At 34.0% G+C, this 57,102-nt stretch overlaps 7 non-coding genes across 7 annotated transcripts; all 7 read right to left on the bottom strand.

Annotated features, from left to right (window-relative positions):
* Positions 1-184: 184 nt before the first annotated feature.
* On the bottom strand, positions 185-256 carry Trnae-cuc (transfer RNA glutamic acid (anticodon CUC)). Its single transcript has one exon. It is a non-coding gene; the product is annotated as a tRNA-Glu (tRNA).
* An 8,749-nt stretch (positions 257-9,005) lies between these two features.
* Positions 9,006-9,077, bottom strand: Trnae-cuc (transfer RNA glutamic acid (anticodon CUC)). Its single transcript has one exon. It is a non-coding gene; the product is annotated as a tRNA-Glu (tRNA).
* Positions 9,078-26,627: 17,550 nt separating this feature from the next.
* On the bottom strand, positions 26,628-26,699 carry Trnae-cuc (transfer RNA glutamic acid (anticodon CUC)). Its single transcript has one exon. It is a non-coding gene; the product is annotated as a tRNA-Glu (tRNA).
* An 8,752-nt stretch (positions 26,700-35,451) lies between these two features.
* On the bottom strand, positions 35,452-35,523 carry Trnae-cuc (transfer RNA glutamic acid (anticodon CUC)). The gene has a single exon. It is a non-coding gene; the product is annotated as a tRNA-Glu (tRNA).
* An 8,756-nt stretch (positions 35,524-44,279) lies between these two features.
* On the bottom strand, positions 44,280-44,351 carry Trnae-cuc (transfer RNA glutamic acid (anticodon CUC)). Its single transcript has one exon. It is a non-coding gene; the product is annotated as a tRNA-Glu (tRNA).
* An 8,754-nt stretch (positions 44,352-53,105) lies between these two features.
* Positions 53,106-53,177, bottom strand: Trnae-cuc (transfer RNA glutamic acid (anticodon CUC)). Its single transcript has one exon. It is a non-coding gene; the product is annotated as a tRNA-Glu (tRNA).
* A 3,131-nt stretch (positions 53,178-56,308) lies between these two features.
* Trnae-cuc (transfer RNA glutamic acid (anticodon CUC)) lies at positions 56,309-56,380 on the bottom strand. The gene has a single exon. It is a non-coding gene; the product is annotated as a tRNA-Glu (tRNA).
* Between the last annotated feature and the right edge of the window lie 722 nt (positions 56,381-57,102).

Raw genomic sequence — 57,102 nt, 5'->3', positions numbered from 1 at the left:
ACTCAAAATATATCACACTTATATATGAATGCGATCACACAAATCTTATAAACGTACCTGTAACAAATTAAAACAGAAAAAATGTCTATTAAAGGAAAAAAAACTTGAAAATTCACGGAGCGATCATCAAACGTGTTTTCCTTCTGATGTCATAACCGGAAGTCCTATAGATTAAAACAAAAGTTTCCCAAGCGGGGAATCGAACCCCGGCCGCCGCGGTGAGAGCGCGGAATCCTAGCCACTAGACCACTTGGGATATTATGGATATGATTTGTTGATACATGGATATCAAGTTGTCATGGCAATGGAAGATGCACATAATGTATTTCGCAAACACTGAGCTGTATAATCTACAGTATCTTTAGACATCTGAAATACAAATTTCAATCAGCGCCTAACTATAAACAAAAGAAGCACATTTATTTGATGAACAGGGTAAGATAAACAGAGTCAGTGCGAATGATGACTTGTTCTTAGGCCGCATGAAAACCTTTGGCGGGCCTCATGAAAGCCCTTGGCGGGCCGCTCGGGCCGTAGTTTCCCATCCCTGTCTCAGACATTATTTCCTAAAAATTTAAGGAAAGAAAACATGTATATTTTGAATCGTTAGAAATATTTTTTAAGAACAACACTTAAGTCTACTTGAGTAGTCTTTTATTGAACATATATTTCTCGAAAGCTTCTATTGTCTTCCCGAATATCAAGTATGACGAGGCGTCTTAAATGACCATAATTAGGTTTGGTGGCAACACTGGGTAGATAATTTTGATCCTATGCATTGTTTTGCTCTTGCGATCAAAACTGGTATTGGGGAGATAACGGGAAATAAAATCATAAAAACATATACTATTTTACAGAAGAACACAGAGAGAGAGAGAGAGAGAGAGATGGAGAGAGAGAGATATGTGATCTTTAATTAACCGTTTGGAGTTTAACATGGATGTGATTCGTTTATATAGTCCAGTACAAAATAATCTGATACATTACCAGAACCTTTACAAGTTATTTGTTGTGAATCTGGTAATAAAGGCGGCATTTTTCGATTAAAGAAAATCGGGTACTAACTACAAAAACAATTGAAAGTTGCAAATCTTTCATTTGAACAATGCCAAAAGCCAGGGATACTTAATTGATATGCTTCATTGTTCACTCGATAACTACACATCATATAAATGCACGAATAAATCATACATAAGGTTTTGAAACAATTTGTAATCTTTATGAACATTTATTAAAGTTGGTAATAAGCATATTTGCAATTGGTGAAACAAATCATTTGACCGCTGAAGTCTCAAATTCAGATAAAATTCAGAAGAAACAGAATAAAAACGACCGAAAACAACTATATGTCGCCAGTGTTGCAGGGTCATCACAGCTTACATCTGAAAGAGGCGATATTGTTACTAATTTGATTCCAGCCGACACTTAATTGATTTTGAGACATATATACACCTCGTGCACTACACCGAAACTGATGAAAGTTGGACTATATTTTACTTACTATCCTCTTGGAATTTCTGTAACTTACATTTCACTTTCGTTCTCATTATGTACTTGATTTCACTTGGTATGCGCAATGGGACGATTCTAGTAAAGAATAGCATTTGTCTTTCCACGATTGAATATCAAGTTCCGGCCAACACTGTGCAAAAGCTGATGTCCAGTTTCCTGTAGCTTGTTGTTTCTCGCTTGTGGAACATTCGAAGGCGGATTTTTTCTAGAATATCGGTCCGTTCATGGCCCAGTTTTCTATTATTTCAATCGTCATATGGGCCTCAATGGAGACTGCATCATACAGTGAATATTCGTCCGTTCGTAGCACACTGTTAATTAAATAAAGATATCCGACGCTATTGCCACAGCGAGATGGATCGGGGAGGTGATGACATTGAAGCTACCATAAATGGGGTATTGATTGATTGATCAGCTTTGACGTATTGACGTTTCATTTATTCAATGTAGGTAGGTGCGGTAGCTTGTATGGTAGAGCGCAGACCGCGTATTTCAAGGGTGGATCGTTCAACATCCGCCATTGCAGTCCTAGTCGGTTGCCTAGGTTTGGCCTTAGGAAATACACTTAGGTTCTATTTCTTCCTCAATAGATGCCTTTGAAGAAAATTGATTCAGGATACACAGTCTTCAAACTGAAAATACAGAGCTTTTTTATTGGTATATACTTTTATTTGGATACTTGTATTTTCGACCTTTAGCAATTATTTGTGAACCATAATCCACCATAAAGCTAGTCTGAAATTAAAGTTTTATAAAGAAGTTATAAGTAAGAAACGATTTAAACATTTTTGGGTTGAATGATGTCACGTGACGCCATACAGATCTAGCTCTTTGCCTCCTGTGTACGCTCTTTCGCAGTCTGATGTGCCTCTGTTATAAGAAATATTTATTGAATTTAATAGGGAATTAAAATAAATAAGGGACATCTGTGAATAATTCCTATGACTGAGAAAAGAACATAGGATAAACGTAACGGAAACGTACATGTTTTTATTCTTTCCGTTCCGCAAACAATCATGCGGAGGACACTAAAGGAAATGGCAGTAGTCATTAGCATTTCCAGTGGCATTACTTTCATACTATTAGGGTTACGCTTTATTTAAAGACCACGTTGGCTAAGTCTCCCACCCCGTCAATTTATTTCGTGATTCAAGTACAAAGTGCCGTAATATCGTAATATATTTAATAAATCGAAAGAGCTCATTGTTTGTACCTGCAGAGACTCATGACTTGATCAATATTACATCGCTTTTACATTGTTCAAATTTGCGGTACGATACATATCAAAGACATCGTGTCAGACGTTATTCATACTAGGCACCTGCGTAATATTATGACGTCACATTCATACTAATTATACGCGTCATATTGCTATTAACAAGATTCGATATTCTTTATCCATTTAATAATCGATATTATCACAATGATACTTCAAGAACATTTAAATTGGAAAGGAGGAACTCGATACACCAAAATCAATCGTGAATTCATTTTCGTTAAATATAAAATTAATTAGTGTTAAATATGCCTAAACGTTGGCAAACGCTGTAAATTGTTCAGAGAGCTTCGTAAAAATCGAATCATTTGAAAGCGTATATAAAATCATTCATATATGACACGATTTGGCCGAGTGAATAATGGAAGCACTGTATTAAAAATGTTTTCCTGTGGTGTTTTCATTAAATTTTTGCGAGAATAAATGTAATGTTTAATCAAATACTTTGATTGTGATTAATCTCTTTCCCCTAAGAAAAACTGTTTTTGATCAGAAAGTCGAAACGTAGATATAATTTCTACAATTTTTCTTATCTTTGTAAAGATAAAACTTTATGTTATATTTGCACGATATAGATTAAAACAAAAGTTTCCCAAGCGGGGAATCGAACCCCGGCCGCCGCGGTGAGAGCGAGGAATCCTTTTTTTTTTTTTTTTTTTTTTTTTTTATTTAAAAAACGTTTTGTACAGTATATATGTTAAAAGTATACAGTCAGTATTTACATAGGAGTTTGTAATGCTATATTACAAAATAATGGTTCTACAATAGTATTTTGTTATGCTATATTACAAAACAATGATTCTACAATAGTATTTTGTTAAGCTATATTACAGAACATTGATTCTAAAATTATATTTTGTAATGCTATAGTACAAAACAATGATTCTACAATGTGATAAACAGTTTATCCTCTTCCATTCTCATTAAAGGATTATCTTTTACAAAATACTTCGTTATCAAAGTCTGATTTTTGTCTTTGTAATGTTGATACGCATATAATATATATTTTCTAGTCAAATATTGGAACAATCTTTCGATGTCTATTTGTTTCCCTAATAACGACATAATGTTTCTTCTTTTGTAAATGCACAATCGAGCAATGCTCAGAATGTAGTTCAAAAAATAACTATTTACTGATTTTGTTTCTTTGTTATATCCTATCATGAGCATTTGCTCGAAAGAAGTGCTATTGAGAACACCAACTCTACATTCTTTAAAAAGAATCTCAACTATATATACAATATAATTCTTAAAAGAGCTTAATTCAGGACATTTCAAAAACATGTGAAATAAATCCTCTGTTTCCAACTGGCACACTGGACATAAGTCATTATCAATTTTACCATAGTATTTTAGTCTCTCTTTTGTAAATATTCGATTGTGCATTATTCTGTAATCCAAATCTATACAATCTGGGGTCTTGAAAGGTAGATGTATCAATTTCCAGTATTTATGCTTTTCCAAACTAAATATCTTACTCCAAAAGGAAACAGAAGCTGGTTCTTTAAAAATCAACGTACATAAAAGCTTGTAAAATAGTTGTGTTGTACATAAACAGAGGTCATATAATTTTGTATCAACTCTGAGAAACATATTATTTCTCCCATTGGTTACAGTGGGTTTTGACTCTGTTGCAACAATATTTCTCCAGCCTAATGGTATACTTTCTATTATGCAATTATAGTCTTTTTTATCTTATCTGTTTTGATCTCAGAATTTGATTTGTATATCATTTCTTGAATAGCTCTATAAGGTAGTATTCCAGGTACAAATTCATATGTAATATCCTGAACACGAACAATTCCTGCTTCTATAAATTCTGCGAAAAACAACGTTTTACCAGCACATGTAATATTAGGATTTAAAAAGAGAGGTTGTTCAAAAACATTCCTCACATCAATATTTGTATCGATATTATTTCTAAGTTTTTCCCATGCATGAAACATTTCTCTGTAAAATATAGGTAGGGTATTCAATTGTTGCTTATTTAAAGACATGAGAAACAACTCTTTGGTCAACCTCATGTTCAGGACAGTAGATAAAAAGTGATCAAAGGTATTTTTCCACATAGCATGGCAATTCACATCAAAGTATCTTTTTAAAAATTTTAGTCTGAATGCATACATTTTCATCTTTATATCAGTTAACTGTAGTCCGCCATTTCGCTTATCACCAATTATTGTATAATAGTGAACCAAATGGGACTTTCCTGACCAGATAAATCTGAGAAATAATTGCTTCAATTCATCAGCAATCATATCAGGAAGAGGCTGAACTGACACTATGTACAATACTCTAGAAACTAATAAGTTATTAACAACTGTTACTTTTCCTTGTATTGTCAAATATCTCTGTGACCACAGTTGCAATAAGTTTTTAATTTTAGACAATCTATCATTCCAGTTCAGTTGCTCACATAACTTTGCACATTTTCCAACATAAGCTCCCAAAATTAAGATGACTTGATCACACATTTGAATTTGTAATTGTTTGCAATAATCATCAGTAAGTTTACCAGATCCAATACACAGAAGTTCTGTCTTTTCCTTGTTCACCTTTGCACCAGATCCTTTACAATACAAGTCAAGTACATTAAAAGATTGATTAATGGATTGTGTGTCCGCTAATGTCAAGGTTGTATCATCTGCATGTTGAAAAACTTTACTTGTATTACTAGACAGTGGGAGTGGAATACCTTTGATAGGGGGATTTGCTTTGATAGCGAGTCCTAAGGGTTCTGCTGCTAATACATATAACATTGCTGATATAGGACAACCTTGTCTGACTGAATTTTTAATTAAAAAGGGTTTCGTTAGATGACCATTGCATTTAACACTACTTTTAATTTCATTATAAAATATCTTTATCCACTGAATAAAATTGTCACCAAAACCGAACTTTCGTAAAACAGAAATCAAATATGAGTGGCAAACTCTGTCAAACGCTTTTTCTTGATCAATTTTTAAGATATATCCCTCAAGATTGTCTCTCTCAACCATATCTATAATATCTCTTACAGTGACTATAGTATCAGCAATATCTCTCCCAACTATACAACATGTCTGAGTTTGAGAAATAATTTTGGGTAATACCATTTTTAAACGTGTAGACAAAATCCTTGCCAAAATTTTATAATCTACATTAAGTAAACTGATAGGACGCCAATTTTGCAATCTTCTATTATCCCCCTTATTTTTATAAATAAGTGATATAACGCCAAATCTCATTGATCTCGACATAATATTGTCATTCTTAACACTCTGAAAGATGTGCAACAGAATATCATATATACAATCATAAAATTTACAATACCACTCTACTGTCAATCTGTATGTATTTCATCAACTGTTATTATGGCATCACACATATCTTTATCCTCATCAGATACAGAACAGTTTACAAAATTTAAAAGTGAATCAGTACAATTATCATCAACAGTTACCGAAGAATATAAATGACTATAAAACTGATGTATTTCATCTAAGATTCCGCTTGTATTTGAAATAATTACACCATCATCATCAATCAATTCATTGATTACATTTTTGTTGTGTCGATATTTCTCAAGATTTAGAAAGTATTTAGTATTTCTATCGCTTTCAATTGCCCATTTCGCCTTAGATCTCAATATAGCACCCCGACAAAAATCGGTTTCATAGTCACTTAACTGATGTTTTAGTTCTTCATATTTGTTAATGTCATATGATTCTTTATTTGCGACTTTTTCTGAAAATGATTTTAATTTATTTTGCAATGTAAAGTATTCTTGTAATCTTTCCTTATTTCTTCTTGTACAGTATACTTGGGAAAAATTTTTAATTTTGTATTTTACATTATCCCACCAAATGAGTGGTTCACTAAAATACATTTCGTCAGTTTTTCCCTCGGTAAGAATTGATTTCACTCTTTGTACATATTTTTCCTCAAAAAGAACATTGTTATTTAGTATCCATAATCCGGGCCCTGTTTCCACTTTGCAGGTATTTAGTTTAAGGTATACAAAAGAATGATCACTAAAGGATGTATCTGCATAATAAATATTTTGCACATTGGAATGCAATTTTGAGGAAATCAAAAAATAATCTATTCTACTCTGCTTCATTTCGCCTAGTACAACTTGTTTTCTGGAGAAACTACGAGTACTAGGATTTCGTGATCTCCATAAATCGGTAATATTTCTATCATGAATAATTTTATAAAGTTCACGCACTGCTACATCATAAATATGTAAGGCTTTGTTATGTCGATCAATACCTGCTAAAGTTGTATTGAAATCACCAGCCAGGATAGTGCTATCACTAGTACTGTTATGTAAATATGTATTTAGCTTCATGAAAAAGTTAAACCTTTCCTTCACAACATTTGGAGCATAAATATTGATTAAATCAATCACTTTATCATCAATAGCTATTTTAAGATGTAAAATCCTACCCTTTTCAATCATTTCTTGTGTCACCTGATTTCTCAATTCTCTCACTACTAAAACAGCAACACCTGCCCTCCTATTGTCTGCATTACTATAAAATATGTCACCATTCCAAATCTCATTTTCTCTAATACTTTCAGCAAACTCATCATCCCAAAAGGTTTCTTGCAATAATAAAATATGGCCTCTTTTCTCTTTAAATATTTCTAAAACAGACTTTAGTTTATTCAAATTACGCAAGCCATTTACATTTAGAGATACAATATTTAAAGCCATGATTATGATGAGTGTATTGAAAGTATTAAAAAATGTTGAGTGTTTGATCATTTCTTAATAGGTGTTCGTCGCATGCTATTCATTTTCAGGTTAGGTACTGGATTAAACCTTCTCCTTCTCCTTTGTACTACTTTGAAATTTTCGATATTAGTACCGTTTTCTTGACATGTACGTGATTCGTTTGATCTTTCAACAACGTCTGCAGCCATCTTCCTGTCATCATCTGAATCTGTCCCCGATCCATCTCCAATTGTATGATTGTTGTTTACTTCCTCCTCAGATTCTATTTCTACATTGGTCATATCAACTCCACTTCTTTCTTTTTCTTCCCCACTTTCTCCACTCTCGTTATCTTGTTTTGCATTCTCAATTTCTTCTTTATCATCTTCGTCACTCGGTAACTCCAATATGTCTTCCCTAGTATCATCATCAACTTGCGAATGAATCCCTGCAATGGCCTCTCTGTAACATATACATGTTTGCGCCTCTTTGTGGCATTTGTCGCATATCCTGCATGTACACATTAGAGGAAAACTTACACAACTGTCACATCTTTGCCTTGTGCAATTTTTTGCTACATGGCCTTGCTCCCCACACTTGTAGCATACAAAATCAGGGCAGTCTTTTATAACATGTCCCGGATCTAGACATCTAGAACATACCTTAACTTGGTTGTCGTGTAATACTCTAAAGTATTGCTGACCATTGACAGTCTGAAATTTCAGACTGTAAGGCAAGGATTTTACCTGCTGTGGAAATTTACATTTGACATAACGAGTCCCATCAGCCACACTAGTCCCAGGATAATATCTGCGTTGAATGGGAGAAAGAAGTTCTACTCCGTATTCACCGAGCTTCATACTTATATCATCATCGGTGATGTATGCTGGTAAATGAAGAATTGACACAATAATAGTGTCTGAATATAAGAGAGTACAATCAAAGTGTTCACTTCCAATATCAATTCCACACAAGGTATTATATGCTACTTCCTTGCTCGGCAGTGTGACCTCATACAAATTTGCACCTTTGGGCACAACTGCATAGACCGACATATCTCCGGTTAATTCTTCTACACTTCTAACAATATCACTTGCCTTTATTTTCTTCACATCCTTTACATCAATCACCACGGTACATTCTTTCCCAAAACGACGAGAAGCTCCTGTCTGTCTATCGATGTTACTCGACATGCCATTCTTATTGTTAGCTATTCCACTGGTGTCATTAGAGTGTGAGTCAGCTCCTTGTGCTGCTCGTGCAGCACGACCAGGCTTTGTATTAATTGTCACAGAAAATAGTATTTTGTGTGGTGGATAAAGTTATCCACACACTCAAAATATATCACACTTATATATGAATGCGATCACACAAATCTTATAAACGTACCTGTAACAAATTAAAACAGAAAAAATGTCTATTAAAGGAAAAAAACTTGAAAATTCACGGAGCTATCATCAAACGTGTTTTCCTTCTGATGTCATAACCGGAAGTCCTATAGATTAAAACAAAAGTTTCCCAAGCGGGGAATCGAACCCCGGCCGCCGCGGTGAGAGCGCGGAATCCTAGCCACTAGACCACTTGGGATATTATGGATATGATTTGTTGATACATGGATATCAAGTTGTCATGGCAATGGAAGATGCACATAATGTATTTCGCAAACACTGAGCTGTATAATCTACAGTATCTTTAGACATCTGAAATACAAATTTCAATCAGCGCCTAACTATAAACAAAAGAAGCACATTTATTTGATGAACAGGGTAAGATAAACAGAGTCAGTGCGAATGATGACTTGTTCTTAGGCCGCATGAAAACCTTTGGCGGGCCTCATGAAAGCCCTTGGCGGGCCGCTCGGGCCGTAGTTTCCCTCCCCTGTCTTAGACATTATTTCCTAAAAATTTAAGGAAAGAAAACATGTATATTTTGAATCGTTAGAAATATTTTTTAAGAACAACACTTAAGTCTACTTGAGTAGTCTTTTATTGAACATATATTTCTCGAAAGCTTCTATTGTCTTCCCGAATATCAAGTATGTCGAGGCGTCTTAAATGACCATAATTAGGTTTGGTGGCTACACTGGGTAGATAATTTTGATCCCATGCATTCTTTTGCTCTTGCGATCAAAACTGGTATTGGGGAGATAACGGGAAATAAAATCATAAAAACATATACTATTTTACAGAAGAACACAGAGACAGAGAGAGAGAGAGAGAGAGAGATGGAGAGAGAGATATGTGATCTTTAATTAACCGTTTGGAGTTTAACATGGATGTGATTCGTTTATATAGTCCAGTACAAAATAATCTGATACATTACCAGAACCTTTACAAGTTATTTGTTGTGAATCTGGTAATAAAGGCGGCATTTTTCGATTAAAGAAAAACGGGTACTAACTACAAAAACAATTGAAAGTTGCAAATCTTTCATTTGAACAATGCCAAAAGCCAGGGATACTTAATTGATATGCTTCATTGTTCACTCGATAACTACACATCATATAAATGCACGAATAAATCATGCATAAGGTTTTGAAACAATTTGTAATCTTTATGAACATTTATTAAAGTTGGTAATAAGCATATTTGCAATTGGTGAAACAAATCATTTGACCGCTGAAGTCTCAAATTCAGATAAAATTCAGAAGAAACAGAATAAAAACGACCGAAAACAACTATATGTCGCCAGTGTTGCAGGGTCATCACAGCTTACATCTGAAAGAGGCGATATTGTTACTAATCTGATTCCAGCCGACACTTAATTGATTTTGAGACATATATACACCTCGTGCACTACACCGAAACTGATGAAAGTTGGACTATATTTTACTTACTATCCTCTTGGAATTTCTGTAACTTACATTTCACTTTCGTTCTCATTATGTACTTGATTTCACTTGGTATGCGCAATGGGACGATTCTAGTAAAGAATAGCATTTGTCTTTCCACGATTGAATATCAAGTTCCGGCCAACACTGTGCAAGAGCTGATGTCCAGTTTCCTGTAGCTTGTTGTTTCTCGCTTGTGGAACATTCGAAGGCGGATTTTTTCTAGAATATCGGTCCGTTCATGGCCCAGTTTTCTATTATTTCAATCGTCATATGGGCCTCAATGGAGACTGCATCATACAGTGAATATTCGTCCGTTCGTAGCACACTGTTAATTAAATAAAGATATCCGACGCTATTGCCACAGCGAGATGGATCGGGGAGGTGATGGCATTGAAGCTACCATAAATGGGGTATTGATTGATTGATCAGCTTTGACGTATTGACGTTTCATTTATTCAATGTAGGTAGGTGCGGTAGCTTGTATGGTAGAGCGCAGACCGCGTATTTCAAGGGTGGATGGTTCAACATCCGCCATTGCAGTCCTAGTCGGTTGCCTAGGTTTGGCCTTAGGAAATACACTTAGGTTCTATTTCTTCCTCAATAGATGCCTTTGAAGAAAATTGATTCAGGATACACAGTCTTCAAACTGAAAATACAGAGCTTTTTTATTGGTATATACTTTTATTTGGATACTTGTATTTTCGACCTTTAGCAATTATTTGTGAACCATAATCCACCTTAAAGCTGGTCTGAAATTAAAGTTTTATAAAGAAGTTATAAGTAAGAAACGATTTAAACATTTTTGGGTTGAATGATGTCACGTGACGCCATACAGATCTAGCTCTTTGCCTCCTGTGTACGCTCTTTCGCAGTCTGATGTGCCTCTGTTATAAGAAATATTTATTGAATTTAACAGGGAATTAAAATAAATAAGGGACATCTGTGAATAATTCCTATGACTGAGAAAAGAACATAGGATAAACGTAACGGAAACGTACATGTTTTTATTCTTTCCGTTCCGCAAACAATCATGCGGAGGACACTAAAGGAAATGGCAGTAGTCATTAGCATTTCCAGTGGCATTACTTTCATACTATTAGGGTTACGCTTTATTTAAAGACCACGTTGGCTAAGTCTCCCACTCCGTCAATTTATTTCGTGATTCAAGTACAAAATGCCGTAATATCGTAATATATTTAATTAATCGAAAGAGCTCATTGTTTGTCCCTGCAGAGACTCATGACTTGATCAATATTACATCGCTTTTACATTGTTCAAATTTGCGGTACGATACATATCAAAGACATCGTGTCAGACGTTATTCATACTAGGCACCTGCGTAATATTATGACGTCACATTCATACTAATTATACGCGTCATATTGCTATTAACAAGATTCGATATTCTTTATCCATTTGATAATCGATATTATCACAATGATACTTCAAGAACATTTAAATTGGAAAGGAGGAACTCGATACACCAAAATCAATCGTGAATTCATTTTCGTTAAATATAAAATTAATTAGTGTTAAATATGCTTAAATGTTGGCAAACGCTGTAAATCGAATCATTTGAAAGCGTATATAAGATCATTCATATATGACACGATTTGGCCGAGTGAATAATGGAAGCACTGTATTAAAAATGTTTTCCTGTGGTGTTTTCATTAAATTTTTGCGAGAATAAATGTAATGTTTAATCAAATACTTTGATTGTGATTAATCTCTTTCCCCTAAGAAAAACTGTTTTTGATCAGAAAGTCGAAACGTAGATATAATTTCTACAATTTTTCTTATCTTTGTAAAGATAAAACTTTATGTTATATTTGCACGATATAGATTAAAACAAAAGTTTCCCAAGCGGGGAATCGAACCCCGGCCGCCTCGGTGAGAGCGAGGAATCCTTTTTTTTTTTTCTTTCTTTATTTAAAAAACGTTTTGTACAGTATATATGTTAAAAGTATACAGTCAGTATTTACATAGGAGTTTGTAATGCTATATTACAAAATAATGGTTCTACAATAGTATTTTGTAATGCTATATTACAAAACAATGATTCTACAATAGTATTTTGTTAAGCTATATTACAGAACATTGATTCTAAAATTATATTTTGTAATGCTATAGTACAAAACAATGATTCTACAATGTGATAAACAGTTTATCCTCTTCCATTCTCATTAAAGGATTATCTTTTACAAAATACTTCGTTATCAAAGTCTGATTTTTGTCTTTGTAATGTTGATACGCATATAATATATATTTTCTAGTCAAATATTGGAACAATCTTTCGATGTCTATTTGTTTCCCTAATAACGACATAATGTTTCTTCTTTTGTAAATGCACAATCGAGCAATGCTCAGAATGTAGTTCAAAAAATAACTATTTACTGATTTTGTTTCTTTGTTATATCCTATCATGAGCATTTGTTCAAAAGAAGTGCTATTGAGAACACCAACTCTACATTTTTTAAAAAGAATCTCAACTATATATACAATATAATTCTTAAAAGAGCTTAATTCAGGACATTTCAAAAACATGTGAAATAAATCCTCTGTTTCCAACTGGCACACTGGACATAAGTCATTATCAATTTTGCCATAGTATTTTAGTCTCTCTTTTGTAAATATTCGATTGTGCATTATTCTGTAATCCAAATCTATACAATCTGGGGTCTTGAAAGGTAGATGTATCAATTTCCAGTATTTATGCTTTTCCAAACTAAATATCTTACTCCAAAAGGAAACAGAAGCTGGTTCTTTAAAAATCAACGTACATAAAAGCTTGTAAAATAGTTGTGTTGTACATAAACAGAGGTCATATAATTTTGTATCAACTCTGAGAAACATATTATTTCTCCCATTGGTTACAGTGGGTTTTGACTCTGTTGCAACAATATTTCTCCAGCCTAATGGTATACTTTCTATTATGCAATTATAGTCTTTTTTTATCTTATCTGTTTTGATCTCAGAATTTGATTTGTATATCATTTCTTGAATAGCTCTATAAGGTAGTATTCCAGGTACAAATTCATATGTAATATCCTGAACACGAACAATTCCTGCTTCTATAAATTCTGCGAAAAACAACGTTTTACCAGCACATGTAATATTAGGATTTAAAAAGAGAGGTTGTTCAAAAACATTCCTCACATCAATATTTGTATCGATATTATTTCTAAGTTTTTCCCATGCATGAAACATTTCTCTGTAAAATATAGGTAGGGTATTCAATTGTTGCTTATTTAAAGACATGAGAAACAACTCTTTGGTCAACCTCATGTTCAGGACAGTAGATAAAAAGTGATCAAAGGTATTTTTCCACATAGCATGGCAATTCACATCAAAGTATCTTTTTAAAAATTTTAGTCTGAATGCATACATTTTCATCTTTATATCAGTTAACTGTAGTCCGCCATTTCGCTTATCACCAATTATTGTATAATAGTGAACCAAATGGGACTTTCCTGACCAGATAAATCTGAGAAATAATTGCTTCAATTCATCAGCAATCATATCAGGAAGAGGCTGAACTGACACTATGTACAATACTCTAGAAACTAATAAGTTATTAACAACTGTTACTTTTCCTTGTATTGTCAAATATCTCTGTGACCACAGTTGCAATAAGTTTTTAATTTTAGACAATCTATCATTCCAGTTCAGTTGCTCACATAACTTTGCACATTTTCCAACATAAGCTCCCAAAATTAAGATGACTTGATCACACATTTGAATTTGTAATTGTTTGCAATAATCATCAGTAAGTTTACCAGATCCAATACACAGAAGTTCTGTCTTTTCCTTGTTCACCTTTGCACCAGATCCTTTACAATACAAGTCAAGTACATTAAAAGATTGATTAATGGATTGTGTGTCCGCTAATGTCAAGGTTGTATCATCTGCATGTTGAAAAACTTTACTTGTATTACTAGACAGTGGGAGTGGAATACCTTTGATAGTGGGATTTGCTTTGATAGCGAGTCCTAAGGGTTCTGCTGCTAATACATATAACATTGCTGATATAGGACAACCTTGTCTGACTGAATTTTTAATTAAAAAGGGTTTCGTTAGATGACCATTGCATTTAACACTACTTTTAATTTCATTATAAAATATCTTTATCCACTGAATAAAATTGTCACCAAAACCGAACTTTCGTAAAACAGAAATCAAATATGAGTGGCAAACTCTGTCAAACGCTTTTTCTTGATCAATTTTTAAGATATATCCCTCAAGATTGTCTCTCTCAACCATATCTATAATATCTCTTACAGTGACTATAGTATCAGCAATATCTCTCCCAACTATACAACATGTCTGAGTTTGAGAAATAATTTTGGGTAATACCATTTTTAAACGTGTAGACAAAATCCTTGTCAAAATTTTATAATCTACATTAAGTAAACTGATAGGACGCCAATTTTGCAATCTTCTATTATCCCCCTTATTTTTATAAATAAGTGATATAACGCCAAATCTCATTGATCTCGACATAATATTGTCATTCTTAACACTCTGAAAGATGTGCAACAGAATATCATATATACAATCATAAAATTTACAATACCACTCTACTGTCAATCTGTATGTATTTCATCAACTGTTATTATGGCATCACACATATCTTTATCCTCATCAGATACAGAACAGTTTACAAAATTTAAAAGTGAATCAGTACAATTATCATCAACAGTTACCGAAGAATATAAATGACTATAAAACTGATGTATTTCATCTAAGATTCCGCTTGTATTTGAAATAATTACACCATCATCATCAATCAATTCATTGATTACATTTTTGTTGTGTCGATATTTCTCAAGATTTAGAAAGTATTTAGTATTTCTATCGCTTTCAATTGCCCATTTCGCCTTAGATCTCAATATAGCACCCCGACAAAAATCGGTTTCATAGTCACTTAACTGATGTTTTAGTTCTTCATATTTGTTAATGTCATATGATTCTTTATTTGCGACTTTTTCTGAAAATGATTTTAATTTATTTTGCAATGTAAAGTATTCTTGTAATCTTTCCTTATTTCTTCTTGTACAGTATACTTGGGAAAATTTTTTAATTTTGTATTTTACATTATCCCACCAAATGAGTGGTTCACTAAAATACATTTCGTCAGTTTTTCCCTCGGTAAGAATTGATTTCACTCTTTGTACATATTTTTCCTCAAAAAGAACATTGTTATTTAGTATCCATAATCCGGGCCCTGTTTCCACTTTGCAGGTATTTAGTTTAAGGTATACAAAAGAATGATCACTAAAGGATGTATCTGCATAATAAATATTTTGCACATTGGAATGCAATTTTGAGGAAATCAAAAAATAATCTATTCTACTCTGCTTCATTTCGCCTAGTACAACTTGTTTTCTGGAGAAACTACGAGTACTAGGATTTCGTGATCGCCATAAATCGGTAATATTTCTATCATGAATAATTTTATAAAGTTCACGCACTGCTACATCATCAATATGTAAGGCTTTGTTATGTCGATCAATACCTGCTAAAGTTGTATTGAAATCACCAGCCAGGATAGTGCTATCACTAGTACTGTTATGTAAATATGTATTTAGCTTCATGAAAAAGTTAAACCTTTCCTTCACAACATTTGGAGCATAAATATTGATTAAATCAATCATTTTATCATCAATAGCTATTTTAAGATGTAAAATCCTACCCTTTTCAATCATTTCTTGTGTCACCTGATTTCTCAATTCTCTCACTACTAAAACAGCAACACCTGCCCTCCTATTGTCTGCATTACTATAAAATATGTCACCATTCCAAATCTCATTTTCTCTAATACTTTCAGCAAACTCATCATCCCAAAAGGTTTCTTGCAATAATAAAATATGGCCTCTTTTCTCTTTAAATATTTCTAAAACAGACTTTAGTTTATTCAAATTACGCAAGCCATTTACATTTAGAGATACAATATTTAAAGCCATGATTATGATGAGTGTATTGAAAGTATTAAAAAATGTTGAGTGTTTGATCATTTCTTAATAGGTGTTCGTCGCATGCTATTCATTTTCAGGTTAGGTACTGGATTAAACCTTCTCCTTCTCCTTTGTACTACTTTGAAATTTTCGATATTAGTACCGTTTTCTTGACATGTACGTGATTCGTTTGATCTTTCAACAACGTCTGCAGCCATCTTCCTGTCATCATCTGAATCTGTCCCCGATCCATCTCCAATTGTATGATTGTTGTTTACTTCCTCCTCAGATTCTATTTCTACATTGGTCATATCAACTCCACTTCTTTCTTTTTCTTCCCCACTTTCTCCACTCTCGTTATCTTGTTTTGCATTCTCAATTTCTTCTTTATCATCTTCGTCACTCGGTAACTCCAATATGTCTTCCCTAGTATCATCATCAACTTGCGAATGAATCCCTGCAATGGCCTCTCTGTAACATATACATGTTTGCGCCTCTTTGTGGCATTTGTCGCATATCCTGCATGTACACATTAGAGGAAAACTTACACAACTGTCACATCTTTGCCTTGTGCAATTTTTTGCTACATGGCCTTGCTCCCCACACTTGTAGCATACAAAATCAGGGCAGTCTTTTATAACATGTCCCGGATCTAGACATCTAGAACATACCTTAACTTGGTTGTCGTGTAATACTCTAAAGTATTGCTGACCATTGACAGTCTGAAATTTCAGACTGTAAGGCAAGGATTTTACCTGCTGTGGAAATTTACATTTGACATAACGAGTCCCATCAGCCACACTAGTCCCAGGATAATATCTGCGTTGAATGGGAGAAAGAAGTTCTACTCCGTATTCACCGAGCTTCATACTTATATCATCATCGGTGATGTATGCTGGTAAATGAAGAATTGACACAATAATAGTGTCTGAATATAAGAGAGTACAATCAAAGTGTTCACTTCCAATATAAATTCCACACAAAGGTATTATATGCTACTTCCTTGCTCGGCAGTGTGACCTCATACAAATTTGCACCTTTGGGCACAACTGCATAGACCGACATATCTCCGGTTAATTCTTCTACACTTCTAACAATATCACTTGCCTTTATTTTCTTCACATCCTTTACATCAATCACCACGGTACATTCTTTCCCAAAACGACGAGAAGCTCCTGTCTGTCTATCGATGTTACTCGACATGCCATTCTTATTGTTAGCTATTCCACTGGTGTCATTAGAGTGTGAGTCAGCTCCTTGTGCTGCTCGTGCAGCACGACCAGGCTTTGTATTAATTGTCACAGAAAATAGTATTTTGTGTGGTGGATAAAGTTATCCACACACTCAAAATATATCACACTTATATATGAATGCGATCACACAAATCTTATAAACGTACCTGTAACAAATTAAAACAGAAAAAATGTCTATTAAAGAAAAAAAACTTGCAAAATTCACGGAGCGATCATCAAACGTGTTTTTCTTCTGATGTCATAACCGGAAGTCCTATAGATTCAAACAAAAGTTTCCCAAGCGGGGAATCGAACCCCAGCCGCCGCGGTGAGAGCGCGGAATCCCAGCCACTAGACCACTTGGGATATTATGGATATGATTTGTTGATACATGGATATCAAGTTGTCATGGCAATGGAAGATGCACATAATGTATTTCGCAAACACTGAGCTGTATAATCTACAGTATCTTTAGACATCTGAAATACAAATTTCAATCAGCGCCTAACTATAAACAAAAGAAGCACATTTATTTGATGAACAGGGTAAGATAAACAGAGTCAGTGCGAATGATGACTTGTTCTTAGGCCGCATGAAAACCTTTGGCGGGCCTCATGAAAGCCCTTGGCGGGCCGCTCGGGCCGTAGTTTCCCACCCCTGTCTTAGACATTATTTCCTAAAAATTTAAGGAAAGAAAACATGTATATTTTGAATCGTTAGAAATATTTTTTAAGAACAACACTTAAGTCTACTTGAGTAGTCTTTTATTGAACATATATTTCTCGAAAGCTTCTATTGTCTTCCCGAATATCAAGTATGTCGAGGCGTCTTAAATGACCATAATTAGGTTTGGTGGCTACACTGGGTAGATAATTTTGATCCTATGCATTGTTTTGCTCTTGCGATCAAAACTGGTATTGGGGAGATAACGGGAAATAAAATCATAAAAACATATACTATTTTACAGAAGAACACAGAGAGAGAGAGAGAGAGAGAGAGAGAGATGGAGAGAGAGAGATATGTGATCTTTAATTAACCGTTTGGAGTTTAACATGGATGTGATTCGTTTATATAGTCCAATACAAAATAATCTGATACATTACCAGAACCTTTACAAGTTATTTGTTGTGAATCTGGTAATAAAGGCGGCATTTTTCGATTAAAGAAAAACTGGTACTAACTACAAAAACAATTGAAAGTTGCAAATCTTTCATTTGAACAATGCCAAAAGCCAGGGATACTTAATTGATATGCTTCATTGTTCACTCGATAACTACACATCATATAAATGCACGAATAAATCATACATAAGGTTTTGAAACAATTTGTAATCTTTATGAACATTTATTAAAGTTGGTAATAAGCATATTTGCAATTGGTGAAACAAATCATTTGACCGCTGAAGTCTCAAATTCAGATAAAATTCAGAAGAAACAGAATAAAAACGACCGAAAACAACTATATGTCGCCAGTGTTGCAGGGTCATCACAGCTTACATCTGAAAGAGGCGATATTGTTACTAATCTGATTCCAGCCGACACTTAATTGATTTTGAGACATATATACACCTCGTGCACTACACCGAAACTGATGAAAGTTGGACTATATTTTACTTACTATCCTCTTGGAATTTCTGTAACTTACATTTCACTTTCATTCTCATTATGTACTTGATTTCACTTGGTATGCGCAATGGGACGATTCTAGTAAAGAATAGCATTTGTCTTTCCACGATTGAATATCAAGTTCCGGCCAACACTGTGCAAGAGCTGATGTCCAGTTTCCTGTAGCTTGTTGTTTCTCGCTTGTGGAACATTCGAAGGCGGATTTTTTCTAGAATATCGGTCCGTTCATGGCCCAGTTTTCTATTATTTCAATCGTCATATGGGCCTCAATGGAGACTGCATCATACAGTGAATATTCGTCCGTTCGTAGCACACTGTTAATTAAATAAAGATATCCGACGCTATTGCCACAGCGAGATGGATCGGGGAGGTGATGGCATTGAAGCTACCATAAATGGGGTATTGATTGATTGATCAGCTTTGACGTATTGACGTTTCATTTATTCAATGTAGGTAGGTGCGGTAGCTTGTATGGTAGAGCGCAGACCGCGTATTTCAAGGGTGGATGGTTCAACATCCGCCATTGCAGTCCTAGTCGGTTGCCTAGGTTTGGCCTTAGGAAATACACTTAGGTTCTATTTCTTCCTCAATAGATGCCTTTGAAGAAAATTGATTCAGGATACACAGTCTTCAAACTGAAAATACAGAGCTTTTTTATTGGTATATACTTTTATTTGGATACTTGTATTTTCGACCTTTAGCAATTATTTGTGAACCATAATCCACCATAAAGCTAGTCTGAAATTAAAGTTTTATAAAGAAGTTATAAGTAAGAAACGATTTAAAAATTTTTGGGTTGAATGATGTCACGTGACGCCACACAGATCTAGCTCTTTGCCTCTTGTGTACGCTCTTTCGCAGTCTGATGTGCCTCTGTCATAAGAAATATTTATTGAATTTAACAGGGAATTAAAATAAATAAGGGACATCTGTGAATAATTCCTATGACTGAGAAAAGAACATAGGATAAACGTAACGGAAACGTACATGTTTTTATTCTTTCCGTTCCGCAAACAATCATGCGGAGGACACTAAAGGAAATGGCAGTAGTCATTAGCATTTCCAGTGGCATTACTTTCATACTATTAGGGTTACGCTTTATTTAAAGACCACGTTGGCTAAGTCTCCCACCCCGTCAATTTATTTCGTGATTCAAGTACAAAGTGCCGTAATATCGTAATATATTTAATAAATCGAAAGAGCTCATTGTTTGTCCCTGCAGAGACTCATGACTTGATCAATATTACATCGCTTTTACATTGTTCAAATTTGCGGTACGATACATATCAAAGACATCGTGTCAGACGTTATTCATACTAGGCACCTGCGTAATATTATGACGTCACATTCATACTAATTATACGCGTCATATTGCTATTAACAAGATTCGATATTCTTTATCCATTTAATAATCGATATTATCACAATGATACTTCAAGAACATTTAAATTGGAAAGGAGGAACTCGATACACCAAAATCAATCGTGAATTCATTTTCGTTAAATATAAAATTAATTAGTGTTAAATATGCCTAAACGTTGGCAAACGCTGTAAATTGTTCAGAGAGCTTCGTAAAAATCGAATCATTTGAAAGCGTATATAAAATCATTCATATATGACACGATTTGGCCGAGTGAATAATGGAAGCACTGTATTAAAAATGTTTTCCTGTGGTGTTTTCATTAAATTTTTGCGAGAATAAATGTAATGTTTAATCAAATACTTTGATTGTGATTAATCTCTTTCCCCTAAGAAAAACTGTTTTTGATCAGAAAGTCGAAACGTAGATATAATTTCTACAAGTTTTCTTATCTTTGTAAAGATAAAACTTTATGTTATATTTGCACGATATAGATTAAAACAAAAGTTTCCCAAGCGGGGAATCGAACCCCGGCCGCCGCGGTGAGAGCGAGGAATCCTTTTTTTTTTTTTTTTTTTTTTATTTAAAAAACGTTTTGTACAGTATATATGTTAAAAGTATACAGTCAGTATTTACATAGGAGTTTGTAATGCTATATTACAAAATAATGGTTCTACAATAGTATTTTGTTATGCTATATTACAAAACAATGATTCTACAATAGTATTTTGTTAAGCTATATTACAGAACATTGATTCTAAAATTATATTTTGTAATGCTATAGTACAAAACAATGATTCTACAATGTGATAAACAGTTTATCCTCTTCCATTCTCATTAAAGGATTATCTTTTACAAAATACTTCGTTATCAAAGTCTGATTTTTGTCTTTGTAATGTTGATACGCATATAATATATATTTTCTAGTCAAATATTGGAACAATCTTTCGATGTCTATTTGTTTCCCTAATAACGACATAATGTTTCTTCTTTTGTAAATGCACAATCGAGCAATGCTCAGAATGTAGTTCAAAAAATAACTATTTACTGATTTTGTTTCTTTGTTATATCCTATCATGAGCATTTGTTCAAAAGAAGTGCTATTGAGAACACCAACTCTACATTCTTTAAAAAGAATCTCAACTATATATACAATATAATTCTTAAAAGAGCTTAATTCAGGACATTTCAAAAACATGTGAAATAAATCCTCTGTTTCCAACTGGCACACTGGACATAAGTCATTATCAATTTTGCCATAGTATTTTAGTCTCTCTTTTGTAAATATTCGATTGTGCATTATTCTGTAATCCAAATCTATACAATCTGGGGTCTTGAAAGGTAGATGTATCAATTTCCAGTATTTATGCTTTTCCAAACTAAATATCTTACTCCAAAAGGAAACAGAAGCTGGTTCTTTAAAAATCAACGTACATAAAAGCTTGTAAAATAGTTGTGTTGTACATAAACAGAGGTCATATAATTTTGTATCAACTCTGAGAAACATATTATTTCTCCCATTGGTTACAGTGGGTTTTGACTCTGTTGCAACAATATTTCTCCAGCCTAATGGTATACTTTCTATTATGCAATTATAGTCTTTTTTTATCTTATCTGTTTTGATCTCAGAATTTGATTTGTATATCATTTCTTGAATAGCTCTATAAGGTAGTATTCCAGGTACAAATTCATATGTAATATCCTGAACACGAACAATTCCTGCTTCTATAAATTCTGCGAAAAACAACGTTTTACCAGCACATGTAATATTAGGATTTAAAAAGAGAGGTTGTTCAAAAACATTCCTCACATCAATATTTGTATCGATATTATTTCTAAGTTTTTCCCATGCATGAAACATTTCTCTGTAAAATATAGGTAGGGTATTCAATTGTTGCTTATTTAAAGACATGAGAAACAACTCTTTGGTCAACCTCATGTTCAGGACAGTAGATAAAAAGTGATCAAAGGTATTTTTCCACATAGCATGGCAATTCACATCAAAGTATCTTTTTAAAAATTTTAGTCTGAATGCATACATTTTCATCTTTATATCAGTTAACTGTAGTCCGCCATTTCGCTTATCACCAATTATTGTATAATAGTGAACCAAATGGGACTTTCCTGACCAGATAAATCTGAGAAATAATTGCTTCAATTCATCAGCAATCATATCAGGAAGAGGCTGAACTGACACTATGTACAATACTCTAGAAACTAATAAGTTATTAACAACTGTTACTTTTCCTTGTATTGTCAAATATCTCTGTGACCACAGTTGCAATAAGTTTTTAATTTTAGACAATCTATCATTCCAGTTCAGTTGCTCACATAACTTTGCACATTTTCCAACATAAGCTCCCAAAATTAAGATGACTTGATCACACATTTGAATTTGTAATTGTTTGCAATAATCATCAGTAAGTTTACCAGATCCAATACACAGAAGTTCTGTCTTTTCCTTGTTCACCTTTGCACCAGATCCTTTACAATACAAGTCAAGTACATTAAAAGATTGATTAATGGATTGTGTGTCCGCTAATGTCAAGGTTGTATCATCTGCATGTTGAAAAACTTTACTTGTATTACTAGACAGTGGGAGTGGAATACCTTTGATAGTGGGATTTGCTTTGATAGCGAGTCCTAAGGGTTCTGCTGCTAATACATATAACATTGCTGATATAGGACAACCTTGTCTGACTGAATTTTTAATTAAAAAGGGTTTCGTTAGATGACCATTGCATTTAACACTACTTTTAATTTCATTATAAAATATCTTTATCCACTGAATAAAATTGTCACCAAAACCGAACTTTCGTAAAACAGAAATCAAATATGAGTGGCAAACTCTGTCAAACGCTTTTTCTTGATCAATTTTTAAGATATATCCCTCAAGATTGTCTCTCTCAACCATATCTATAATATCTCTTACAGTGACTATAGTATCAGCAATATCTCTCCCAACTATACAACATGTCTGAGTTTGAGAAATAATTTTGGGTAATACCATTTTTAAACGTGTAGACAAAATCCTTGTCAAAATTTTATAATCTACATTAAGTAAACTGATAGGACGCCAATTTTGCAATCTTCTATTATCCCTCTTATTTTTATAAATAAGTGATATAACGCCAAATCTCATTGATCTCGACATAATATTGTCATTCTTAACACTCTGAAAGATGTGCAACAGAATATCATATATACAATCATAAAATTTACAATACCACTCTACTGTCAATCTGTATGTATTTCATCAACTGTTATTATGGCATCACACATATCTTTATCCTCATCAGATACAGAACAGTTTACAAAATTTAAAAGTGAATCAGTACAATTATCATCAACAGTTACCGAAGAATATAAATGACTATAAAACTGATGTATTTCATCTAAGATTCCGCTTGTATTTGAAATAATTACACCATCATCATCAATCAATTCATTGATTACATTTTTGTTGTGTCGATATTTCTCAAGATTTAGAAAGTATTTAGTATTTCTATCGCTTTCAATTGCCCATTTCGCCTTAGATCTCAATATAGCACCCCGACAAAAATCGGTTTCATAGTCACTTAACTGATGTTTTAGTTCTTCATATTTGTTAATGTCATATGATTCTTTATTTGCGACTTTTTCTGAAAATGATTTTAATTTATTTTGCAATGTAAAGTATTCTTGTAATCTTTCCTTATTTCTTCTTGTACAGTATACTTGGGAAAATTTTTTAATTTTGTATTTTACATTATCCCACCAAATGAGTGGTTCACTAAAATACATTTCGTCAGTTTTTCCCTCGGTAAGAATTGATTTCACTCTTTGTACATATTTTTCCTCAAAAAGAACATTGTTATTTAGTATCCATAATCCGGGCCCTGTTTCCACTTTGCAGGTATTTAGTTTAAGGTATACAAAAGAATGATCACTAAAGGATGTATCTGCATAATAAATATTTTGCACATTGGAATGCAATTTTGAGGAAATCAAAAAATAATCTATTCTACTCTGCTTCATTTCGCCTAGTACAACTTGTTTTCTGGAGAAACTACGAGTACTAGGATTTCGTGATCGCCATAAATCGGTAATATTTCTATCATGAATAATTTTATAAAGTTCACGCACTGCTACATCATCAATATGTAAGGCTTTGTTATGTCGATCAATACCTGCTAAAGTTGTATTGAAATCACCAGCCAGGATAGTGCTATCACTAGTACTGTTATGTAAATATGTATTTAGCTTCATGAAAAAGTTAAACCTTTCCTTCACAACATTTGGAGCATAAATATTGATTAAATCAATCACTTTATCATCAATAGCTATTTTAAGATGTAAAATCCTACCCTTTTCAATCATTTCTTGTGTCACCTGATTTCTCAATTCTCTCACTACTAAAACAGCAACACCTGCCCTCCTATTGTCTGCATTACTATAAAATATGTCACCATTCCAAATCTCATTTTCTCTAATACTTTCAGCAAACTCATCATCCCAAAAGGTTTCTTGCAATAATAAAATATGGCCTCTTTTCTCTTTAAATATTTCTAAACCAGACTTTAGTTTATTCAAATTACGCAAGCCATTTACATTTAGAGATACAATATTTAAAGCCATGATTATGATGAGTGTATTGAAAGTATTAAAAAATGTTGAGTGTTTGATCATTTCTTAATAGGTGTTCGTCGCATGCTATTCATTTTCAGGTTAGGTACTGGATTAAACCTTCTCCTTCTCCTTTGTACTACTTTGAAATTTTCGATATTAGTACCGTTTTCTTGACATGTACGTGATTCGTTTGATCTTTCAACAACGTCTGCAGCCATCTTCCTGTCATCATCTGAATCTGTCCCCGATCCATCTCCAATTGTATGATTGTTGTTTACTTCCTCCTCAGATTCTATTTCTACATTGGTCATATCAACTCCACTTCTTTCTTTTTCTTCCCCACTTTCTCCACTCTCGTTATCTTGTTTTGCATTCTCAATTTCTTCTTTATCATCTTCGTCACTCGGTAACTCCAATATGTCTTCCCTAGTATCATCATCAACTTGCGAATGAATCCCTGCAATGGCCTCTCTGTAACATATACATGTTTGCGCCTCTTTGTGGCATTTGTCGCATATCCTGCATGTACACATTAGAGGAAAACTTCCACAACTGTCACATCTTTGCCTTGTGCAATTTTTTGCTACATGGCCTTGCTCCCCACACTTGTAGCATACAAAATCAGGGCAGTCTTTTATAACATGTCCCGGATCTAGACATCTAGAACATACCTTAACTTGGTTGTCGTGTAATACTCTAAAGTATTGCTGACCATTGACAGTCTGAAATTTCAGACTGTAAGGCAAGGATTTTACCTGCTGTGGAAATTTACATTTGACATAACGAGTCCCATCAGCCACACTAGTCCCAGGATAATATCTGCGTTGAATGGGAGAAAGAAGTTCTACTCCGTATTCACCGAGCTTCATACTTATATCATCATCGGTGATGTATGCTGGTAAATGAAGAATTGACACAATAATAGTGTCTGAATATAAGAGAGTACAATCAAAGTGTTCACTTCCAATATCAATTCCACACAAGGTATTATATGCTACTTCCTTGCTCGGCAGTGTGACCTCATACAAATTTGCACCTTTGGGCACAACTGCATAGACCGACATATCTCCGGTTAATTCTTCTACACTTCTAACAATATCACTTGCCTTTATTTTCTTCACATCCTTTACATCAATCACCACGGTACATTCTTTCCCAAAACGACGAGAAGCTCCTGTCTGTCTATCGATGTTACTCGACATGCCATTCTTATTGTTAGCTATTCCACTGGTGTCATTAGAGTGTGAGTCAGCTCCTTGTGCTGCTCGTGCAGCACGACCAGGGTTTGTATTCATTGTCACAGAAAATAGTATTTTGTGTGGTGGATAAAGTTATCCACACACTCAAAATATATCACACTTATATATGAATGCGATCACACAAATCTTATAAACGTACCTGTAACAAATTAAAACAGAAAAAATGTCTATTAAAGGAAAAAAAACTTGAAAATTCACGGAGCGATCATCAAACGTGTTTTCCTTCTGATGTCATAACCGGAAGTCCTATAGATTAAAACAAAAGTTTCCCAAGCGGGGAATCGAACCCCGGCCGCCGCGGTGAGAGCGCGGAATCCTAGCCACTAGACCACTTGGGATATTATGGATATGATTTGTTGATACATGGATATCAAGTTGTCATGGCAATGGAAGATGCACATAATGTATTTCGCAAACACTGAGCTGTATAATCTACAGTATCTTTAGACATCTGAAATACAAATTTCAATCAGCGCCTAACTATAAACAAAAGAAGCACATTTATTTGATGAACAGGGTAAGATAAACAGAGTCAGTGCGAATGATGACTTGTTCTTAGGCCGCATGAAAACCTTTGGCGGGCCTCATGAAAGCCCTTGGCGGGCCGCTCGGGCCGTAGTTTCCCATCCCTGTCTTAGACATTATTTCCTAAAAATTTAAGGAAAGAAAACATGTATATTTTGAATCGTTAGAAATATTTTTTAAGAACAACACTTAAGTCTACTTGAGTAGTCTTTTATTGAACATATATTTCTCGAAAGCTTCTATTGTCTTCCCGAATATCAAGTATGACGAGGCGTCTTAAATGACCATAATTAGGTTTGGTGGCAACACTGGGTAGATAATTTTGATCCTATGCATTGTTTTGCTCTTGCGATCAAAACTGGTATTGGGGAGATAACGGGAAATAAAATCATAAAAACATATACTATTTTACAGAAGAACACAGAGAGAGAGAGAGAGAGAGAGAGAGAGATGGAGAGAGAGAGATATGTGATCTTTAATTAACCGTTTGGAGTTTAACATGGATGTGATTCGTTTATATAGTCCAGTACAAAATAATCTGATACATTACCAGAACCTTTACAAGTTATTTGTTGTGAATCTGGTAATAAAGGCGGCATTTTTCGATTAAAGAAAATCGGGTACTAACTACAAAAACAATTGAAAGTTGCAAATCTTTCATTTGAACAATGCCAAAAGCCAGGGATACTTAATTGATATGCTTCATTGTTCACTCGATAACTACACATCATATAAATGCACGAATAAATCATACATAAGGGTTTGAAACAATTTGTAATCTTTATGAACATTTATTAAAGTTGGTAATAAGCATATTTGCAATTGGTGAAACAAATCATTTGACCGCTGAAGTCTCAAATTCAGATAAAATTCAGAAGAAACAGAATAAAAACGACCGAAAACAACTATATGTCGCCAGTGTTGCAGGGTCATCACAGCTTACATCTGAAAGAGGCGATATTGTTACTAATCTGATTCCAGCCGACACTTAATTGATTTTGAGACATATATACACCTCGTGCACTACACCGAAACTGATGAAAGTTGGACTATATTTTACTTACTATCCTCTTGGAATTTCTGTAACTTACATTTCACTTTCGTTCTCATTATGTACTTGATTTCACTTGGTATGCGCAATGGGACGATTCTAGTAAAGAATAGCATTTGTCTTTCCACGATTGAATATCAAGTTCCGGCCAACACTGTGCAAGAGCTGATGTCCAGTTTCCTGTAGCTTGTTGTTTCTCGCTTGTGGAACATTCGAAGGCGGATTTTTTCTAGAATATCGGTCCGTTCATGGCCCAGTTTTCTATTATTTCAATCGTCATATGGGCCTCAATGGAGACTGCATCATACAGTGAATATTCGTCCGTTCGTAGCACACTGTTAATTAAATAAAGATATCCGACGCTATTGCCACAGCGAGATGGATCGGGGAGGTGATGGCATTGAAGCTACCATCAATGGGGTATTGATTGATTGATCAGCTTTGACGTATTGACGTTTCATTTATTCAATGTAGGTAGGTGCGGTAGCTTGTATGGTAGAGCGCAGACCGCGTATTTCAAGGGTGGATGGTTCAACATCCGCCATTGCAGTCCTAGTCGGTTGCCTAGGTTTGGCCTTAGGAAATACACTTAGGTTCTATTTCTTCCTCAATAGATGCCTTTGAAGAAAATTGATTCAGGATACACAGTCTTCAAACTGAAAATACAGAGCTTTTTTATTGGTATATACTTTTATTTGGATACTTGTATTTTCGACCTTTAGCAATTATTTGTGAACCATAATCCACCATAAAGCTAGTCTGAAATTAAAGTTTTATAAAGAAGTTATAAGTAAGAAACGATTTAAACATTTTTGGGTTGAATGATGTCACGTGACGCCATACAGATCTAGCTCTTTGCCTCCTGTGTACGCTCTTTCGCAGTCTGATGTGCCTCTGTTATAAGAAATATTTATTGAATTTAATAGGGAATTAAAATAAATAAGGGACATCTGTGAATAATTCCTATGACTGAGAAAAGAACATAGGATAAACGTAACGGAAACGTACATGTTTTTATTCTTTCCGTTCCGCAAACAATCATGCGGAGGACACTAAAGGAAATGGCAGTAGTCATTAGCATTTCCAGTGGCATTACTTTCATACTATTAGGGTTACGCTTTATTTAAAGACCACGTTGGCTAAGTCTCCCACCCCGTTAATTTATTTCGTGATTCAAGTACAAAGTGCCGTAATATCGTAATATATTTAATAAATCGAAAGAGCTCATTGTTTGTCCCTGCAGAGACTCATGACTTGATCAATATTACATCGCTTTTACATTGTTCAAATTTGCGGTACGATGCATATCAAAGACATCGTGTCAGACGTTATTCATACTAGGCACCTGCGTAATATTATGACGTCACATTCATACTAATTATACGCGTCATATTGCTATTAACAAGATTCGATATTCTTTATCCATTTAATAATCGATATTATCACAATGATACTTCAAGAACATTTAAATTGGAAAGGAGGAACTCGATACACCAAAATCAATCGTGAATTCATTTTCGTTAAATATAAAATTAATTAGTGTTGAATATGCCTAAACGTTGGCAAACGCTGTAAATTGTTCAGAGAGCTTCGTAAAAATCTAATCATTTGAAAGCGTATATAAAATCATTCATATATGACACGATTTGGCCGAGTGAATAATGGAAGCACTGTATTAAAAATGTTTTCCTGTGGCGTTTTCATTAAATTTTTGCGAGAATAAATGTAATGTTTAATCAAATACTTTGATTGTGATTAATCTCTTTCCCCTAAGAAAAACTGTTTTTGATCAGAAAGTCGAAACGTAGATATAATTTCTACAATTTTTCTTATCTTTGTAAAGATAAAACTTTATGTTATATTTGCACGATATAGATTAAAACAAAAGTTTCCCAAGCGGGGAATCGAACCCCGGCCGCCGCGGTGAGAGCGAGGAATCCTTTTTTTTTTTTTTTTTTTTTTATTTAAAAAACGTTTTGTACAGTATATATGTTAAAAGTATACAGTCAGTATTTACATAGGAGTTTGTAATGCTATATTACAAAATAATGGTTCTACAATAGTATTTTGTTATGCTATATTACAAAACAATGATTCTACAATAGTATTTTGTTAAGCTATATTACAGAACATTGATTCTAAAATTATATTTTGTAATGCTATAGTACAAAACAATGATTCTACAATGTGATAAACAGTTTATCCTCTTCCATTCTCATTAAAGGATTATCTTTTACAAAATACTTCGTTATCAAAGTCTGATTTTTGTCTTTGTAATGTTGATACGCATATAATATATATTTTCTAGTCAAATATTGGAACAATCTTTCGATGTCTATTTGTTTCCCTAATAACGACATAATGTTTCTTCTTTTGTAAATGCACAATCGAGCAATGCTCAGAATGTAGTTCAAAAAATAACTATTTACTGATTTTGTTTCTTTGTTATATCCTATCATGAGCATTTGTTCAAAAGAAGTGCTATTGAGAACACCAACTCTACATTCTTTAAAAAGAATCTCAACTATATATACAATATAATTCTTAAAAGAGCTTAATTCAGGACATTTCAAAAACATGTGAAATAAATCCTCTGTTTCCAACTGGCACACTGGACATAAGTCATTATCAATTTTGCCATAGTATTTTAGTCTCTCTTTTGTAAATATTCGATTGTGCATTATTCTGTAATCCAAATCTATACAATCTGGGGTCTTGAAAGGTAGATGTATCAATTTCCAGTATTTATGCTTTTCCAAACTAAATATCTTACTCCAAAAGGAAACAGAAGCTGGTTCTTTAAAAATCAACGTACATAAAAGCTTGTAAAATAGTTGTGTTGTACATAAACAGAGGTCATATAATTTTGTATCAACTCTGAGAAACATATTATTTCTCCCATTGGTTACAGTGGGTTTTGACTCTGTTGCAACAATATTTCTCCAGCCTAATGGTATACTTTCTATTATGCAATTATAGTCTTTTTTTATCTTATCTGTTTTGATCTCAGAATTTGATTTGTATATCATTTCTTGAATAGCTCTATAAGGTAGTATTCCAGGTACAAATTCATATGTAATATCCTGAACACGAACAATTCCTGCTTCTATAAATTCTGCGAAAAACAACGTTTTACCAGCACATGTAATATTAGGATTTAAAAAGAGAGGTTGTTCAAAAACATTCCTCACATCAATATTTGTATCGATATTATTTCTAAGTTTTTCCCATGCATGAAACATTTCTCTGTAAAATATAGGTAGGGTATTCAATTGTTGCTTATTTAAAGACATGAGAAACAACTCTTTGGTCAACCTCATGTTCAGGACAGTAGATAAAAAGTGATCAAAGGTATTTTTCCACATAGCATGGCAATTCACATCAAAGTATCTTTTTAAAAATTTTAGTCTGAATGCATACATTTTCATCTTTATATCAGTTAACTGTAGTCCGCCATTTCGCTTATCACCAATTATTGTATAATAGTGAACCAAATGGGACTTTCCTGACCAGATAAATCTGAGAAATAATTGCTTCAATTCATCAGCAATCATATCAGGAAGAGGCTGAACTGACACTATGTACAATACTCTAGAAACTAATAAGTTATTAACAACTGTTACTTTTCCTTGTATTGTCAAATATCTCTGTGACCACAGTTGCAATAAGTTTTTAATTTTAGACAATCTATCATTCCAGTTCAGTTGCTCACATAACTTTGCACATTTTCCAACATAAGCTCCCAAAATTAAGATGACTTGATCACACATTTGAATTTGTAATTGTTTGCAATAATCATCAGTAAGTTTACCAGATCCAATACACAGAAGTTCTGTCTTTTCCTTGTTCACCTTTGCACCAGATCCTTTACAATACAAGTCAAGTACATTAAAAGATTGATTAATGGATTGTGTGTCCGCTAATGTCAAGGTTGTATCATCTGCATGTTGAAAAACTTTACTTGTATTACTAGACAGTGGGAGTGGAATACCTTTGATAGTGGGATTTGCTTTGATAGCGAGTCCTAAGGGTTCTGCTGCTAATACATATAACATTGCTGATATAGGACAACCTTGTCTGACTGAATTTTTAATTAAAAAGGGTTTCGTTAGATGACCATTGCATTTAACACTACTTTTAATTTCATTATAAAATATCTTTATCCACTGAATAAAATTGTCACCAAAACCGAACTTTCGTAAAACAGAAATCAAATATGAGTGGCAAACTCTGTCAAACGCTTTTTCTTGATCAATTTTTAAGATATATCCCTCAAGATTGTCTCTCTCAACCATATCTATAATATCTCTTACAGTGACTATAGTATCAGCAATATCTCTCCCAACTATACAACATGTCTGAGTTTGAGAAATAATTTTGGGTAATACCATTTTTAAACGTGTAGACAAAATCCTTGTCAAAATTTTATAATCTACATTAAGTAAACTGATAGGACGCCAATTTTGCAATCTTCTATTATCCCTCTTATTTTTATAAATAAGTGATATAACGCCAAATCTCATTGATCTCGACATAATATTGTCATTCTTAACACTCTGAAAGATGTGCAACAGAATATCATATATACAATCATAAAATTTACAATACCACTCTACTGTCAATCTGTATGTATTTCATCAACTGTTATCATGGCATCACACATATCTTTATCCTCATCAGATACAGAACAGTTTACAAAATTTAAAAGTGAATCAGTACAATTATCATCAACAGTTACCGAAGAATATAAATGACTATAAAACTGATGTATTTCATCTAAGATTCCGCTTGTATTTGAAATAATTACACCATCATCATCAATCAATTCATTGATTACATTTTTGTTGTGTCGATATTTCTCAAGATTTAGAAAGTATTTAGTATTTCTATCGCTTTCAATTGCCCATTTCGCCTTAGATCTCAATATAGCACCCCGACAAAAATCGGTTTCATAGTCACTTAACTGATGTTTTAGTTCTTCATATTTGTTAATGTCATATGATTCTTTATTTGCGACTTTTTCTGAAAATGATTTTAATTTATTTTGCAATGTAAAGTATTCTTGTAATCTTTCCTTATTTCTTCTTGTACAGTATACTTGGGAAAATTTTTTAATTTTGTATTTTACATTATCCCACCAAATGAGTGGTTCACTAAAATACATTTCGTCAGTTTTTCCCTCGGTAAGAATTGATTTCACTCTTTGTACATATTTTTCCTCAAAAAGAACATTGTTATTTAGTATCCATAATCCGGGCCCTGTTTCCACTTTGCAGGTATTTAGTTTAAGGTATACAAAAGAATGATCACTAAAGGATGTATCTGCATAATAAATATTTTGCACATTGGAATGCAATTTTGAGGAAATCAAAAAATAATCTATTCTACTCTGCTTCATTTCGCCTAGTACAACTTGTTTTCTGGAGAAACTACGAGTACTAGGATTTCGTGATCGCCATAAATCGGTAATATTTCTATCATGAATAATTTTATAAAGTTCACGCACTGCTACATCATCAATATGTAAGGCTTTGTTATGTCGATCAATACCTGCTAAAGTTGTATTGAAATCACCAGCCAGGATAGTGCTATCACTAGTACTGTTATGTAAATATGTATTTAGCTTCATGAAAAAGTTAAACCTTTCCTTCACAACATTTGGAGCATAAATATTGATTAAATCAATCACTTTATCATCAATAGCTATTTTAAGATGTAAAATCCTACCCTTTTCAATCATTTCTTGTGTCACCTGATTTCTCAATTCTCTCACTACTAAAACAGCAACACCTGCCCTCCTATTGTCTGCATTACTATAAAATATGTCACCATTCCAAATCTCATTTTCTCTAATACTTTCAGCAAACTCATCATCCCAAAAGGTTTCTTGCAATAATAAAATATGGCCTCTTTTCTCTTTAAATATTTCTAAACCAGACTTTAGTTTATTCAAATTACGCAAGCCATTTACATTTAGAGATACAATATTTAAAGCCATGATTATGATGAGTGTATTGAAAGTATTAAAAAATGTTGAGTGTTTGATCATTTCTTAATAGGTGTTCGTCGCATGCTATTCATTTTCAGGTTAGGTACTGGATTAAACCTTCTCCTTCTCCTTTGTACTACTTTGAAATTTTCGATATTAGTACCGTTTTCTTGACATGTACGTGATTCGTTTGATCTTTCAACAACGTCTGCAGCCATCTTCCTGTCATCATCTGAATCTGTCCCCGATCCATCTCCAATTGTATGATTGTTGTTTACTTCCTCCTCAGATTCTATTTCTACATTGGTCATATCAACTCCACTTCTTTCTTTTTCTTCCCCACTTTCTCCACTCTCGTTATCTTGTTTTGCATTCTCAATTTCTTCTTTATCATCTTCGTCACTCGGTAACTCCAATATGTCTTCCCTAGTATCATCATCAACTTGCGAATGAATCCCTGCAATGGCCTCTCTGTAACATATACATGTTTGCGCCTCTTTGTGGCATTTGTCGCATATCCTGCATGTACACATTAGAGGAAAACTTACACAACTGTCACATCTTTGCCTTGTGCAATTTTTTGCTACATGGCCTTGCTCCCCACACTTGTAGCATACAAAATCAGGGCAGTCTTTTATAACATGTCCCGGATCTAGACATCTAGAACATACCTTAACTTGGTTGTCGTGTAATACTCTAAAGTATTGCTGACCATTGACAGTCTGAAATTTCAGACTGTAAGGCAAGGATTTTACCTGCTGTGGAAATTTACATTTGACATAACGAGTCCCATCAGCCACACTAGTCCCAGGATAATATCTGCGTTGAATGGGAGAAAGAAGTTCTACTCCGTATTCACCGAGCTTCATACTTATATCATCATCGGTGATGTATGCTGGTAAATGAAGAATTGACACAATAATAGTGTCTGAATATAAGAGAGTACAATCAAAGTGTTCACTTCCAATATCAATTCCACACAAGGTATTATATGCTACTTCCTTGCTCGGCAGTGTGACCTCATACAAATTTGCACCTTTGGGCACAACTGCATAGACCGACATATCTCCGGTTAATTCTTCTACACTTCTAACAATATCACTTGCCTTTATTTTCTTCACATCCTTTACATCAATCACCACGGTACATTCTTTCCCAAAACGACGAGAAGCTCCTGTCTGTCTATCGATGTTACTCGACATGCCATTCTTATTGTTAGCTATTCCACTGGTGTCATTAGAGTGTGAGTCAGCTCCTTGTGCTGCTCGTGCAGCACGACCAGGTTTTGTATTCATTGTCACAGAAAATAGTATTTTGTGTGGTGGATAAAGTTATCCACACACTCAAAATATATCACACTTATATATGAATGCGATCACACAAATCTTATAAACGTACCTGTAACAAATTAAAACAGAAAAAATGTCTATTAAAGGAAAAAAAACTTGAAAATTCACGGAGCGATCATCAAACGTGTTTTCCTTCTGATGTCATAACCGGAAGTCCTATAGATTAAAACAAAAGTTTCCCAAGCGGGGAATCGAACCCCGGCCGCCGCGGTGAGAGCGCGGAATCCTAGCCACTAGACCACTTGGGATATTATGGATATGATTTGTTGATACATGGATATCAAGTTGTCATGGCAATGGAAGATGCACATAATGTATTTCGCAAACACTGAGCTGTATAATCTACAGTATCTTTAGACATCTGAAATACAAATTTCAATCAGCGCCTAACTATAAACAAAAGAAGCACATTTATTTGATGAACACGGTAAGATAAACAGAGTCAGTGCGAATGATGACTTGTTCTTAGGCCGCATGAAAACCTTTGGCGGGCCTCATGAAAGCCCTTGGCGGGCCGCTCGGGCCGTAGTTTCCCATCCCTGTCTTAGACATTATTTCCTAAAAATTTAAGGAAAGAAAACATGTATATTTTGAATCGTTAGAAATATTTTTTAAGAACAACACTTAAGTCTACTTGAGTAGTCTTTTATTGAACATATATTTCTCGAAAGCTTCTATTGTCTTCCCGAATATCAAGTATGACGAGGCGTCTTAAATGACCATAATTAGGTTTGGTGGCAACACTGGGTAGATAATTTTGATCCTATGCATTGTTTTGCTCTTGCGATCAAAACTGGTATTGGGGAGATAACGGGAAATAAAATCATAAAAACATATACTATTTTACAGAAGAACACAGAGAGAGAGAGAGAGAGAGAGAGAGAGAGATGGAGAGAGAGAGATATGTGATCTTTAATTAACCGTTTGGAGTTTAACATGGATGTGATTCGTTTATATAGTCCAGTACAAAATAATCTGATACATTACCAGAACCTTTACAAGTTATTTGTTGTGAATCTGGTAATAAAGGCGGCATTTTTCGATTAAAGAAAATCGGGTACTAACTACAAAAACAATTGAAAGTTGCAAATCTTTCATTTGAACAATGCCAAAAGCCAGGGATACTTAATTGATATGCTTCATTGTTCACTCGATAACTACACATCATATAAATGCACGAATAAATCATACATAAGGGTTTGAAACAATTTGTAATCTTTATGAACATTTATTAAAGTTGGTAATAAGCATATTTGCAATTGGTGAAACAAATCATTTGACCGCTGAAGTCTCAAATTCAGATAAAATTCAGAAGAAACAGAATAAAAACGACCGAAAACAACTATATGTCGCCAGTGTTGCAGGGTCATCACAGCTTACATCTGAAAGAGGCGATATTGTTACTAATCTGATTCCAGCCGACACTTAATTGATTTTGAGACATATATACACCTCGTGCACTACACCGAAACTGATGAAAGTTGGACTATATTTTACTTACTATCCTCTTGGAATTTCTGTAACTTACATTTCACTTTCGTTCTCATTATGTACTTGATTTCACTTGGTATGCGCAATGGGACGATTCTAGTAAAGAATAGCATTTGTCTTTCCACGATTGAATATCAAGTTCCGGCCAACACTGTGCAAGAGCTGATGTCCAGTTTCCTGTAGCTTGTTGTTTCTCGCTTGTGGAACATTCGAAGGCGGATTTTTTCTAGAATATCGGTCCGTTCATGGCCCAGTTTTCTATTATTTCAATCGTCATATGGGCCTCAATGGAGACTGCATCATACAGTGAATATTCGTCCGTTCGTAGCACACTGTTAATTAAATAAAGATATCCGACGCTATTGCCACAGCGAGATGGATCGGGGAGGTGATGGCATTGAAGCTACCATCAATGGGGTATTGATTGATTGATCAGCTTTGACGTATTGACGTTTCATTTATTCAATGTAGGTAGGTGCGGTAGCTTGTATGGTAGAGCGCAGACCGCGTATTTCAAGGGTGGATGGTTCAACATCCGCCATTGCAGTCCTAGTCGGTTGCCTAGGTTTGGCCTTAGGAAATACACTTAGGTTCTATTTCTTCCTCAATAGATGCCTTTGAAGAAAATTGATTCAGGATACACAGTCTTCAAACTGAAAATACAGAGCTTTTTTATTGGTATATACTTTTATTTGGATACTTGTATTTTCGACCTTTAGCAATTATTTGTGAACCATAATCCACCATAAAGCTAGTCTGAAATTAAAGTTTTATAAAGAAGTTATAAGTAAGAAACGATTTAAACATTTTTGGGTTGAATGATGTCACGTGACGCCATACAGATCTAGCTCTTTGCCTCCTGTGTACGCTCTTTCGCAGTCTGATGTGCCTCTGTTATAAGAAATATTTATTGAATTTAATAGGGAATTAAAATAAATAAGGGACATCTGTGAATAATTCCTATGACTGAGAAAAGAACATAGGATAAACGTAACGGAAACGTACATGTTTTTATTCTTTCCGTTCCGCAAACAATCATGCGGAGGACACTAAAGGAAATGGCAGTAGTCATTAGCATTTCCAGTGGCATTACTTTCATACTATTAGGGTTACGCTTTATTTAAAGACCACGTTGGCTAAGTCTCCCACCCCGTCAATTTATTTCGTGATTCAAGTACAAAGTGCCGTAATATCGTAATATATTTAATAAATCGAAAGAGCTCATTGTTTGTACCTGCAGAGACTCATGACTTGATCAATATTACATCGCTTTTACATTGTTCAAATTTGCGGTACGATACATATCAAAGACATCGTGTCAGACGTTATTCATACTAGGCACCTGCGTAATATTATGACGTCACATTCATACTAATTATACGCGTCATATTGCTATTAACAAGATTCGATATTCTTTATCCATTTAATAATCGATATTATCACAATGATACTTCAAGAACATTTAAATTGGAAAGGAGGAACTCGATACACCAAAATCAATCGTGAATTCATTTTCGTTAAATATAAAATTAATTAGTGTTGAATATGCCTAAACGTTGGCAAACGCTGTAAATTGTTCAGAGAGCTTCGTAAAAATCTAATCATTTGAAAGCGTATATAAAATCATTCATATATGACACGATTTGGCCGAGTGAATAATGGAAGCACTGTATTAAAAATGTTTTCCTGTGGCGTTTTCATTAAATTTTTGCGAGAATAAATGTAATGTTTAATCAAATACTTTGATTGTGATTAATCTCTTTCCCCTAAGAAAAACTGTTTTTGATCAGAAAGTCGAAACGTAGATATAATTTCTACAATTTTTCTTATCTTTGTAAAGATAAAACTTTATGTTATATTTGCACGATATAGATTAAAACAAAAGTTTCCCAAGCGGGGAATCGAACCCCGGCCGCCGCGGTGAGAGCGAGGAATCCTTTTTTTTTTTTTTTTTTTTTTTATTTAAAAAACGTTTTGTACAGTATATATGTTAAAAGTATACAGTCAGTATTTACATAGGAGTTTGTAATGCTATATTACAAAATAATGGTTCTACAATAGTATTTTGTTATGCTATATTACAAAACAATGATTCTACAATAGTATTTTGTTAAGCTATATTACAGAACATTGATTCTAAAATTATATTTTGTAATGCTATAGTACAAAACAATGATTCTACAATGTGATAAACAGTTTATCCTCTTCCATTCTCATTAAAGGATTATCTTTTACAAAATACTTCGTTATCAAAGTCTGATTTTTGTCTTTGTAATGTTGATACGCATATAATATATATTTTCTAGTCAAATATTGGAACAATCTTTCGATGTCTATTTGTTTCCCTAATAACGACATAATGTTTCTTCTTTTGTAAATGCACAATCGAGCAATGCTCAGAATGTAGTTCAAAAAATAACTATTTACTGATTTTGTTTCTTTGTTATATCCTATCATGAGCATTTGTTCAAAAGAAGTGCTATTGAGAACACCAACTCTACATTCTTTAAAAAGAATCTCAACTATATATACAATATAATTCTTAAAAGAGCTTAATTCAGGACATTTCAAAAACATGTGAAATAAATCCTCTGTTTCCAACTGGCACACTGGACATAAGTCATTATCAATTTTGCCATAGTATTTTAGTCTCTCTTTTGTAAATATTCGATTGTGCATTATTCTGTAATCCAAATCTATACAATCTGGGGTCTTGAAAGGTAGATGTATCAATTTCCAGTATTTATGCTTTTCCAAACTAAATATCTTACTCCAAAAGGAAACAGAAGCTGGTTCTTTAAAAATCAACGTACATAAAAGCTTGTAAAATAGTTGTGTTGTACATAAACAGAGGTCATATAATTTTGTATCAACTCTGAGAAACATATTATTTCTCCCATTGGTTACAGTGGGTTTTGACTCTGTTGCAACAATATTTCTCCAGCCTAATGGTATACTTTCTATTATGCAATTATAGTCTTTTTTTATCTTATCTGTTTTGATCTCAGAATTTGATTTGTATATCATTTCTTGAATAGCTCTATAAGGTAGTATTCCAGGTACAAATTCATATGTAATATCCTGAACACGAACAATTCCTGCTTCTATAAATTCTGCGAAAAACAACGTTTTACCAGCACATGTAATATTAGGATTTAAAAAGAGAGGTTGTTCAAAAACATTCCTCACATCAATATTTGTATCGATATTATTTCTAAGTTTTTCCCATGCATGAAACATTTCTCTGTAAAATATAGGTAGGGTATTCAATTGTTGCTTATTTAAAGACATGAGAAACAACTCTTTGGTCAACCTCATGTTCAGGACAGTAGATAAAAAGTGATCAAAGGTATTTTTCCACATAGCATGGCAATTCACATCAAAGTATCTTTTTAAAAATTTTAGTCTGAATGCATACATTTTCATCTTTATATCAGTTAACTGTAGTCCGCCATTTCGCTTATCACCAATTATTGTATAATAGTGAACCAAATGGGACTTTCCTGACCAGATAAATCTGAGAAATAATTGCTTCAATTCATCAGCAATCATATCAGGAAGAGGCTGAACTGACACTATGTACAATACTCTAGAAACTAATAAGTTATTAACAACTGTTACTTTTCCTTGTATTGTCAAATATCTCTGTGACCACAGTTGCAATAAGTTTTTAATTTTAGACAATCTATCATTCCAGTTCAGTTGCTCACATAACTTTGCACATTTTCCAACATAAGCTCCCAAAATTAAGATGACTTGATCACACATTTGAATTTGTAATTGTTTGCAATAATCATCAGTAAGTTTACCAGATCCAATACACAGAAGTTCTGTCTTTTCCTTGTTCACCTTTGCACCAGATCCTTTACAATACAAGTCAAGTACATTAAAAGATTGATTAATGGATTGTGTGTCCGCTAATGTCAAGGTTGTATCATCTGCATGTTGAAAAACTTTACTTGTATTACTAGACAGTGGGAGTGGAATACCTTTGATAGTGGGATTTGCTTTGATAGCGAGTCCTAAGGGTTCTGCTGCTAATACATATAACATTGCTGATATAGGACAACCTTGTCTGACTGAATTTTTAATTAAAAAGGGTTTCGTTAGATGACCATTGCATTTAACACTACTTTTAATTTCATTATAAAATATCTTTATCCACTGAATAAAATTGTCACCAAAACCGAACTTTCGTAAAACAGAAATCAAATATGAGTGGCAAACTCTGTCAAACGCTTTTTCTTGATCAATTTTTAAGATATATCCCTCAAGATTGTCTCTCTCAACCATATCTATAATATCTCTTACAGTGACTATAGTATCAGCAATATCTCTCCCAACTATACAACATGTCTGAGTTTGAGAAATAATTTTGGGTAATACCATTTTTAAACGTGTAGACAAAATCCTTGCCAAAATTTTATAATCTACATTAAGTAAACTGATAGGACGCCAATTTTGCAATCTTCTATTATCCCCCTTATTTTTATAAATAAGTGATATAACGCCAAATCTCATTGATCTCGACATAATATTGTCATTCTTAACACTCTGAAAGATGTGCAACAGAATATCATATATACAATCATAAAATTTACAATACCACTCTACTGTCAATCTGTATGTATTTCATCAACTGTTATTATGGCATCACACATATCTTTATCCTCATCAGATACAGAACAGTTTACAAAATTTAAAAGTGAATCAGTACAATTATCATCAACAGTTACCGAAGAATATAAATGACTATAAAACTGATGTATTTCATCTAAGATTCCGCTTGTATTTGAAATAATTACACCATCATCATCAATCAATTCATTGATTACATTTTTGTTGTGTCGATATTTCTCAAGATTTAGAAAGTATTTAGTATTTCTATCGCTTTCAATTGCCCATTTCGCCTTAGATCTCAATATAGCACCCCGACAAAAATCGGTTTCATAGTCACTTAACTGATGTTTTAGTTCTTCATATTTGTTAATGTCATATGATTCTTTATTTGCGACTTTTTCTGAAAATGATTTTAATTTATTTTGCAATGTAAAGTATTCTTGTAATCTTTCCTTATTTCTTCTTGTACAGTATACTTGGGAAAATTTTTTAATTTTGTATTTTACATTATCCCACCAAATGAGTGGTTCACTAAAATACATTTCGTCAGTTTTTCCCTCGGTAAGAATTGATTTCACTCTTTGTACATATTTTTCCTCAAAAAGAACATTGTTATTTAGTATCCATAATCCGGGCCCTGTTTCCACTTTGCAGGTATTTAGTTTAAGGTATACAAAAGAATGATCACTAAAGGATGTATCTGCATAATAAATATTTTGCACATTGGAATGCAATTTTGAGGAAATCAAAAAATAATCTATTCTACTCTGCTTCATTTCGCCTAGTACAACTTGTTTTCTGGAGAAACTACGAGTACTAGGATTTCGTGATCGCCATAAATCGGTAATATTTCTATCATGAATAATTTTATAAAGTTCACGCACTGCTACATCATCAATATGTAAGGCTTTGTTATGTCGATCAATACCTGCTAAAGTTGTATTGAAATCACCAGCCAGGATAGTGCTATCACTAGTACTGTTATGTAAATATGTATTTAGCTTCATGAAAAAGTTAAACCTTTCCTTCACAACATTTGGAGCATAAATATTGATTAAATCAATCATTTTATCATCAATAGCTATTTTAAGATGTAAAATCCTACCCTTTTCAATCATTTCTTGTGTCACCTGATTTCTCAATTCTCTCACTACTAAAACAGCAACACCTGCCCTCCTATTGTCTGCATTACTATAAAATATGTCACCATTCCAAATCTCATTTTCTCTAATACTTTCAGCAAACTCATCATCCCAAAAGGTTTCTTGCAATAATAAAATATGGCCTCTTTTCTCTTTAAATATTTCTAAAACAGACTTTAGTTTATTCAAATTACGCAAGCCATTTACATTTAGAGATACAATATTTAAAGCCATGATTATGATGAGTGTATTGAAAGTATTAAAAAATGTTGAGTGTTTGATCATTTCTTAATAGGTGTTCGTCGCATGCTATTCATTTTCAGGTTAGGTACTGGATTAAACCTTCTCCTTCTCCTTTGTACTACTTTGAAATTTTCGATATTAGTACCGTTTTCTTGACATGTACGTGATTCGTTTGATCTTTCAACAACGTCTGCAGCCATCTTCCTGTCATCATCTGAATCTGTCCCCGATCCATCTCCAATTGTATGATTGTTGTTTACTTCCTCCTCAGATTCTATTTCTACATTGGTCATATCAACTCCACTTCTTTCTTTTTCTTCCCCACTTTCTCCACTCTCGTTATCTTGTTTTGCATTCTCAATTTCTTCTTTATCATCTTCGTCACTCGGTAACTCCAATATGTCTTCCCTAGTATCATCATCAACTTGCGAATGAATCCCTGCAATGGCCTCTCTGTAACATATACATGTTTGCGCCTCTTTGTGGCATTTGTCGCATATCCTGCATGTACACATTAGAGGAAAACTTACACAACTGTCACATCTTTGCCTTGTGCAATTTTTTGCTACATGGCCTTGCTCCCCACACTTGTAGCATACAAAATCAGGGCAGTCTTTTATAACATGTCCCGGATCTAGACATCTAGAACATACCTTAACTTGGTTGTCGTGTAATACTCTAAAGTATTGCTGACCATTGACAGTCTGAAATTTCAGACTGTAAGGCAAGGATTTTACCTGCTGTGGAAATTTACATTTGACATAACGAGTCCCATCAGCCACACTAGTCCCAGGATAATATCTGCGTTGAATGGGAGAAAGAAGTTCTACTCCGTATTCACCGAGCTTCATACTTATATCATCATCGGTGATGTATGCTGGTAAATGAAGAATTGACACAATAATAGTGTCTGAATATAAGAGAGTACAATCAAAGTGTTCACTTCCAATATCAATTCCACACAAAGGTATTATATGCTACTTCCTTGCTCGGCAGTGTGACCTCATACAAATTTGCACCTTTGGGCACAACTGCATAGACCGACATATCTCCGGTTAATTCTTCTACACTTCTAACAATATCACTTGCCTTTATTTTCTTCACATCCTTTACATCAATCACCACGGTACATTCTTTCCCAAAACGACGAGAAGCTCCTGTCTGTCTATCGATGTTACTCGACATGCCATTCTTATTGTTAGCTATTCCACTGGTGTCATTAGAGTGTGAGTCAGCTCCTTGTGCTGCTCGTGCAGCACGACCAGGTTTTGTATTCATTGTCACAGAAAATAGTATTTTGTGTGGTGGATAAAGTCATCCACACACTCAAAATATATCACACTTATATATGAATGCGATCACACAAATCTTATAAACGTACCTGTAACAAATTAAAACAGAAAAAATGTCTATTAAAGGAAAAAAAACTTGAAAATTCACGGAGCGATCATCAAACGTGTTTTCCTTCTGATGTCATAACCGGAAGTCCTATAGATTAAAACAAAAGTTTCCCAAGCGGGGAATCGAACCCCGGCCGCCGCGGTGAGAGCGCGGAATCCTAGCCACTAGACCACTTGGGATATTATGGATATGATTTGTTGATACATGGATATCAAGTTGTCATGGCAATGGAAGATGCACATAATGTATTTCGCAAACACTGAGCTGTATAATCTACAGTATCTTTAGACATCTGAAATACAAATTTCAATCAGCGCCTAACTATAAACAAAAGAAGCACATTTATTTGATGAACACGGTAAGATAAACAGAGTCAGTGCGAATGATGACTTGTTCTTAGGCCGCATGAAAACCTTTGGCGGGCCTCATGAAAGCCCTTGGCGGGCCGCTCGGGCCGTAGTTTCCCATCCCTGTCTTAGACATTATTTCCTAAAAATTTAAGGAAAGAAAACATGTATATTTTGAATCGTTAGAAATATTTTTTAAGAACAACACTTAAGTCTACTTGAGTAGTCTTTTATTGAACATATATTTCTCGAAAGCTTCTATTGTCTTCCCGAATATCAAGTATGACGAGGCGTCTTAAATGACCATAATTAGGTTTGGTGGCAACACTGGGTAGATAATTTTGATCCTATGCATTGTTTTGCTCTTGCGATCAAAACTGGTATTGGGGAGATAACGGGAAATAAAATCATAAAAACATATACTATTTTACAGAAGAACACAGAGAGAGAGAGAGAGAGAGAGAGAGAGATGGAGAGAGAGAGATATGTGATCTTTAATTAACCGTTTGGAGTTTAACATGGATGTGATTCGTTTATATAGTCCAGTACAAAATAATCTGATACATTACCAGAACCTTTACAAGTTATTTGTTGTGAATCTGGTAATAAAGGCGGCATTTTTCGATTAAAGAAAATCGGGTACTAACTACAAAAACAATTGAAAGTTGCAAATCTTTCATTTGAACAATGCCAAAAGCCAGGGATACTTAATTGATATGCTTCATTCTTCACTCGATAACTACACATCATATAAATGCACGAATAAATCATACATAAGGTTTTGAAACAATTTGTAATCTTTATGAACATTTATTAAAGTTGGTAATAAGCATATTTGCAATTGGTGAAACAAATCATTTGACCGCTGAAGTCTCAAATTCAGATAAAATTCAGAAGAAACAGAATAAAAACGACCGAAAACAACTATATGTCGCCAGTGTTGCAGGGTCATCACAGCTTACATCTGAAAGAGGCGATATTGTTACTAATCTGATTCCAGCCGACACTTAATTGATTTTGAGACATATATACACCTCGTGCACTACACCGAAACTGATGAAAGTTGGACTATATTTTACTTACTATCCTCTTGGAATTTCTGTAACTTACATTTCACTTTCGTTCTCATTATGTACTTGATTTCACTTGGTATGCGCAATGGGACGATTCTAGTAAAGAATAGCATTTGTCTTTCCACGATTGAATATCAAGTTCCGGCCAACACTGTGCAAGAGCTGATGTCCAGTTTCCTGTAGCTTGTTGTTTCTCGCTTGTGGAACATTCGAAGGCGGATTTTTTCTAGAATATCGGTCCGTTCATGGCCCAGTTTTCTATTATTTCAATCGTCATATGGGCCTCAATGGAGACTGCATCATACAGCGAATATTCGTCCGTTCGTAGCACACTGTTAATTAAATAAAGATATCCGACGCTATTGCCACAGCGAGATGGATCGGGGAGGTGATGGCATTGAAGCTACCATCAATGGGGTATTGATTGATTGATCAGCTTTGACGTATTGACGTTTCATTTATTCAATGTAGGTAGGTGCGGTAGCTTGTATGGTAGAGCGCAGACCGCGTATTTCAAGGGTGGATGGTTCAACATCCGCCATTGCAGTCCTAGTCGGTTGCCTAGGTTTGGCCTTAGGAAATACACTTAGGTTCTATTTCTTCCTCAATAGATGCCTTTGAAGAAAATTGATTCAGGATACACAGTCTTCAAACTGAAAATACAGAGCTTTTTTATTGGTATATACTTTTATTTGGATACTTGTATTTTCGACCTTTAGCAATTATTTGTGAACCATAATCCACCATAAAGCTAGTCTGAAATTAAAGTTTTATAAAGAAGTTATAAGTAAGAAACGATTTAAACATTTTTGGGTTGAATGATGTCACGTGACGCCATACAGATCTAGCTCTTTGCCTCCTGTGTACGCTCTTTCGCAGTCTGATGTGCCTCTGTTATAAGAAATATTTATTGAATTTAATAGGGAATTAAAATAAATAAGGGACATCTGTGAATAATTCCTATGACTGAGAAAAGAACATAGGATAAACGTAACGGAAACGTACATGTTTTTATTCTTTCCGTTCCGCAAACAATCATGCGGAGGACACTAAAGGAAATGGCAGTAGTCATTAGCATTTCCAGTGGCATTACTTTCATACTATTAGGGTTACGCTTTATTTAAAGACCACGTTGGCTAAGTCTCCCACCCCGTCAATTTATTTCGTGATTCAAGTACAAAGTGCCGTAATATCGTAATATATTTAATAAATCGAAAGAGCTCATTGTTTGTACCTGCAGAGACTCATGACTTGATCAATATTACATCGCTTTTACATTGTTCAAATTTGCGGTACGATACATATCAAAGACATCGTGTCAGACGTTATTCATACTAGGCACCTGCGTAATATTATGACGTCACATTCATACTAATTATACGCGTCATATTGCTATTAACAAGATTCGATATTCTTTATCCATTTAATAATCGATATTATCACAATGATACTTCAAGAACATTTAAATTGGAAAGGAGGAACTCGATACACCAAAATCAATCGTGAATTCATTTTCGTTAAATATAAAATTAATTAGTGTTAAATATGCCTAAACGTTGGCAAACGCTGTAAATTGTTCAGAGAGCTTCGTAAAAATCGAATCATTTGAAAGCGTATATAAAATCATTCATATATGACACGATTTGGCCGAGTGAATAATGGAAGCACTGTATTAAAAATGTTTTCCTGTGGTGTTTTCATTAAATTTTTGCGAGAATAAATGTAATGTTTAATCAAATACTTTGATTGTGATTAATCTCTTTCCCCTAAGAAAAACTGTTTTTGATCAGAAAGTCGAAACGTAGATATAATTTCTACAATTTTTCTTATCTTTGTAAAGATAAAACTTTATGTTATATTTGCACGATATAGATTAAAACAAAAGTTTCCCAAGCGGGGAATCGAACCCCGGCCGCCGCGGTGAGAGCGAGGAATCCTTTTTTTTTTTTTTTTTTTTTTTTTTATTTAAAAAACGTTTTGTACAGTATATATGTTAAAAGTATACAGTCAGTATTTACATAGGAGTTTGTAATGCTATATTACAAAATAATGGTTCTACAATAGTATTTTGTTATGCTATATTACAAAACAATGATTCTACAATAGTATTTTGTTAAGCTATATTACAGAACATTGATTCTAAAATTATATTTTGTAATGCTATAGTACAAAACAATGATTCTACAATGTGATAAACAGTTTATCCTCTTCCATTCTCATTAAAGGATTATCTTTTACAAAATACTTCGTTATCAAAGTCTGATTTTTGTCTTTGTAATGTTGATACGCATATAATATATATTTTCTAGTCAAATATTGGAACAATCTTTCGATGTCTATTTGTTTCCCTAATAACGACATAATGTTTCTTCTTTTGTAAATGCACAATCGAGCAATGCTCAGAATGTAGTTCAAAAAATAACTATTTACTGATTTTGTTTCTTTGTTATATCCTATCATGAGCATTTGCTCGAAAGAAGTGCTATTGAGAACACCAACTCTACATTCTTTAAAAAGAATCTCAACTATATATACAATATAATTCTTAAAAGAGCTTAATTCAGGACATTTCAAAAACATGTGAAATAAATCCTCTGTTTCCAACTGGCACACTGGACATAAGTCATTATCAATTTTACCATAGTATTTTAGTCTCTCTTTTGTAAATATTCGATTGTGCATTATTCTGTAATCCAAATCTATACAATCTGGGGTCTTGAAAGGTAGATGTATCAATTTCCAGTATTTATGCTTTTCCAAACTAAATATCTTACTCCAAAAGGAAACAGAAGCTGGTTCTTTAAAAATCAACGTACATAAAAGCTTGTAAAATAGTTGTGTTGTACATAAACAGAGGTCATATAATTTTGTATCAACTCTGAGAAACATATTATTTCTCCCATTGGTTACAGTGGGTTTTGACTCTGTTGCAACAATATTTCTCCAGCCTAATGGTATACTTTCTATTATGCAATTATAGTCTTTTTTATCTTATCTGTTTTGATCTCAGAATTTGATTTGTATATCATTTCTTGAATAGCTCTATAAGGTAGTATTCCAGGTACAAATTCATATGTAATATCCTGAACACGAACAATTCCTGCTTCTATAAATTCTGCGAAAAACAACGTTTTACCAGCACATGTAATATTAGGATTTAAAAAGAGAGGTTGTTCAAAAACATTCCTCACATCAATATTTGTATCGATATTATTTCTAAGTTTTTCCCATGCATGAAACATTTCTCTGTAAAATATAGGTAGGGTATTCAATTGTTGCTTATTTAAAGACATGAGAAACAACTCTTTGGTCAACCTCATGTTCAGGACAGTAGATAAAAAGTGATCAAAGGTATTTTTCCACATAGCATGGCAATTCACATCAAAGTATCTTTTTAAAAATTTTAGTCTGAATGCATACATTTTCATCTTTATATCAGTTAACTGTAGTCCGCCATTTCGCTTATCACCAATTATTGTATAATAGTGAACCAAATGGGACTTTCCTGACCAGATAAATCTGAGAAATAATTGCTTCAATTCATCAGCAATCATATCAGGAAGAGGCTGAACTGACACTATGTACAATACTCTAGAAACTAATAAGTTATTAACAACTGTTACTTTTCCTTGTATTGTCAAATATCTCTGTGACCACAGTTGCAATAAGTTTTTAATTTTAGACAATCTATCATTCCAGTTCAGTTGCTCACATAACTTTGCACATTTTCCAACATAAGCTCCCAAAATTAAGATGACTTGATCACACATTTGAATTTGTAATTGTTTGCAATAATCATCAGTAAGTTTACCAGATCCAATACACAGAAGTTCTGTCTTTTCCTTGTTCACCTTTGCACCAGATCCTTTACAATACAAGTCAAGTACATTAAAAGATTGATTAATGGATTGTGTGTCCGCTAATGTCAAGGTTGTATCATCTGCATGTTGAAAAACTTTACTTGTATTACTAGACAGTGGGAGTGGAATACCTTTGATAGTGGGATTTGCTTTGATAGCGAGTCCTAAGGGTTCTGCTGCTAATACATATAACATTGCTGATATAGGACAACCTTGTCTGACTGAATTTTTAATTAAAAAGGGTTTCGTTAGATGACCATTGCATTTAACACTACTTTTAATTTCATTATAAAATATCTTTATCCACTGAATAAAATTGTCACCAAAACCGAACTTTCGTAAAACAGAAATCAAATATGAGTGGCAAACTCTGTCAAACGCTTTTTCTTGATCAATTTTTAAGATATATCCCTCAAGATTGTCTCTCTCAACCATATCTATAATATCTCTTACAGTGACTATAGTATCAGCAATATCTCTCCCAACTATACAACATGTCTGAGTTTGAGAAATAATTTTGGGTAATACCATTTTTAAACGTGTAGACAAAATCCTTGCCAAATTTTATAATCTACATTAAGTAAACTGATAGGACGCCAATTTTGCAATCTTCTATTATCCCCCTTATTTTTATAAATAAGTGATATAACGCAAAATCTGATTGATCTCGACATAATATTGTCAATCTTAACACTCTGAAAGATGTTCAACAGAATATCATATATACAATCATAAAGTTTACAATACCACTCTACTGTCAATCTGTATGTATTTCATCAACTGTTATTATGGCATCACACATATCTTTATCCTCATCAGATACAGAACAGTTTACAAAATTTAAAAGTGAATCAGTACAATTATCATCAACAGTTACCGAAGAATATAAATGACTATAAAACTGATGTATTTCATCTAAGATTCCGCTTGTATTTGAAATAATTACACCATCATCATCAATCAATTCATTGATTACATTTTTGTTGTGTCGATATTTCTCAAGATTTAGAAAGTATTTAGTATTTCTATCGCTTTCAATTGCCCATTTCGCCTTAGATCTCAATATAGCACCCCGACAAAAATCGGTTTCATAGTCACTTAACTGATGTTTTAGTTCTTCATATTTGTTAATGTCATATGATTCTTTATTTGCGACTTTTTCTGAAAATGATTTTAATTTATTTTGCAATGTAAAGTATTCTTGTAATCTTTCCTTATTTCTTCTTGTACAGTATACTTGGGAAAATTTTTTAATTTTGTATTTTACATTATCCCACCAAATGAGTGGTTCACTAAAATACATTTCGTCAGTTTTTCCCTCGGTAAGAATTGATTTCACTCTTTGTACATATTTTTCCTCAAAAAGAACATTGTTATTTAGTATCCATAATCCGGGCCCTGTTTCCACTTTGCAGGTATTTAGTTTAAGGTATACAAAAGAATGATCACTAAAGGATGTATCTGCATAATAAATATTTTGCACATTGGAATGCAATTTTGAGGAAATCAAAAAATAATCTATTCTACTCTGCTTCATTTCGCCTAGTACAACTTGTTTTCTGGAGAAACTACGAGTACTAGGATTTCGTGATCTCCATAAATCGGTAATATTTCTATCATGAATAATTTTATAAAGTTCACGCACTGCTACATCATAAATATGTAAGGCTTTGTTATGTCGATCAATACCTGCTAAAGTTGTATTGAAATCACCAGCCAGGATAGTGCTATCACTAGTACTGTTATGTAAATATGTATTTAGCTTCATGAAAAAGTTAAACCTTTCCTTCACAACATTTGGAGCATAAATATTGATTAAATCAATCACTTTATCATCAATAGCTATTTTAAGATGTAAAATCCTACCCTTTTCAATCATTTCTTGTGTCACCTGATTTCTCAATTCTCTCACTACTAAAACAGCAACACCTGCCCTCCTATTGTCTGCATTACTATAAAATATGTCACCATTCCAAATCTCATTTTCTCTAATACTTTCAGCAAACTCATCATCCCAAAAGGTTTCTTGCAATAATAAAATATGGCCTCTTTTCTCTTTAAATATTTCTAAAACAGACTTTAGTTTATTCAAATTACGCAAGCCATTTACATTTAGAGATACAATATTTAAAGCCATGATTATGATGAGTGTATTGAAAGTATTAAAAAATGTTGAGTGTTTGATCATTTCTTAATAGGTGTTCGTCGCATGCTATTCATTTTCAGGTTAGGTACTGGATTAAACCTTCTCCTTCTCCTTTGTACTACTTTGAAATTTTCGATATTAGTACCGTTTTCTTGACATGTACGTGATTCGTTTGATCTTTCAACAACGTCTGCAGCCATCTTCCTGTCATCATCTGAATCTGTCCCCGATCCATCTCCAATTGTATGATTGTTGTTTACTTCCTCCTCAGATTCTATTTCTACATTGGTCATATCAACTCCACTTCTTTCTTTTTCTTCCCCACTTTCTCCACTCTCGTTATCTTGTTTTGCATTCTCAATTTCTTCTTTATCATCTTCGTCACTCGGTAACTCCAATATGTCTTCCCTAGTATCATCATCAACTTGCGAATGAATCCCTGCAATGGCCTCTCTGTAACATATACATGTTTGCGCCTCTTTGTGGCATTTGTCGCATATCCTGCATGTACACATTAGAGGAAAACTTACACAACTGTCACATCTTTGCCTTGTGCAATTTTTTGCTACATGGCCTTGCTCCCCACACTTGTAGCATACAAAATCAGGGCAGTCTTTTATAACATGTCCCGGATCTAGACATCTAGAACATACCTTAACTTGGTTGTCGTGTAATACTCTAAAGTATTGCTGACCATTGACAGTCTGAAATTTCAGACTGTAAGGCAAGGATTTTACCTGCTGTGGAAATTTACATTTGACATAACGAGTCCCATCAGCCACACTAGTCCCAGGATAATATCTGCGTTGAATGGGAGAAAGAAGTTCTACTCCGTATTCACCGAGCTTCATACTTATATCATCATCGGTGATGTATGCTGGTAAATGAAGAATTGACACAATAATAGTGTCTGAATATAAGAGAGTACAATCAAAGTGTTCACTTCCAATATCAATTCCACACAAAGGTATTATATGCTACTTCCTTGCTCGGCAGTGTGACCTCATACAAATTTGCACCTTTGGGCACAACTGCATAGACCGACATATCTCCGGTTAATTCTTCTACACTTCTAACAATATCACTTGCCTTTATTTTCTTCACATCCTTTACATCAATCACCACGGTACATTCTTTCCCAAAACGACGAGAAGCTCCTGTCTGTCTATCGATGTTACTCGACATGCCATTCTTATTGTTAGCTATTCCACTGGTGTCATTAGAGTGTGAGTCAGCTCCTTGTGCTGCACGTGCAGCACGACCAGGCTTTGTATTCATTGTCACAGAAAATAGTATTTTGTGTGGTGGATAAAGTTATCCACACACTCAAAATATATCACACTTATATATGAATGCGATCACACAAATCTTATAAACGTACCTGTAACAAATTAAAACATAAAAAATGTCTATTAAAGGAAAAAAACTTGAAAATTCACGGAGCGATCATCAAACGTGTTTTCCTTCTGATGTCATAACCGGAAGTCCTATAGATTAAAACAAAAGTTTCCCAAGCGGGGAATCGAACCCCGGCCGCCGCGGTGAGAGCGCGGAATCCTAGCCACTAGACCACTTGGGATATTATGGATATGATTTGTTGATACATGGATATCAAGTTGTCATGGCAATGGAAGATGCACATAATGTATTTCGCAAACACTGAGCTGTATAATCTACAGTATCTTTAGACATCTGAAATACAAATTTCAATCAGCGCCTAACTACAAACAAAAGAAGCACATTTATTTGATGAACACGGTAAGATAAACAGAGTCAGTGCGAATGATGACTTGTTCTTAGGCCGCATCAAAACCTTTGGCGGGCCTCATGAAAGCCCTTGGCGGGCCGCTCGGGCCGTAGTTTCCCACCCCTGTCTTAGACATTATTTCCTAAAAATTTAAGGAAAGAAAACATGTATATTTTGAATCGTTAGAAATATTTTTTAAGAACAACACTTAAGTCTACTTGAGTAGTCTTTTATTGAACATATATTTCTCGAAAGCTTCTATTGTCTTCCCGAATATCAAATATGTCGAGGCGTCTTAAATGACCATAATTAGGTTTGGTGGCTACACTGGGTAGATAATTTTGATCCTATGCATTGTTTTGCTCTTGCGATCAAAACTGGTATTGGGGTGATAACGGGAAATAAAATCATAAAAACATATACTATTTTACAGAAGAACACAGAGAGAGAGAGAGAGAGAGAGAGAGAGAGAGAGAGATGGAGAGAGATATGTGATCTTTAATTAACCGTTTGGAGTTTAACATGGATGTGATTCGTTTATATAGTCCAGTACAAAATAATCTGATACATTACCAGAACCTTTACAAGTTATTTGTTGTGAATCTGGTCATAAAGGCGGCATTTTTCGATTAAAGAAAAACGGGTGCTAACTACAAAAACAATTGAAAGTTGCAAATCTTTCATTTGAACAATGCCAAAAGCCAGGGATACTTAATTGATATGCTTCATTGTTCACTCGATAACTACACATCATATAAATGCACGAATAAATCATACATAAGGTTTTGAAACAATTTGTAATCTTTATGAACATTTATTAAAGTTGGTAATAAGCATATTTGCAATTGGTGAAACAAATCATTTGACCGCTGAAGTCTCAAATTCAGATGAAATTCAGAAGAAACAGAATAAAAACGACCGAAAACAGCTATATGTCGCCAGTGTTGCAGGGTCATCACAGCTTACATCTGAAAGAGGCGATATTGTTACTAATCTGATTCCAGCCGACACTTAATTGATTTTGAGACATATATACACCTCGTGCACTACACCGAAACTGATGAAAGTTGGACTATATTTTACTTACTATCCTCTTGGAATTTCTGTAACTTACATTTCACTTTCGTTCTCATTATGTACTTGATTTCACTTGGTATGCGCAATGGGACGATTCTAGTAAAGAATAGCATTTATCTTTCCACGATTGAATATCAAGTTCCGGCCAACACTGTGCAAGAGCTGATGTCCATTTTCCTGTAGCTTGTTGTTTCTCGCTTGTGGAACATTCGAAGGCGGATTTTTTCTAGAATATCGGTCCGTTCATGGCCCAGTTTTCTATTATTTCAATCGTCATATGGGCCTCAATGGAGACTGCATCATACAGTGAATATTCGTTCGTTCGTAGCACACTGTTAATTAAATAAAGATATCCGACGCTATTGCCACAGCGAGATGGATCGGGGAGGTGATGGCATTGAAGCTACCATAAATGGGGTATTGATTGATTGATCAGCTTTGACGTATTGACGTTTCATTTATTCAATGTAGGTAGGTGCGGTAGCTTGTATGGTAGAGCGCAGACCGCGTATTTCAAGGGTGGATGGTTCAACATCCGCCATTGCAGTCCTAGTCGGTTGCCTAGGTTTGGCCTTAGGAAATACACTTAGGTTCTATTTCTTCCTCAATAGATGCCTTTGAAGAAAATTGATTCAGGATACACAGTCTTCAAACTGAAAATACAGAGCTTTTTTATTGGTATATACTTTTATTTGGATACTTGTATTTTCGACCTTTAGCAATTATTTGTGAACCATAATCCACCATAAAGCTAGTCTGAAATTAAAGTTTTATAAAGAAGTTATAAGTAAGAAACGATTTAAACATTTTTGGGCTTTATGATGTCACGTGACGCCATACAGATCTAGCTCTTTGCCTCCTGTGTACGCTCTTTCGCAGTCTGATGTGCCTCTGTTATAAGAAATATTTATTGAATTTAACAGGGAATTAAAATAAATAAGGGACATCTGTGAATAATTCCTATGACTGAGAAAAGAACATAGGATAAACGTAACGGAAACGTACATGTTTTTATTCTTTCCGTTCCGCAAACAATCATGCGGAGGACACTAAAGGAAATGGCAGTAGTCATTAGCATTTCCAGTGGCATTACTTTCATACTATTAGGGTTACGCTTTATTTAAAGACCACGTTGGCTAAGTCTCCCACCCCGTCAATTTATTTCGTGATTCAAGTACAAAGTGCCGTAATATCGTAATATATTTAATAAATCGAAAGAGCTCATTGTTTGTCCCTGCAGAGACTCATGACTTGATCAATATTACATCGCTTTTACATTGTTCAAATTTGCGGTACGATACATATCAAAGACATCGTGTCAGACGTTATTCATACTAGGCACCTGCGTAATATTATGACGTCACATTCATACTAATTATACGCGTCATATTGCTATTAACAAGATTCGATATTCTTTATCCATTTAATAATCGATATTATCACAATGATACTTCAAGAACATTTAAATTGGAAAGGAGGAACTCGATACACCAAAATCAATCGTGAATTCATTTTCGTTAAATATAAAATTAATTAGTGTTAAATATGCTTAAATGTTGGCAAACGCTGTAAATTGTTCAGAGAGCTTCGTAAAAATCGAATCATTTGAAAGCGTATATAAAATCATTCATATATGACACGATTTGGCCGAGTGAATAATGGAAGCACTGTATTAAAAATGTTTTCCTTTGGTGTTTACACTAAATTTTTGCGAGAATAAATGTAATGTTTAATCAAATACTTTGATTGTGATTAATCTCTTTCACCTAAGAAAAACTGTTTTTGATCAGAAAGTCGAAACGTAGATATAATTTCTACAATTTTTCTTATCTTTGTAAAGATAAAACTTTATGCTATATTTGCACGATATAGATTAAAACAAAAGTTTCCCAAGCGGGGAATCGAACCCCGGCCGCCGCGGTGAGAGCGCGGAATCCTAGCCACTAGACCACTTGGGATATTATGGATATGATTTGTTGATACATGGATATCAAGTTGTCATGGCAATGGAAGATGCACATAATGTATTTCGCAAACACTGAGCTGTATAATCTACAGTATCTTTAGACATCTGAAATACAAATTTCAATCAGCGCCTAACTACAAACAAAAGAAGCACATTTATTTGATGAACAGGGTAAGATAAACAGAGTCAGTGCGAATGATGACTTGTTCTTAGGCCGCATGAAAACCTTTGGCGGGCCTCATGAAAGCCCTTGGCGGGCCGCTCGGGCCGTAGTTTCCCACCCCTGTCTTAGACATTATTTCCTAAAAATTTAAGGAAAGAAAACATGTATATTTTGAATCGTTAGAAATATTTTTTAAGAACAACATTTAAGTCTACTTGAGTAGTCTTTTATTGAACATATATTTCTCGAAAGCTTCTATTGTCTTCCCGAATATCAAGTATGTCGAGGCGTCTTAAATGACCATAATTAGGTTTGGTGGCTACACTGGGTAGATAATTTTGATCCTATGCATTGTTTTGCTCTTGCGATCAAAACTGGTATTGGGGAGATAACGGGAAATAAAATCATAAAAACATATACTATTTTACAGAAGAACACAGAGAGAGAGAGAGAGAGAGAGAGAGATGGAGAGAGATATGTGATCTTTAATTAACCGTTTGGAGTTTAACATGGATGTGATTCGTTTATATAGTCCAGTACAAAATAATCTG

This window comes from Sinohyriopsis cumingii, chromosome 3 (assembly GCF_028554795.1).
Source record: "Sinohyriopsis cumingii isolate HCF-2022 chromosome 3, ASM2855479v2, whole genome shotgun sequence".
Classification (NCBI taxonomy): domain Eukaryota; kingdom Metazoa; phylum Mollusca; class Bivalvia; order Unionida; family Unionidae; genus Sinohyriopsis; species Sinohyriopsis cumingii.
Note: the sequence above shows the minus strand (reverse complement) of the source record. Positions and strands in the feature narration are given on the sequence as shown.